We start from the raw sequence: 72089 nt of genomic DNA, 5'->3' as shown, positions 1-72089 counted from the left end.
GAGCTGAGTTGTTCGGCTGTGAGTAGGTGTGAATCGCCGAGCATATTTTGTAAAAAGGGGGTAAGAATAGATTCGAATGCCCGAACATACACTATCAAAAGAGGGAGCGGAGGTGTTCCGCTGTAAGAAGGTGTGAATGTAAGACCATAGTTGGTAAAAAAACGGGTAAGAAAAGGTTAAAATACCCGACTGTAGACAATCAATAGTGGGAGCGGATGTGTTTGGCTACAAGAATGTGTGACAGTCCGACCATGGTTTGTAAAAAACGGGTAAGAAAAGGTGCGAAAACCCGACAATGTATGATCAAAAGAGGGAGCGGAGGTTTTCGGCTACAAGAAGGTTTAAATGTCCGACCATAGTTTGTAAAAAGCGGGTAAGAAAAGGTTCAAATGCCTGACTATACACCATCAAAAGCGGGAGCGGAGTTGTTCCGCTGTAAGACGGTGTGAATGTCCGACCATAGTTGGTAAAAAGCGGGTAAGAAAAGGTTAAAATACCTGACTGTACACAATCAATAGCGGGAGCGGAGTTATTCGGCTACAAGAAGGTGTGAAAGTTCAACCATGGTTTGTAAAAAGCTGCTAAGAAAAGGTTCGAATGCCCGAATATATACCATCAAAAGCGGAAGCGGAGGTGTTCGGCTGCAAGAAGGTGTGAACGTCCGACCAAAGTTTGTAAAAAGCAGTTAAGAAAAGTTTCGAATATCCAACCAAACATAATCAAAAGCGGGAGCAGAGCGTTTCGACTGCAAGTAGGTGTGAATGTCCAGCCATAATTACTCACAAACGGGTAAGAAAAGGTAGTATTGCCAGACCATACATGATCAAAACAGGGAGCTGAGGTTGTTCAGCTGCAAGGTGTGAATGTCTGACTATAGTTTGTAAAAACCGGGTAAGATAAGGTGCGAATGCCCAACATTGTATAATCAAAAGAGAGAGCAGATGTTTTCGGCTACAAGAAGGTTTGAATGTCCAACCATAGTTTGTAAAAAGCGGGTAAAAAAAGGTTCAAATGCCTGACTATACACCATCAAAAGCGCGGAGCGGAGGTGTTCCGCTGTAAGACGGTGTGAATGTCCGACCATAGTTGGTAAAAAGTGGGTAAGAAAAGGTTAAAATACCCGACTGTACACAATCAATAGGGGGAGCGGAGTTGTTCGGCTACAAGAAGGTGTGAAAATTCAACCATGGTTTGTAAAAAGCGGGTAAGAAAAGGTTCGAATGCCCGAATATATACCATCAAAAGCGGAAGCGGAAGTGTTCGGCTGCAAGAAGGTGTGAACGTCCGACTAAAGTTTGTAAAAAGCAGTTAAGAAAAGGTTAGAATATCCTACCAAACATAATCAAAAGCGGGAGCAGAGCTGTTCGACTGCAAGTAGGTGTGAATGTCCAGCCATAATTACTCACAAACGGGTAAGAAAAGGTAGTATTGCCAGACCATACATGATCAAAACAGGGAGCTGAGGTGGTTCAGCACCAAGGTGTGAATGTCTGACTATAGTTTGTACAAAGCGGGTAAGATAAGGTGCGAATGCCCGACAATGTATAATCAAAAGAGGGAGCAGAGGTTTTCGGCTACAAGAAGGTTTGAATGTCCGACCATAGTTTGTAAAAAGCGGGTAAGAAAAGGTTCAAATGCCTGACTATACACCATCAAAAGCGGGAGCGGAGATGTTCCGCTGTAAGACGGTGTGAATGTCCGACCATAGTTGATGAAAAGCGGGTAAGAAAAGGTTAAAATACCCGACTCTACACAATCAATAGCGGGAGCGGAGTTGTTCGGCTACAAGAAGGTGTGAAAGTCCAACCATCGTTTGTAAAAAGCTGGTAAGAAAAGGTTCGAATGCCCAAATATATACCATCAAAAGCAGAAGCGGAGGTGTTCGGCTGCAAGAAGGTGTGAACGTCCAACCAAAGTTGGCAAAAAGCAGTAAAGAAAAGGTTCGAATATCCAAACATAATTAAAAGCGAGAGAGATTGTGTTCAGCTGCAAGTAGGTGTTAATATCCAGCCATAATTACTCACAAACGGGTAAGAAAATGTAGTATTGCTTGACCATACATGATCAAAACAGGGAGCGGAGGTGGTTTAGCTGCAAAAAGGGGTGAATGTCCAACTAAAGTTCAAATATATTAACAAAAGCGGGAGGAGAGGTCTTCGGATTAGAGTGGTTGAGAATTTCCAACCATAATCTATAAAATGTGGTGAAATAAAAAGGTGTGAAGGAATGAATTTTATAGCAAAGTCCGAAATCATGCATAACTCCGCAAAAGGAACGTATTGCTCAACCAAAGGGATGCTTCTTTCTCATTCAGGGTAATATGAGGAACTTTATGCTTGATACATTTTAGACATGGATTACTATGAAGGACAAAGCAATTTTAACTTGGTTTGAGCAAAGCAATTCATTTTATAGGAAAATCCGAAATCGTGCAGGACTCATGAAAGTAAGCTTTTTCTCGGATTCCTGATCCTCCAGTGTTGCTCTTTCCTATAATGAAAAATACAGCCTTGTTCTTTGTTGAAATTTATATAGACATTGATAAATATGAAGGACAAAGCAGTTTCCACTTTGTTTGAGTGAAGGAATTAATTTTATAGCAAAATCCCAAATCAAGCAGAACGTATGAAAATAAGCTTGTTTTCGGATTCCTGATCCTTCAGTGTTGCTATTTCTTCTACTGCAAAATACAATGTTGTTCTTTGTTGAAGTAAATCTAGACATTGATAAATATGAAGGACAAAGCAGTTTTCACTTGGTTTGAGTGAAGGAATTCATTTTATACATAAAATCCCAAATCATTCAAAACGTATGAAAAGAAGCTTATTCTCGGATTCCTGATCCTTCAGTGTTGCTTTTTCTTCTACTGCAAAATACAATGTTGTTCTTTGTTGAAGTCGATCTAGACATTGATAAATATGAAGGACAAAGCAGTTTTAACTTGGTTTGAGTGAAGGAATTCATTTTATACATAAAATCCCAAATCATGCAGAACGTATGAAAATAAGCTTATTCTCGGATTCCTGATCCTTCAGTGTTGCTTTTTCTTCTACTGCAAAATACAATGTTGTTCTTTGTTGAAGTCGATCTAGACATTGATAAATATGAAGAACAAAGCAGTTTTAACTTGGTTTGAGTGAAGGAATTCATTTTATACATAAAATCCCAAATCATGCAGAACGTATGAAAATAAGCTTATTCTCGGATTACTGATCCTTCAGTGTTGCTCTTTCTTCTACTGCAAAATCCAGTGTTGTTCTTTGTTGAAGTCAATCTAGACATTGATAAATATGAAGGACAAAGCAGTTTTAACATAGTTTGAGTGAAGGCATTCATTTATAGTAAAATCAATAATCGTGCAGAACTCATGAAAATAAGCTTATTCTCGGATTCCTAAAACTTTTGATTTGCTCTTTCTTTACTGCAAAGTACAATGTTGTTCTTTGTTGAAGTCGATCTAGACATTGATAAATATGAAGGACAAAGCAGTTTTCACTTGGTTTGAGTGAAGGATTTGCAGCTGAAAACCTCCCGCTCCCGCTTTTGATTGTGTATAGTTGGGCTTTCGAGCCTTTTCTTACCCGGTTTTTAGAAATTATGGTTGGACATTCAGACCTTGCAGCCGAAGACCTCCACTCCCTATTTTGATCATACATTGTCGGGCATTCGCACCTTGTCTTACCCGCTTTTTACAAACTATAGTCAGACATTCACACCTTGCAGCTGAACCACCTCAGCTCCCTGTTTTGATCATGTATGGTCTGGCAATACTACATTTTCTTACCCGTTTGTGAGTAATTATGGCTGGACATTCACACCTACTTGCAGTCGAACAGCTCTGCTTCCGCTTTTGATGGTATATATTCGGGCATTCGAACCTTTTCTTAACTGCTTTTTGCAAACTTTGGTCGGACGTTCACACCTTCTTGCAGCCGAACACCGCTTCCGCTTTTGATGGTATATATTCGGGCATTCGAACCTTTTCTTAGCAGCTTTTTACAAACCATGGTTGAACTTTCACACCTTCTTGTAGCCGAACAACTCCGCTCCCGCTATTGATTGTGTACAGTCAGGTATTTTAACCTTTTCTTACCCGCTTTTTACCAACTATGGTCGGACATTCAAACCTTGTAGCCGAACACATCCACTCCTGCTTTTGATGATGTATGGTTGGGCATTCAAACCTACTTGTTGCCCGCTTTTCATTAATTTTGGGTTGACATTCACACCTTGTCACAGCCAAACACCTCCGCTCCCTGTTTTGATCATGTATGGTTGGACATTCGCACCTTTTCTCACCCGCTTTTTGCCAACTATGGTCAGCTGTTCACAGCTTCCTCTCCACCATACCTGTATGGTGGGATATTCACACCCAGTTGCATCCGAAGACCTTTTGTTGATATTTAGTCGGTCATTCGCAGCTTACCCGCTTTTGGCAAACTATGGCCTTCATGCAGCCAAACACCTCTGATCTCGCTTTTGATGATGTAAGGTTGGGCATTCAGACCTTGCTTCACCTGCTTTTCACCAAATATAGTCGGACATTCACACCTTCTTGCAGCCGAACACTTCCGCTCCACCTTTTAGTGTTCTATCACACCTTTTTTTTCACCGCATTTTATAGATTATGGTTGGAAATTCTCAACCACTCTCATCCGAAGACCTCTCCTCCCGCTTTTGTTAATATATTTGAACTTTAGTCGGACATTCACACCTTCTTGCAGCTGAACCACCTCCGCTCCCTGTTTTGATCATGTATGGTCTGGCAATACTACCTTTTCTTACCCGTTTGTGAGTAATTATGGCTGGACATTCACATCTACTTGCAGCCGAACACCACCTCTCCCGCTTTTGATGATGTATGGACCGGCATTCTTACCTTTTCTAACACATTTTTTAGCAATTATGGTCGGAGATTCACACTTACTCACAGCCGAACAACTCCGCTCCCGCATTTGATGGTGTATAGTCGGGCATTCTCACCCTTTCTCATCAGCTTTTTTCAAATTAAGATCTGACATTCACACCTGCTTTTGATAATGTATGGTTGGGCATTCGCACCTTTTCTTACCCATTTTTCAGTAATTATGGGTGGACATTCACACCTTCTTGCAGCTGAACACCTCCTCTCCCGCTATTGATTGTGTACAGTCGGGTATTTTAACCTTTTCTTACCCGCTTTTTACAAACTATGGTCGGACATTCAAACCTTCTTGTAGCCGAAAACCTCTGCTCCCTCTTTTGATTATACATTGTTGGGCATTCGCACCTTATTTACAAACTATAGTCAGACATTCACACCTTGCAGCTGAGCCACCTCAGCTCCCTGTTTTGATAGTGTATGTTCGGGCATTCGAACCTATTCTTAACCCCTTTTTACAAACTATGCTCGGAGATTCACACCTACTCACAGCCGAACAACTCCGCTCCCGCATTTGATGATGTATTGTCCGGCATTCTAGTCTCTTCTAACACATTTTTCAGCAATTATGGTCGGACATTCACACCTACTCACAGCCAAAAACTTCCGCTCCCGCATTTGATGGTGTATAGCCGGGCATTCTCACCCTTTCTCATCAGCTTTTTGCAAATTATGATCTGACATTCACACCTACTTGCAGTCGAACAGCTCTTTTCCCGCTTTTGATTATGTTTGGTTGGATATTCGAACCTTTTCTTAACTGCTTTTTACAAACTTTGGTCGGACGTTCACACCTTCTTGCAGCCGAACACATCCACTTCCACTTTTGATGGTATATATTCGGGCATTCGAACCTTTTCTTACCCGCTTTTTACAAACCGTGGTCGGACTTTCACACCTTCTTGTAGCCAAACAACTCCGCTCCCGCTATTGATTGTGTACAGTCGGGTATTTTAACCTTTTCTTACCCGCTTTTTACCAACTATGGTCGGACATTTACACATTCTTACAGCGGAACACCTCCGCTCCCTCTTTTGATGGTCTATGTTCGGGCATTCGAACCTTTTCTTACCCGCTTTTTACAAACTATGGTCGGACATTCAAACCTTCTTGTAGCCGAACACATCCACTCCTGCTTTTGATGATGTATGGTTTGGCATTTTCACCTTTTCTTACCCATTTTTCAGTAATTATGGGTGGACATTCACACCTTCTTGCAGCTGAACAACTCCTCTCCCGCTTATGATCATGTGCGGTTTGATATTCGAAAATTTTCTTTCATGTTTTAAAGCAATTATTGATGGACATTCAAATCTTCTTGTAGCCGAACACATCCACTCCTGCTTTTGATGATGTATGGTTTGGCATTCGCACCCTTTTTTTACCCATTTTTCAGGAATTTTGGGTGGACATTCAGACCTTCTTGCAGCCGAAAACCTCCGCTCCCTCTTTTGATCATACATTGTCGGGCATTCGCACCTTATCTTACCCGCTTTTTACAAACTATAGTCAGACATTCACACCTTGCAGCTGAACCACCTCCGCTCCCTGTTTTGATCATGTATGGTCTGGCAATACTGCCTTTTCTTACCCGTTTGTGAGTAATTAATCCCAAAATATTGAGCATAAAATAAGTCTTTATGCTGATGATGTATTACTTTTCCTTCAGAACTCACAGACGTCTCTCAGTCACACGATCACACTCATAAATAAATTCCACAGTTCCCAGAGACGTTGTAATCGTTGAGGATTCTATATTCACCCCCTCATTAGAGGCACGTAATGCAGATTGATGACACTGAATCTTCTTCTCTGTTCATTGCTGGCATCATTCCCAGCATCGTAAGTGTTCGTGGCATTGTTAGCCTCTTCTTCTGGATCTTGATATCGAGAATCCTTTTGTATTTCTGGTTTGTCAGTCCTCTGTCTTCGTTCACCGGAGTCTTCGTCTTTTTGTCCTTGAGTTTGGTGATTTTTTCTTCTTTTGATGCCTTGACACAATGTGACAGGTGATACCACGTGGGAGATCCTGTAACTTGGACTGCTGTCCCTGTGCTGCGAAATGGCTGTGCTGCTCAAATGGTCTCTCCTTCATCATGGTTACATGCTGCCATTCCGACATCTCGCCATTCCGACATGGGTCTCCAATTGTCGGAATGGCGACACTTAATTTTTTATCAAACGTCCCACCATTCCGACACTTTTTTCCTCCTATGGTCGGAATGGCGGTATGTTTTTTGTTTTTTTTAACATACCGCCATTCCGACAGTTCCTTTTAATAGCCTATTTTTTACCCAAAACATTTTGCACTAATGATATGCCGGAGCAAATACGCCCTAAAGTTTGGCGCACAAGCTTTGCACATGCAGAGGCCACAGCCTCGCAAACAAACTTTAATAATCTATTATCAAAATCCCCTGAATTTCAAATATAAAAATACAGATATTAATGTAACTCTGGCGAGACTGAAACTGATTAAGCAGAAATACAGTGTCAGTGAGCTGTCACAGCAGCCAGCTGGAGCGGAGCTCTCCACAGAGCCCATGCGTCTTTTGCACGCTGTCATCATATGCAAAAGTAATAATTGCAATTACAGATATCACGGCTACTGCACAGGACACAGTTGCGAGCACTCTGCCTTGCCTTGCCAATAGGAGAAGAGAGAAATGACAGCATAGAACGTATAAAACACAACAAAATTCAGTAAAAACGTTTATTCATGTTATTCACGTGATTTATGAGTACTCACTCCAATTTTTGGAAGCGTGGATGGGCTTTGCGCATTTGGCACAAACACACAGCCGCAACGGTTGTAGCTTTATACAGCCTGTTGATATCTTAAGGACCTAACTGGTCACACAATGTCATGTAGAGATTGTTTTTACATGACATTACAGCTGAACATATAGCTTTCATCCACAAACCAACGTGGGAGAGCCCGAAGACGCATGTGCCAGACGCACATAGGCATGCGTAAAACCAATTTTGACCACTTCATACTGTTTATTTGCTTTCTTTTAGTTAACTTTCGTTTCTTTTGGATTCTTGTGCGTGTTATGGAGCCGTTTTGGTCCATGTTTGTAAGCCTTTTTTTCCTGGATTAAATTTTCGGAAGTTGAAACAAGTGGCATTGGAGTGTGTGATTGAAAACCACCGCGGACTGCTTCTCCTCCTCCAGTTGCCGAGACTTTGTGTTTTTAATAACGCTTGTCTATAAACATGTGTTAAACATATAAATTGCATGAACAGAAAGAAGGGACTCACCTGTTGAGTAACACACATTTCCTTATACGGAAAGCCTTGTCGGAATGGTGGGACATTTGAACGTCAGAATAGCGGGATGTCGCAATGGTGGGATGTCGCAATGGTGGGATGTCGGAATGGTGGGACGTTTGCATGTCGGAATGGTGGGATGTCGGAATGGTGGGATGTCGGAATAGCGGGATGTCGGAATGGCGGGATTTCGGAATGGGTGTTGCCACCCCCTTCATCATATACACAGTTATTTATACATCACCTTCCACCATGAAGCGTTGTCCCTTTTTGTTTCTCTCTTTGTTCTTAAAATGCTGTTATGCATGTCTAAACCAATCCATTAAATTAGATCATTTTGGCAGTAAAGCGATCTACAATGTGCTTGGTCGCAAAGCTGCTCATCTGTGGTAAACAGCTCTTCAGAAAGGCATTCTTCAATTGATTTCACTAATTCTATGTAATAATTTTGTGATTTCCTACAAAACTACACTTCTTCTCCCATCTGTCTGAGTATTTAATATTGTCTGGGTCCCGTTAAAACATGTATTTTTCCCATCTAATTCCTTGTTTGCTTTAAAACAAGTATTCCCCATTTTCTATCCCTTCAGTAGCCAACCAGTTTGTATGGAGTACACTGGAGCAACTTGACTGATCAGTAAAACACTGCTTTTGTTGTCACCGCAAGGCTTCCCCCGTCGGTTGTTTCACTGAGACACTACTGAGTAACTATAACTCAACACAGTTTATACACATAACATTCCTATACATACTAACAAACAAACAAACAATTATTTATCGCAATTTTCTCATCTCTGTTTGAACGTACACCCAGGTAAATATTCCTGTAGTCTTCTCATACCGACTATGGACCCATTCATTGTTTAACTTCACTGTTTTGCAAATCCTAATTGAATATTACACATTGACATTGAACTTTACTTGATAAGCAGGTCTTCATTGCATTCAGCAGCCTATATGTGAGCATCTATGTGTAAGCTGTTCTTCTTTGCATTTATCAGCAGCAAGCAATTCTTCATTGCACATGCATATGAAAATAGTAAAACAATTCCAATGCGTTAGCGAAACCTTCTATATCAGGAGTGTCCATCATGATGCTGGGAATAGAACCTCTTTCCCAGAATAGTTCAACCTTCATTACTCAACTGATCATAACTCCGCAATGAGCACATTTCAAAGTATCATTCCTCTACATATATTCAAAAATCTATGTGTAAATGTTTAATATTTCTTATATTTGTTGATGTCATTCTGTGTGCATGTGGCCTGAACCCAATCTCTGTGTGGCAATTTTAATTTAAACAAGTTGAACTCTGCCTCTGATCATTTAAAAAAGGTGTGTACCAATATCAACCTTTCTCAGGTAATTACTGATCCTACAAAACCAAAGAGATCCTTCAAGGTTGTCCCTGATTGGCTCAATCTTAACAAATCAAAGGTAGAAAATCCGCAGTATCTGAACTTGGTGTTAGTTATCACTGCTCAATAGCCTGTATCAGAATTGCAAAAATGAAAACATTAGGTCCACGCTTGGTATCCAGATCCTGAAACATCTCCATGAGCAGGCTTTTTTTTAACTGATCTGTTGAATAGTTATATGACACTGTTAAAATCCCAGATGAAGATCTAGCACTTGACCATTTTTGTAAATCTTCTAATTCCATAGTTGATAAACACGCCCCTTTTAAAAAGTATAGAACTTAGAACAGGTCTATCCCTGGCTTTCGGCAGAACTGTCTTCTTTACTTTTTTTTCCCCTTGTCCTGTTCAGCATTATGTCAGAAGAATTGTAGTCTGAATACCTTTGATGCCAAACAGATTTGTTTTGCCAAGGGAAGTTTTATAAATGTAAAGCTCCCCTTGATGCCCATTTATTTATTTCTGTTTACAATATATGACATGAACTGAACTGAACCGGACCGGGGGACAAGGAAGGAAGAAGAGGAAAGAAGAGGAAACAGAACAAAAATAGAAACAAAAACCAGACAACCAGCTGCTACACCTGTAAAAAACAAAACAGACAACAATCCATGGCCTATGAGGGGAATCCAGCCTTAGCGCCACCAGGAGCACCTGAAAGCAGACAAGCAGAGAAAAAACAAACACACAAACAAACAAAAACAAGCACAAGAAGCGGCAATCGCATACAACACAGCTGTGGATATAGATGACCTGAGACGACATGATAATACATTAACTGCTTAGTGACCATGCTACTGGACTAATGAATGTGTGTGTGTGTGTGTGAGAACATGCAACACCCATGGCACAGGACCTACATGATAACCGTGCTTAGTTATGAGTGTATAAGCGTACAGGGCCACAATCCACAGCCCCCCCCCCCAAGCAATCAGAAGCAGGCAGAGAGGGCCACAAGACCCAGGCCACCAGCAGCCCCCACAGAGCACAGAACCCAGGCAGCCCACCGCAGGGGCAACCACGCATCCACCCAGAAGACTGCAGAGGAAGCCCCCGGAAAGAGCCCCCATAAGCATAGGGCAGAGGCACTCCGGAAACCAGGGGTAACAGCCCACCGACCCCGCCAGGCCCCAGCCGCCCAGACATGGGCCGTGCACTGGACCTGGGCCCCAGGAGCCCGAGCGCCCCCAAACCCCCCGGCAGAGGCCCCACCCAATACCCAGGAGGGCCAAGCGCCCCAGACAGCCACAAAGTGGGTCAGCGCCTGCCCCAGCGCCCCTGGCCAAGTGCCCTGGGAGTCAAGACGTGCCCACGGGTGGGTGAAGTCGCGAGCAGTGGGGAGAGGCAACGCTGATGCCCCATCGGGAGAAACACAGGCAGGCCAGGCGACAGCAAGTCCCAGATCCAGGCCCAATCATTACCACACACACTTTCACGTCCCATACATCCACACATCCACACATCCTACCTCCCTCGACTCTGCTGGGGTGTAGTGCAGCGGGCACACCAGGAGGCCAGCAACCCCCCAGCCACCACAGACCCCGAACCAGCAGAACAATTAATTAATCCTCCTGGCCCCTCCTGCCCCGAGCAGACACCAGGAAGCAGGGGTGTGCGAAGAAGACCCCTCCCCTCACCCTTCTGGCTCTTCAATATTTTCTAATAGTGAGCAATTAAAATTGAGGGGCAGCCAAACTTGTAGAACTGGGAGCGCGGCCCTCTGGGCAGCCTACATACCCAAAGAGCCCCGCCCACCAGATGCCACTCAGTGTAACCACCCCCCAAGACCTAATGTGTGTGTGTGAGTGTGTTTGATAAGTAGTAATGTCTAAGGTGAAATTAAAACAGGGGCAGGGAACTGCAGAGTGCAACCAAAGGGGACCACCTACGTGGCCCCATCCACTACACCCCACCGAACACACACGCCCCCAAAACCCTTCATGTGTGAGTGTGTGCTGTGTACAGGAGCCAGAAGGGAGAGGGGTATGGGGATATATACCGGGGGAGCTACTCTCCCCCAGAGAGGGCAGCCAGGGACTGGCTGCAATAGGCATCCCCGCTACCTGGGAGCCAACAATGGGCAGGAGGGCCTGATGTCCACCAGGCTCGGGGCCTGCAGCGACCATATTCCGGGAGCTACTGTACCCCCAGAAGGTACCCATCCCGCCCCACCCCACTCAACCCAACCCCACCCAGGAGGACCTCAACAAAAAACAAACAAACAACATAAAAAAACAAACAAACAAACCACCCGGTCACACCAGTCGCAGCAGCCCGGGCCTGAGACCCACCATCACCCAGCAACCCACCATCACCACTATGTGATAAAACTAATCAGAGGGGACCAGAGAGAATGAAATCCAGCCAATTGATGTTTTGAGGAGGCAGACATTGTTTCCATGCTTATATAATCTAAAAGAAAATTTCTAAACTGGTTAATACACAATTGTTCTTCGCTTTCCAGTTCATGAGAATAATTTTCTTTGCGATACATAACACTGTGACAACCATGTGTGCTGAGTTAATTTCCATGTTGATGTTGTCTAAGTCACCCAGTATGCACAGTGTGGGGCATGCAGGGATGCTACACTTTAGCCATGTTGATAGGTCCTCACAGACTTCAAGCCAGAACTTCTGGACAGGCGCAGAAAACTACAAAGCGTGTGGATAATCATCAGGTGTGTTATCTGTGCAATGTGAGCAGATGTTTGAGTGTGTTAGACCCATCCTGAACATCCTTTGTCCTGTATAGTGTGTTCTATGAAGGATTTTGTATTGTATGAGCTGTAAATTAGGATTTCGAGTCTTTATGAAGGTGTTCAAACATATTTGTGGTTAGAAGCTATGACCAAAACTGATGGATAAATCTGCCTCCCATTTTGAGGATGGAAGAGACATTGTGTCATCTATCTTAGACAATAATTTATATATTTTTGATAGTAGTTTTGGGGTACAGATGCTTAGAAATTCTGCTACCCTAGTCGGGGGTTGTAAGTCTGGTTGGTGGAGGATATATACATCCATCCATCCATCATCTGCCGCTTATCCGGGGGTCGGGTCGCGGGGGCAGGAGCTTGAGCAGAGAAACCCAGACGTCTCTGTCCCCGGCCACTTCCTCCAGCTCTTCCGGGGGGACCCCGAGGCGTTCCCAGGCCAGCCGAGAGACATAGTCTCTCCAACGTGTCCTGGGTCTCCCCCGGGGTCTCCTCCCAGTGGGACGTGCCCGGAACACCTCCCCAGGGAGGCGCCCAGGGGGCATCCTAACCAGATGCCCGAGCCACCTCATCTGACTCCTCTCAATGCGGAGGAGCAGCGGTTCTACTCCGAGCCCCTCCCGGATGACTGAGCTTCTCACCCTATCTCTAAGGGAGAGCCCAGACACCCTGCGGAGGAAACCCATTTCGGCCGCTTGTATTCGCGATCTTGTTCTTTCGGTCACTACCCACAACTCGTGACCATAGGTGAGGATGGGAACGTAGATTGACCAGTAAGTAGAGAGCTTCGCCTTCTGGCTCAGCTCCCTCTTCACAACGACGGGTCGGTGCAGAGCCTGCAACACTGCAGGCGCCGCACCGATCCGCCCGTCAATCTCCCGCTCCATTCGTCCGTCACTCGTGAACAAGACCCCGAGATACTTGAACTCCTCCTCTTGGGGAAGGATCTCATTCCCGACCCGGAGAGAGCATTCCACCCTTTTCCGGCTGAGAACCATAGTCTCGGATTTGGAGGTGCTGATTCTCATCCCAGCCGCTTCACACTCGGCTGCGAATCACTCCAGTGAGAGCTGAAGGTCACGGCCTGACGACGCTAACAGAACCACATCATCTGCAAAAAAGCAGAGACCCGATTCTGAGGTCGCCAAATGGGACACCCTCAACGCCCTGGCTCCGCCTAGAAATTCTGTCCATAAAAGTTAGGAACAGAATCGGTGACAAAGGGCAGCCCTGACGGAGTCCAACTCTCACCGGAAACGTATCCGACTTACTGCCGGCAATGCGGACCAAACTCTGGCACCGGTCATACAGAGACCGAACGGCCCCTATCAAGGGGTCCGGCACTCCATATTCCCGGAGCACCCCCCACAGGACTCCACGAGGGACACGGTCGAACGCTTTCTCCAAGTCCACAAAACACATGTAGACTGGTTGGGCGAACTCCCATGCACCCTCCAGGATCCTGCTGAGGGTATAGAGCTGGTCCACTGTTCCACGGCCAGGACGAAAGCCACACTGCATCTCCTGAATCCGAGGCTCGATTATCCGACGGATCCTCCTCTCCAATACCCCCAAATAGACCTTACCAGGGAGGCTGAGGAGTGTGATACCCCTATAGTTGGAACACACCCTCCGGTCCCCCTTTTATAAGAGGGGGACCACCACCCCAATCTGCCAGTCCAGAGGCACTGTCCCCGATGTCCACGCGATACTGCAGAGGCGTGTCAGCCAAGACAGCCCTACAACATCCAGAGCCTTGAGAAACTCAGGACGGACCTCTTCCACCCCCGGGGCCTTGCCACCGAGGAGCTTTTTAACCACCTCGGCAACCTCAGCCCCAGAAATGGGAGGCCCCGTCTCCGAGCTCTCCGACTCTGCCTCTTCCGAGCATGTGTTGGTAGGATTGAGGAGTTCCTCGAAGTACTCCCCCCACCGACTCACAACATCCCTAGTTGAGGTCAGCAAAGCCCCGTCCCCACTGTAAACAGTGTTGACTGTGAGCCGCTTCCACCCCCCGAGACGCCGGATGGTGGACCAGAATCTTTTCGAGGCCGTCCGGAAATCGTTCTCCATGGTCTCACCGAACTCCTCCCAGGCCCGAGTTTTTGCCTCAGCAACCGCCGAAGCCGTGGCCCGTCTGGCCCGTCGGTACCTATCAGCTTCTTCCAGGGTCCCACTGGCCAAAAAGGCCCGATTGGACTCCTTCTTCAGCTTGACGGCTTCCCTCACCACTGGTGTCCACCAGCAGGTTCGAGGGTTGCCGCCACGACAGGCACCGACCACCTTACGGCCACAACTCCGACCAGCTGCCTCGGCAATGGAGTCACGGAACATGGCCCATTCGGACTCAATATCCCCCACCTCAAATATGGTTGAAGCTCTGCCGGAGGTGGGAGTTAAAGCTCCTTCTGACGGGGGATTCTGACAAACGCTCCCAGCAGACCCTCACAATACGTTTGGGCCTGCCAGGTCTGATTGGCATCCTCCCCCACCAGCGGAGCCAACTCACCACCAGGTGGTGATCAGTTGACAGCTCCGCCCCTCTCTTCACCCGAGTGTCCAGGACATACGGCCGCAAGTCCGATGATACAACCACAAAGTCGATCATCGAACTGCGGCCAAGGGTGTCCTGGTGCCAAGTGCACATATGGACACCCTTATGCCTGAACATGGTGTTCGTTATGGACAGTCTATGACTGGCACAGAAGTCCAACAACATAACACCACTCTGATTGAGATCGGGGGGGCCGTTCCTCCCAATCACACCCCTCCAGGTCTCACTGTCATTGCCCACGTGAGCATTGAAGTCCCCCAGCAGAATGAGGGAGTCTCCGGTAGGAGCATTCTCCAGTGCCTCCCCCAGAGACTCCAAAAAGGGTAGGTACTCTGAACTGCTGTTTGGCGCATAGGCACAAACAACAGTCAGGACTCGTCCCCCCACCCAAGGCGGAGGGAGGCTACCCTCTCGTTCACTGGGGTAAACCCCAATGTACTGGCACACAGCCGGGGGGCAATAAGTATGCCCACACCTGCTCTGCGCCTCTCACCACGGGCAACTCCAGAGTAGAAGAGAGTCCAACCCCTCTCAAGAGTACTGGTTCCAGATCCCAAGCCGTGCGTCGAGGTGAGTCCGACTATATCTAACGGTCTGATGAAGTTTCAACAATAAACAACAAACTTTGTATTATGAGAAAGAACCAGACTCATTCTTCAGGAATCCGAAAATAAGCTCTATTTTACGAGTTATGCACGAATTCAGATTCTCCTATAAAACAAATTCCTTAACTCAAACCAAGTTAAGACTGCTTTGTCCTTCATATTTATTCATGTCTAATCAAGTTTCAATGATAAACAACGTTGTACTTTGTAGAATGAGAAAGAACTTCTTCAGCAATAAGCATCTCTCGACAAATGACGAAATACAGATTTTGCTATAAAATTAATTGCTATCAGCCTGACTTAAAACTGTTTGTCTTCCTTATTTATCCACTTCAAATCAAGTTTCAACAATTAAAAAAATTTTGTAGTTTGAGAAAGAACAACTTAAACTTGAGCAATCAGTATAAAAAGAGGGTGGGCAAAGGTGCGAATGTCAAACCATACATGATCAAAACAGGGAGCGGAGGTGTTTGGCTGAGACAAGGTGTGAATGTCCACCCATAATTAATGAAAAGCGGGCAACAAGTAGGTTCGAATGCCCAACCATACATCATCAAAAGCAGGAGTGGATATGTTCGGCTACAAGAAGGTTTGAACGTCTGACCATAGTTTGTAAAAAGCGGGTAAGAAAAGGTTCGAATGCCCGAACATACACCATCAAAGGAGGGAGCGGAGGTGTTCCGCTGTAAGAAGGTGTGAATGTCCGACCATAGTGGGTAAAAAGCGGGTAAGAAAAGGTTAAAATACCCGACTGTACACAATCAATAGCGGGAGCGGAGTTGTTCGGCTACTAAAAGATGTGAAAGTCCGACTATGGTTTGTAAAAAGCGGGTAAGAAAAGGTTCAAATGCCTGACTATACACCATCAAAAGCGGGAGCGGAGGTGTTCGGCTGCAAGAAGGTGTGAACGTCCGACCAAAGTTTGTAAAAAGCAGTTAAGAAAAGGTTCGAATATCCAACCAAACATAATCAAAAGCGGGAGCAGAGCTGTTCAACTGCAAGTAGGTGTGAATGTCAGATCATAATTTGCAAAAAGCTGATGAGAAAGGGTGAGAATGCCGGGCTATACACCATCAAATGCGGGAGCGGAGTTGTTCGGCTGTGAGTAGGTGTGAATGTCCGACCATAATTGCTGAAAAATGTGTTAGAAGAGACTAGAATGCCGGACAAGACATCATCAAATGCGGGAGCGGAGTTGTTCAGCTGTGAGTAGGTGTGAATCTCCGAGCATAGTTTGTAAAAAGGGGGTAAGAATAGGTTCGAATGCCCGAACATACACTATCAAAACAGGGAGCTGAGGTGGCTCAGCTGCAAGGTGTGAATGTGTGACTATAGTTTGTAAATAAGGTGCGAATGCCCAACAATGTATAATCAAAAGAGGGAGCGGAGGTTTTCGGCTACAACAAGGTTTGAATGTCCGACCATAGATTGTAAAAAGCGGGTAAGAAAAGGTTCAAATGCCTGACTATACACCATCAAAAGCGGGAGCAGAGGTGTTCCGCTGTAAGACGGTGTGAATGTCCGACCATATTTGGTAAAAAGCGGGTAAGAAAAGGTTAAAATACCCGACTGTACACAATCAATAGCGGGAGAGGAGGTGTTCAGCTGCAAGAAGGTGTGAATGTCCACCCATAATTACTGAAAAATGGGTAAGAAAAGGTGCGAATGCCCAACCATACATTATCAAAAGCAGGTGTGAATGTCAGATCATAATTTGCAAAAAAATAATGAGAAAGGGTGAGAATGCCCGACTATACACCATCAAATGCGGGAGCGGAGTTGTTCGGCTGTGAGTAAGTGTGAATCTCCGACCATAATTGCTGAAAAATGTGTTAGAAAAGGTAAGAATGCCGGTCCATACATCATCAAAAGCGGGAGAGGTGGTGTTCGGCTGCAAGTAGGTGTGAATGTCCAGCCAGAATTACTAACAAACGGGTAAGAAAAGGTAGTATTGCCAGACCATACATGATCAAAACAGGGAGCGGAGGTGGTTCAGCTGCAAGAAGGTGTGAATGTCCGACTAAAGTTCAAATATATTAACAAAAGCGGGAGGAGAGGTCTTCGGATGAGAGTGGTTGAGAATTTCCAACCATAATCTATAAAATGCGGTGAAAAAAAAGGTGTTATAGAACACTAAAAGGTGGAGCGGAAGTGTTCGGCTGCAAGAAGGTGTGAATGTCCGACTATATTTGGTGAAAAGCAGGTGAAGCAAGGTCTGAATGCCCAACCTTACATCATCAAAAGCGAGATCAGAGGTGTTTGGCTGCATGAAGGCCATAGTTTGCCAAAAGCGGGTAAGCTGCGAATGACCGACTAAATATCAACAAAAGGTCTTCGGATGCAAGTGGGTGTGAATATCCCACCATACAAGTATGGTGGAGAGGAAGCTGTGAACAGCCGACCATAGTTGGCAAAAAGCGGGTGAGAAAAGGTGCGAATGTCCAACCATACATGATCAAAACAGGGAGCGGAGGTGTTTGGCTGTGACAAGGTGTGAATGTCCGACCATAGTTGGTAAAAAGTGGGTAAGAAAAGGTTAAAATACCCGACTGTACACAATCAATAGCGGGAGCGGATGTGTTTGGCTACAAGAATGTGTGACAGTCCGACCATGGTTTGTAAAAAACGGGTAAGAAAAGGTGCGAATGCCCGACAATGTATGATCAAAAGAGGGAGCGGAGGTTTTCGGCTACAAGAAGGTTTGAATGTCCGACCATAGTTTGTAAAAAGCTGCTAAGAAAAGGTTCGAATGCCTGAATATATACCATCAAAAGCGGAAGCGGAGGTGTTCGGCTACAAGAAGGTGTGAAAGTTCAACCATGGTTTGTAAAAAGCTGCTAAGAAAAGGTTCGAATGCCCGAATATATACCATCAAAAGCTGAAGCGGAGGTGTTCGGCTGCAAGAAGGTGTGAACGTCCGAACAAAGTTTGCAAAAAGCAGTTAAGAAATGGTTGGAATGCCCGAATATATACCATCAAAAGCGGGAGCAGAGCTGTTCGACTGCAAGTAGGTGTGAATGTCCAGCCATAATTACTCACAAACGGGTAAGAAAAGGTAGTATTGCCAGACCATACATGATCAAAACAGGGAGCTGAGGTGGTTCAGCTGCAAGGTGTGAATGTCTGACTATAGTTTGTAAAAAGCGGGTAAGACAAGGTGCGAATGCCCGACAATGTATGATCAAAAGAGGGAGTGGAGGTCTTCGGCTGCAAGGTCTGAATGTCCAACCATAATTTCTAAAAACCGGGTAAGAAAAGGCTCGAAAGCCCGACTATACACAATCAAAAGCGGGAGCGGGAGGTTTTCAGCTGCAAATCCTTCACTCAAACCAAGTGAAAACTGCTTTGTCCTTCATATTTATCAATGTCTAGATTTACTTCAACAAAGAACAACATTGTATTTTGCAGTAGTAGAAAGAGCAACACTTGAAGGAACAGGAATCCGAGAATAAGCTTATTTTCATACGTTCTGCATGATTTGGGATTTTATGTATAAAATGAATTCCTTTACTCAAACTATGTTAAAACTGCTTTGTCCTTCATATTTATCAATGTCTAGATTGACTTCAACAAAGAACAACATTGTATTTTGCAGTAGAAGAAATAGCAACACTGAAGGATCAGGAATCCGAAAACAAGCTTATTTTCATACGTTCTGCTTGATTTGGGATTTTGCTATAAAATTAATTCCTTCACTCAAACAAAGTGGAAACTGCTTTGTCCTTCATATTTATCAATGTCTATATCGATTTCAACAAAGAACAAGGCTGTATTTTGCAGTATAGGAAAGAGCAACACTGGAGGATCAGGAATCCGAGAATAAGCTTACTTTCATGAGTCCTGCACGATTTCGGATTTTCCTATAAAATGAATTGCTTTGCTCAAACCAAGTTAAAATTGCTTTGTCCTTCATAGTTATCCATGTCTAAAATGTATCAAGCATAAAGTTCCTCATATTACCCTGAATGAGAAAGAAGCATCCCTTTGGTTGAGCAATACGTTCCTTTTGCGGAGTTATGCATGATTTCGGATTTTGCTAAAATCCGAACCTTTTTTTTTCACCGCATTTTATAGATTATGGTTGGAAATTTCAACCACTCTAATCCGAAGACCTCTCCTCCCGCTTTTGTTAATATATTTGAACTTTAGTTGGACATTCACCCCTTTTTGCAGCTAAACCACCTCAGCTCCCTGTTTTGATCATGTATGGTCTGGCAATACTACATTTTCTTACCCGTTTGTGAGTAATTATGGCTGGATATTCACACCTACTTGCAGCTGAACACAATCTCTCTCGCTTTTAATTATGTTTGGATATTCGAACCTTTTCTTTACTGCTTTTTGCCAACTTTGGTCGGACGTTCACACCTTCTTGCAGCCGAACACCTCCGCATCCGCTTTTGATGGTATATATTCTGGCATTCGAACCTTTTCTTACCAGCTTTTTACAAACGATGGTTGGACTTTCACACCTTCTTGTAGCCGAACAACTCCGCTCCCGCTATTGATTGTGTACAGTCGGGTATTTTAACCTTTTCTTACCCGCTTTTTACAAACTATGGTCGGACATTCAAACCTTCTTGTAGCCGAAAACCTCTGCTCCCTCTTTTGATTATACATTGCCGGGCATTCGCACCTTATCTTACCCGCTTTTTACAAACTATAGTCAGACATTCACACCTTGGTGCTGAACCACCTCAGCTCCCTGTTTTGATCATGTATGGTCTGGCAATACTACCTTTTCTTACCCGTTTGTGAGTAATTATGGCTGGACATTCACACCTACTTGCAGTCGAACAGCTCTGCTCCCGCTTTTGATTATGTTTGGTTGGATATTCGAACCTTTTCTTAACTGCTTTTTACAAACCTTGGTCGGATGTTCACACCTTCTTGCAGCCGAACACCTCCGCTTCCGCTTTTGATGGTATATATTCGGGCATTCGAACCTTTTCTTACCAGCTTTTTACAAACCATGGTTGGACTTCCACACCTTCTTGTAGCCGAACAACTCCGCTCCCCCTATTGATTGTGTACAGTCGGGTATTTTAACCTTTTCTTACCCACTTTTTACCAACTATGGTCGGACATTCACACCTTCTTACAGCGGAACACCTCCGCTCCCTCTTTTGATGGTGTATGTTTGGGCATTCGAATCTTTTCTTACCCGCTTTTTACAAACTATGCTCGGACATTCAAACCTTCTTGTAGCCGAACACATCCACTCCTTCTTTTGATGATGTATGCTTGGGCATTCAAACCTACTTTTTGCCCGCTTTTCATTAATTTTGGGTGGACATTCACACCTTGTCACAGCCAAACACCTCCGCTCCCTGTTTTGATCATGTATGGTTGGACATTCGCACCTTGTCTCACCCGCTTTTTGCAAACTATGGTCGGCTGTTCACAGCTTCCTCTCCACCATACTTGTATGGTGGGATGTTCACACCCAGTTGCATCCGAAGACCTCCGCCCCCACTTTTGTTGATATTTAGTTGGTCATTCGCAGCTTACCCGCTTTTGGCAAACTATGGCCTTCTTGCAGCCAAACACCTCTGATCTCGCTTTTGATAATGTAAGGTTGGGCATTCAGACCTTGCTTCACCTGCTTTTCACCAAATATAGTCGGACATTCACACCTTCTTGCAGCCGAACACTTCCGCTCCACCTTTTAGTGTTCTATCACACCTTTTTTTCACCGAATTTTATAGATTATGGTTGGAAATTCTCAACCACTCTCATCCGAAGACCTCTCCTCCCGCTTTTGTTAATATATTTGAACTTTAGTCGGACATTCACACCTTCTTGCAGCTGAACCACCTCCGCTCCCTGTTTTGATCATGTATGGTCTGGCAATACTACCTTTTCTTACCCGTTTGTGAGTAATTATGGCTGGACATTCACACCTACTTGCAGCCGAACACCACCTCTCTCGCTTTTGATGATGTATGGACCGGCATTCTTACCTTTTCTAACACATTTTTCAGAAATTACGGTCGGAGATTCACACCTACTCACAGCCGAACAACTCCGCTCCCGCATTTGATGGTGTGCAGCCGGACATTCTCACCCTTTCTCATCAGCTTTTTGCAAATTATGATCTGACATTCACACCTACTTGCAGTCGAAAAGCTATGCTCCCGCTTTTGATTATGTTTGGTTGGATATTCAAACCTTTTCTTAACTGCTTTTTACAAACTTTGGTTGGACGTTCACACCTTCTTGTAGCCGAACACATCCACTCCTGCTTTTGATGATGTATGGTTGGGCATTCGCACCTTTTTTTTACCCATTTGTCCGGAATAATGGGTGGACATTCACACCTTCTTGCAGCTGAACACCTCCTCTCCCACTTATGATCATGTGCGGTTTGATTTTCGAAAATTTTCTTTCATGTTTTCTAGCAATTATTGATGGACATTTAGACCTTCTTGCAGCTGAACACCTCCGCTCCTGCTTTTGATCATACCTTGTCAGGCATTCGCACCATGTCTTACCCGCTTTTTACAAACTTTAGTCGAACATTTACACCTTTTTGCAGCCGAACACCACCTCTCTCGCTTTTGATGATGTATGGTCCGGCATTCTTTCCTTTTCTAACACATTTTTCAGCAATTATGGTCGGACATTCACACCTACTCAGAGCCGAACACCTCCGCTCCCGCATTTGATGGTGTATAGTCGGGCATTCTCACCCTTTCTCATCAGCTTTTTGCACATTATGATCTGACATTCACACCTGCTTTTGATAATGTATGGTTGGGCATTCGCACCTTTTTTTACCCATTTTTCAGGAATTATGGGTGGACATTCACACCTTCTTGCAGCTGAACACCTCCTCTCCTTCTTATGATCATGTGCGGATGATATTCGAAAATTTTCTTTCATGTTTTAAAGCAATTATTGATGGACATTCAGACCTTCTTGCAGCTGAACCACTCTGCTCCCGCTTTTGATGGTGTATAGTCGGGCTTTCGAGCCTTTCCTTCCCGGTTTTTACAAATTATGGTTGGACATTCAGACCTTCTTGCAGCCGAACACCTCCGCTCCCTCTTTTGATCATACATTGTCGGGCATTAGCACCTTTTCTTACCCGCTTTTTACAAACCATAGTCGGACTTTCACATCTTTTAGTAGCCGAACAACTCCGCTCCCGCTATTGATTGTGTACAGTCGGGTATTTTAACCTTTTCTTACCCGCTTTTTACCAACTATGGTCGGACATTCACACCTTACAGCGGAACACCTCCGCTCCCTCTTTTGATGGTGTATGTTCGGGCAGTCAAACCTTTTCTTACCTGCTTTTTACAAACTATGGTCAGACATTCAACCCTTCTTGGAGCCGAACACATCCACTCCTGCTTTTGATTATGTATAGTTGGGCATTCGCACCTTTTCTTACCCATTTTTCAGTAATTATGGGTGTACATTCACACCTTCTTGCAGCCGAACACCTCCGCTCCCTCTTTTGATCATACATTTTCGGGCATTCGCACCTTTTCTTACCCGCTTTTTACAAACCATGGTCGGACTTTCACACCTTTTAGTAGCCAAACAACTCCGCACCCGCTACTGATTGTGTACAGTCGGGTATTTTAACCTTTTCTTACCCGTTTTTTACCAACTATGGTCGGACATTCACACCTTCTTACAGCGGAACACCTCCGCTCCCTCCTTTGATGGTGTATGTTTGGGCATTCGAACCTTTTCTTACCCGCTTTTTACAAACTATGGTCAGACGTTCAAACCTTCTTGTAGCCGAACATATCCACTCCTGCTTTTGATGATGTATGGTTGGGCATTCGAACCTACTTGTTGCCCGCTTTTCATTAATTATGGGTGGACATTCACACCTTGTCTCAGCCAAACACCTCCGCTCCCTGTTTTGATCATGTATGGTTTGACATTCGCACCTTTGCCCACCCTCTTTTTATACTGATTGCTCAAGATTAAGTTGTTCTTTCTCAAACTACAAAATTTTTTTAATTGTTGAAACTTGATTTGAAGTGGATAAATAAGGAAGACAAACAGTTTTAAGTCAGGCTGATAGCAATTAATTTTATAGCAAAATCTGTATTTCGTCATTTGTCGAGAGATGCTTATTGCTGAAGAAGTTCTTTCTCACTCTACAAAGTACAACGTTGTTTATCATTGAAACTTGATTAGACATGAATAAATATGAAGGACAAAGCAGTCTTAACTTGGTTTGAGTTAAGGAATTCGTTTTATAGGAGAATCCGAATTCGTGCATAACTCGTAAAATAGAGCTTATTTTCGGATTCCTGAAGAATGAGTCTGGTTCTTTCTCATAATACAAAGTTTGTTGTTTATTGTTGAAACTTCATCAGACCGTTAGATATAGTCGGACTCACCTCGACGCACGGCTTGGGATCTGGAACCAGTACTCTTGAGAGGGGTTGGACTCTCTTCCACTCTGGAGTTGCCCGTGGTGAGAGGCGCAGAGCAGGTGTGGGCATACTTATTGCCCCCCGGCTGTGTGCCAGTACATTGGGGTTTACCCCAGTGAACGAGAGGGTAGCCTCCCTCCGCCTTTGGGTGGGGGGACGAGTCCTGACTGTTGTTTGTGCCTATGCGCCAAACAGCAGTTCAGAGTACATACCCTTTTTGGAGTCTCTGGGGGAGGCACTGGAGAATGCTCCTACCGGAAACTCCCTCATTCTGCTGGGGGACTTCAATGCTCACGTGGGCAATGACAGTGAGACCTGGAGGGGTGTGATTGGGAGGAACGGCCCCCCCGATCTCAATCAGAGTGGTGTTATGTTGTTGGACTTCTGTGCCAGTCATAGACTGTCCATAACGAACACCATGTTCAGGCATAAGGGTGTCCATATGTGCACTTGGCACCAGGACACCCTTGGCCGCAGTTCGATGATCAACTTTGTGGTTGTATCATCGGACTTGCGGCCGTATGTCCTGGACACTCGGGTGAAGAGAGGGGCGGAGCTGTCAACTGATCACCACCTGGTGGTGAGTTGGCTCCGCTGGTGGGGGAGGATGCCGATCAGACCTGGCAGGCCCAAACGTATTGTGAGGGTCTGCTGGTAGCGTTTGTCAGAATCCCCCGTCAGAAGGAGCTTTAACTCCCACCTCCGGCAGAGCTTCAACCATATTTGAGGTGGGGGACATTGAGTCCGAATGGGCCATGTTCCGTGACTCCATTGCCGAGGCAGCTGGTCGGAGTTGTGGCCGTAAGGTGGTCGGTGCCTGTCGTGGCGGCAACCCTCGAACCTGCTGGTGGACAGCTGAAGAAGGAGTCCTATCGGGCCTTTTTGGCCAGTGGGACCCTGGAAGAAGCTGATAGGTACCGACGGGCCAGACGGGCCACGGCTTCGGCGGTTGCTGAGGCAAAAACTCGGGCCTGGGAGGAGTTCGGTGAGACCATGGAGAACGATTTCCGGACGGCCTCGAAAAGATTCTGGTCCACCATCCGGCGTCTCAGGGGGGGGGAAGCGGCTCACAGTCAACACTGTTTACAGTGGGGACGGGGCTTTGCTGACCTCAACTAGGGATGTTGTGAGTCGGTGGGGGGAGTACTTCGAGGAACTCCTCAATCCTACCAACACGTGCTCGGAAGAGGCAGAGTCGGAGAGCTCGGAGACGGGGCCTCCCATTTCTGGGGCTGAGGTTGCCGAGGTGGTTAAAAAGCTCCTCGGTGGCAAGGCCCCGGGGGTGGATGAGGTCCGTCCTGAGTTTCTCCAGGCTCTGGATGTTGTAGGGCTGTCTTGGCTGACACGCCTCTGCAGTATCGCGTGGACATCGGGGACAGTGCCTCTGGACTGGCAGATTGGGGTGGTGGTCCCCCTCTTTAAAAAGGGGGACCGGAGGGTGTGTTCCAACTATAGGGGTATCACACTCCTCAGCCTCCCTGGTAAGGTCTATTCGGGGGTATTGGAGAGGAGGATCCGTCGGATAATCGGGCCTCGGATTCAGGAGATGCAGTGTGGCTTTCGTCCTGGCCGTGGAACAGTGGACCAGCTCTATACCCTCAGCAGGATCCTGGAGGGTGCATGGGAGTTCGCCCAACCAGTCTACATGTGTTTTGTGGACTTGGAGAAAGCGTTCGACCGTGTCCCTCGTGGAGTCCTGTGGGGGGTGCTCCGGGAATATGGAGTGCCGGACCCCTTGATAGGGGCCGTTCGGTCTCTGTATGACCGGTGCCAGAGTTTGGTCCGCATTGCCGGCAGTAAGTCGGATACGTTTCCGGTGAGAGTTGGACTCCGTCAGGGCTGCCCTTTGTCACCGATTCTGTTCCTAACTTTTATGGACAGAATTTCTAGGCGGAGCCAGGGCGTTGAGGGTGTCCCATTTGGCGACCTCAGAATCGGGTCTCTGCTTTTTGCTGATGATGTGGTTCTGTTAGCGTCGTCAGGCCGTGACCTTCAGCTCTCACTGGAGTGATTCGCAGCCGAGTGTGAAGCGGCTGGGATGAGAATCAGCACCTCCAAATCCGAGACTATGGTTCTCAGCCGGAAAAGGGTGGAATGCTCTCTCCGGGTCGGGAATGAGATCCTTCCCCAAGAGGAGGAGTTCAAGTATCTCGGGGTCTTGTTCACGAGTGACGGACGAATGGAGCGGGAGATTGACGGGCGGATCGGTGCGGCGCCTGCAGTGTTGCAGGCTCTGCACCGACCCATCGTTGTGAAGAGGGAGCTGAGCCAGAAGGCGAAGCTCTCTACTTACTGGTCAATCTACGTTCCCATCCTCACCTATGGTCACGAGTTGTGGGTAGTGACCGAAAGAACAAGATCGCGAATACAAGCGGCCGAAATGGGTTTCCTCCGCAGGGTGTCTGGGCTCTCCCTTAGAGATAGGGTGAGAAGCTCAGTCATCCGGGAGGGGCTCGGAGTAGAACCGCTGCTCCTCCGCATTGAGAGGAGTCAGATGAGGTGGCTCGGGCATCTGGTTAGGATGCCCCCTGGGCGCCTCCCTGGGGAGGTGTTCCGGGCACGTCCCACTGGGAGGAGATCCCGGGGGAGACCCAGGACACGTTGGAGAGACTATGTCTCTCGGCTGGCCTGGGAACGCCTCGGGGTCCCCCCGGAAGAGCTGGAGGAAGTGGCCGGGGACAGAGACGTCTGGGTTTCTCTGCTCAAGCTGCTGCCCCCGCGACCCGACCCCCGGATAAGCGGCAGATGATGGATGGATGGATGGATATATCCTCCACCAACCAGACTTACAACCCCCGACTAGGGTAGCAGAATTTCTAAGCATCTGTACCCCAAAACTACTATCAAAAATATATAAATTATTGTCTAAGATAGATGACACAATGTCTCTTCCATCCTCAAAATGGGAGGCAGATTTATCCATCAGTTCTGGTCATAGCTTCTAACCACAAATATGTTTGAACACCTTCATAAAGACTCGAAATCCTAATTTACAGCTCATACAATACAAAATCCTTCATAGAACACACTATACAGGACAAAGGATGTTCAGGATGGGTCTAACACACTCAAACATCTGCTCACATTGCACAGATAACACACCTGATGATTATGCACACGCTTTGTGGTTTTCTGCGCCTGTCCAGAAGTTCTGGCTTGAAGTCTGTGAGGACCTATCAACATGGCTAAAGTGTAGCATCCCTGCATGCCCCACACTGTGCATACTGGGTGACTTAGACAACATCAACATGGAAATTAACTCAGCACACATGGTTGTCACAGTGTTATGTATCGCAAAGAAAACTATTCTCATGAACTGGAAAGCGAAGAACAATCTGTGTATTAACCAGTTTAGAAATTTTCTTTTAGATTATATTAGCATGGAAACAATGTCTGCCTCCTCAAAACATCAATTGGCTGAATTTCATTCTCTCTGGTCCCCTCTGATTAGTTTTATCACATAGTGGTGGTGGTGGGTTGCTGGGTGATGTTGGGTCTCAGGCCCGGGCTGCTGCGACTGGTGTGACCGGGTGGTTTGTTTGTTTGTTTTTTGTAGAGGTCCTCCTGGGTGGGGTTGGGTTGAGTGGGGTGGGGCGGGATGCGTACCTTCTGGGGGTACAGTAGCTCCCGGAATATGGTCGCTGCAGGCCCCGAGCCTGGTGGACATCAGGCCCTCCTGCCCATTGTTGGCTCCCAGGTAGCGGGGATGCCTATTGCAGCCAGTCCCTGGCTGCCCTCTCTGGGGGAGAGTAGCTCCCCCGGTATATATCCCCATACCCCCCTCCCTTCTGGCTCCTGTACACAGCACACACTCACACATGAAGGGTTTTGGGGGCGTGTGTGTTCGGTGGGGTGTAGTGGATGGGGCCACGTAGGTGGTCCCCTTTGGTTGCACTCTGCAGTTCCCTGCCCCTGTTTTAATTACACCTTAGACATTACTACTTATCAAACACACTCACACACACACATTAGGTCTTGGGGGGTGGTTACACTGAGTGGCATCTGGTGGGCGGGGCTCTTTGGGTATGTAGGCTGCCCAGAGTGCCGCGCTCCCAGTTCTACAAGTTTGGCTGCCCCTCAATTTTAATTGCTCACTATTAGAAAATATTGAAGAGCCAGAAGGGTGAGGGGAGGGGTCTTCTTCGCACACCCCTGCTTCCTGGTGTCTGCTCGGGGCAGGAGGGGCCAGGAGGATTAATTAATTGTTCTGCTGGTTCGGGGTCTGTGGTGGCTGGGGGGTTGCTGGCCTCCTGGTGTGCCCGCTGCACTACACCCCAGCAGATTCGAGGGAGGTAGGATGTGTGGATGTGTGGATGTATGGGACGTGAAAGTGTGTGTGGTAATGATTGGGCCTGGATCTGGGACTTGCTGTCGCCTGGCCTGCCTGTGTTTCTCCCGATGGGGCATCAGCGTTGCCTCTCCCCACTGCTCGCGACTTCACCCACCTGTGGGCACGTCTTGACTCCCAGGGCACTTGGCCAGGGGCGCTGGGGCAGGCGCTGACCCACTTTGTGGCTGTCTGGGGCGCTTGGCCCTCCTGGGTATTGGGTGGGGCCTCTGCCGGGGGGTTTGGGGGCGCTCGGGCTCCTGGGGCCCAGGTCCAGTGCACGGCCCATGTCTGGGCGGCTGGGGCCTGGCGGGGTCGGTGGGCTGTTGCCCCTGGTTCCCGGAGTGCCTCTGCCCTATGCTTATGGGGGCTCTTTCCGGGGGCTTCCTCTGCAGTCTTCTGGGTGGATGCGTGGTTGCCCCTGCGGTGGGCTGCCTGGCTGCCTGGGTTCTGTGCTCTGTGGGGGCTGCTGGTGGCCTGGGTCTTGTGGCCCTCTCTGCCTGCTTCTGATTGCTTGGGGGGGGGGGCTGTGGATTGTGGCCCTGTACGCTTATACACTCATAACTAAGCACGGTTATCATGTAGGTCCCGTGCCATGGGTGTTGCATGTTCTCACACACACACACACACATTCATTAGTCCAGTAGCATGGTCACTAAGCAGTTGATGTATTATCATGTCGTCTCAGGTCATCTATATCCACAGCTGTGTTGTATGCGATTGCCGCTTCTTGTGCTTGTTTTTGTTTGTTTGTGTGTTTGTTTTTTCTCTGCTTGTCTGCTTTCAGGTGCTCCTGGTGGCGCTAAGGCTGGATTCCCCTCATAGGCCATGGATTGTTGTCTGTTTTGTTTTTTACAGGTGTAGCAGCTGGTTGTCTGGTTTTTGTTTCTATTTTTGTTCTGTTTCCTCTTCTTTCCTCTTCTTCTTTCCTTGTCCCCCGGTCCGGTTCAGTTCAGTTCATGTCATATATTGTAAACAGAAATAAATAAATGGGCATCAAGGGGAGCTTTACATTTATAAAACTTCCCTTGGCAAAACAAATCTGTTTGGCATCAAAGGTATTCAGACTACAATTCTTCTGACATAATGCTGAACAGGACAAGGGGAAAAAAAGTAAAGAAGACAGTTCTGCCGAAAGCCAGGGACTAGACCTGTTCTAAGTTCTATACTTTTTAAAAGGGGCGTGTTTAGCAACTATGGAATTAGAAGATTTACAAAAATGGTCAAGTGCTAGATCTTCATCTGGGATTTTAACAGTGTCATATAACTATTCAACAGATCAGTTAAAAAAAAGCCTGCTCATGGAGATGTTTCAGGATCTGGATACCAAGCGTGGACCTAATGTTTTCATTTTTGCAATTCTGATACAGGCTATTGAGCAGTGATAACTAACACCAAGTTCAGATACTGCGGATTTTCTACCTTTGATTTGTTAAGATTGAGCCAATCAGGGACAACCTTGAAGGATCTCTTTGGTTTTGTAGGATCAGTAATTACCTGAGAAAGGTTGATATTGGTACACACCTTTTTTAAATGATCAGAGGCAGAGTTCAACTTGTTTAAATTAAAATTGCCACACAGAGATTGGGTTTAGGCCACATGCACACAGAATGACATCAACAAATATAAGAAATATTAAACATTTACACATAGATTTTTGAATATATGTAGAGGAATGATACTTTAAAATTCGTTGACAAAACCGTAAAAGAGAATGCACACTTGACACAGGATTTTACTGCTTTAGAGTTAAAAAAAATGCCTAACAGGTTTTAAGAGAAGTCGAGCTCCGGGTTTAGACGGGCTTCCTGCAGAATTCTATCTGACCTTTTGGGACCTTTTATCATCAGACATTTTAGATGTTTTTAAAGATTTTGAAAAACTCGACCGACTGCCTGACAGTTTTAGAGTGGGAATAGTGACTCTACTTTATAAAAAAAATGATAAGACTGACCTAAAGAATTGGAGGCCCATCACACTTTTAAACTTTGACTGTAAACTTTTTAGCAAGGTTTTAGCGACACGGATGTCCTCTGTTTTAGAGGAGGTAATTCACCCAGACCAGGCTTGTGCAATCTCAGGGAGACAACTCACTGACAGCCTCGTACTGATTCGAGACATCATTGATTACGATAGAGAAAGAAACACCCAGCTTGTCATCTTAAATTTAGACTTTGAAAAAGCTTTTCATCAGGTCTCGCAAAGCAGTTTTAACATAGTTTGAGTGAAGGAATTCATTTTATAGATAAAATCCCAAGAGTCTGCTGAGAAAAGAGAGTGAATACGAAGTAGACTTTAACACGGCTCTGGGAGCAATCCGAGTGCGGGCTAACCGGGAGAATTGCTTGAAAGAAACGCGACACCGAATGAGCGGTCAGAAAAAAGCCTCAATACGGTGTTCCCATGGTGTTTTTGTTGCTGCCTTGTCTTTTGCACAGAGTAAAAGACAAGGCAGCCATCGAATAGGGCCCGATTGTTCCTACTTGGTCAGCCGAGGAGCAAGGGGGGGGAGCAAGCGTCTCCACCAAGCAAAGCTCACCATGGGGAAGGTGGCTATGCCAACTAGCCTGATGCCCTGCTCCTGCAGTGACGGATAATCGTACTCTGGTTTCTCTTCATAACGTACAAGTCTTTCGCCTTTTACTAAAGACTTCCGTGGAGAGCAGCACTAATGAGTTGTTTCTATTTTTGGCAGGCTTTACCTTTGCGGGTGAAGCCCTTTTTGTCTGTGCAAAAGAAATCTTGTTACTGTGCAGAGTGACTTCTCTGAGTAGAGTCGCCTTACTTGTTGCGACTGTGCCGATGTTCGAAGCTGGAGTGCAAAGTTGTTGCTTGAATGGTGCTTGCTGGAGCGTGCGGGAGTGCAAATTTATACCATTTGAAAGGGCTGAAGAGTGCTCAGTGCAGCGGGTGGGCGGAGGTGCAAAGTGACACTCTGGCCACCTATGGCCATAAAAAGAACACCGCTACAAGTGCGCATTGTGCCAGGAAGGGCCCTCGGACGTGAACCAGTGGACAGTTATCGCTTCTCGGTCTTTTAGCTCAGATCAAGTGTAATATCTGTTCTTATCAGTTTAATTTCTGATATGTCCTCTATACGAGGACTACATATTAAATGGATTTTTAGCAATAGGAGTTGAAAAAGGAGCTTGCTCCGTTCACTCCAAACATCGACCCAGTACTGCAGTGCCGCTGGGAACGGTGCGCTCTTCTCTGCTCTAGTGAAAAAGCAAACAGCGGTGCAGGATGGAAGTTTCTTTTAGTCTGCTGAGAAGAGAGTGTGAATGCGAAGTAGACTTTAACACGGCTCTGGGAGCAAGCCGAGTGCGGGCTAACCGGGAGAATTGCTTGAAAGAAACGCGACACCGAATGAGCGGTCAGAAAAAAGCCTCAATACGGTGTTCCCATGGTGTTTTTGTTGCTGCCTTGTCTTTTGCACAGAGTAAAAGACAAGGCAGCCATCGAATAGGGCCCGATTGTCCCTACTTGGTCAGCCGAGGAGCAAGGGGGGGGGAGCAAACGTCTCTACCAAGCAAAGCTCACCATGGGGAAGGTGGCTATGCCAACTAGCCTGATGCCCTGCTCCTGCAGTGACGGATAATCGTACTCTGGTTTCTCTTCATAACGTACAAGTCTTTCGCCTTTTACTAAAGACTTCCGTGGAGAGCAGCACTAGTGAGTTGTTTCTATTTTTGGCAGGCTTTACCTTTGCGGGTGAAGCCCTTTCTGTCTGTGCAAAAGAAATCTTGTTACTGTGCAGAGTGACTTCTCTGAGTAGAGTCGCCTTACTTGTTGCGACTGTGCTGACGTTGTTGCTTGAATGGTGCTTGCTGGAGCGTGCAGGAGTGCAAAGTTATACCATTTAAAAGGGCTGAAGAGTGCTCAGTGCGGAGGTGCAAAGTGACACTAAAAAGAACACCGCTACAAGTGCGCATTGTGCCAGGAAGGGCCCTCGGACGTGAACCAGTGGACAGTTATCGCTTCTCGGCCTTTTGGCTAAGATCAAGTGTGGTATCTGTTCTTATCAGTTTAATATTTGATATGTCCTCTATACGAGGACTACATATTAAATGGATTTTTAGCAATAGGAGTTGAAAAAGGAGCTGGCTCCGTTCACTCCAAGCATCGACCCGGTACTGCAGTGCCGCTGGGAACGGTGCGATCTTCTCTGCTCTTGTGAAAAAGCAAACAGCGGTGCAGGATGGAAGTTTCAGGGTCCTATTCGATGGCTGCAACACCTGAAAGAGATATTGATGCGAGACCTGATGAAAAGCTTTTTCAAAGTCTAAATTTAAGATGACAAGCCGGGTGTTTCTTTCTCTATCGTAATCAATGATGTCTCGAATCAGTACGAGGCTGTCAGTGAGTTGTCTCCCTGAGATTGCACAAGCCTGGTCTGGGTGAATTACCTCCTCTAAAACAGAGGACATCCGTGTCGCTAAAACCTTGCTAAAAAGTTTACAGTCAAAGTTTAAAAGTGTGATGGGCCTCCAATTCTTTAGGTCAGTCTTATCATTTTTTTTATAAAGTAGAGTCACTATTCCCACTCTAAAACTGTCAGGCAGTCGGTCGAGTTTTTCAAAATCTTTAAAAACATCTAAAATGTCTGATGATAAAAGGTCCCAAAAGGTCAGATAGAATTCTGCAGGAAGCCCGTCTAAACCCGGAGCTCGACTTCTCTTAAAACCTGTTAGGCATTTTTTTTAACTCTAAAGCAGTAAAATCCTGTGTCAAGTGTGCATTCTCTTTTACGGTTTTGTCAACGAATTTTAAAATTTCTGCCGATGTTTCCAAGTGCACTGGTTTCTCTTTGTACATGTTACTATAAAAGGTATGTACAGTTTCAATCATCTCTTGTGTGGATTTTGTTCAAAACCCATCTTCTCTTTTTAGATTTTGAATACACTCCTTTTTATTTATAACTTTCTTAAAAAAGTACCGTGTGCATTTTTCACCTTCCTCAATTTCCTGCTCCCTGCTTCTTACAAAAATTCCTTTACTCTTTATTTCTGCTAAAACTGACATTTCCTTTTTGACATCTTTGATTTCTTCATTAAAGTTTATGCCACACTGATTTAGTTTAAAGTAGCGCTGTAAGCGTTTCTGTTGTCCCATCATACATCTATTCTCTTTCCTTTTTTTACGTTTACCTTGCTGTTTAAAAAAAGTCTGGGTCGTTTCCTTCACCATTTCCCACCATTGTGCATGTGTTTCGTAGAGGTCTTGAAGGGTCTGCCACTCTTTATAACATTCCCTGTACTGACTGACTATGATTTCATCCTCCAACAGGGAACAGTTGAGTTTCCACAGACCACGTCCTACCGTCACACCAGAAGGGGGTGAAAGGGTGCAGGAGAGCATAAGGTGGTTTGAAAAGAAAACAGGGGTTAATCTAACATCAGTGGGTGGGCAATCTCTAGTAAAGAAATAATCGATGCGAGAGGCTCTGGTGCCATCATGACTAAACCAGGTGAAGCCCTCCTCTCTGGGATGCATGGTTTTAAAACAGTCAGTAAGCTTAAAATCCCTGCATATGCCCTGAAGTAAAATCGAAGTCTTATCCACTTTAAAATCTCCCCCTGCTCTTTTTCTATCTTTCCTGCTCAAGATACAGTTAAAATCCTGCTACAACTAAAGGTACTTGCCCTAGCATGTAAAGCTGTATATCTTCTAAAAGGTCATACCTGTCATTTTTCCATTGAAACCATAAATATTTAAGAGGTTAAAGTCTTGCCCCATAAAATTCAAGTGTGCTAAAAGTGCCCGTCCGTCTCTCACCACTGTGCTACCTTTCACCAGAACATGCGGATTTTTAATTAGAATGGCCACACCATCATTTTTATTTTGATTTGAACCACTCCATATCGATAAATGGGGCCACATTTCCTCCCATTGTCTATGGTTTTTTAAAAAAGGTAGTCCACATTCTTGTATTAAAAACACATCTGATTTTATGGAGTCTAAGAAGGATAAAATACTCTGGGCTCTTGTCTTTGATTTCACACTTCTCACATTTAGTGTTGAGAAGGTGAGAACCATTAAAAGGATAAAGGAAAGTAGGTATGTCATTTTCGTTTTTCTAAGTTATCAAAACAAATTACACACTCAGGTTATTTCTTGGGAAACTAGCTCTTCCTTCATTTCTTTAGGTGAAAAGTGAGTAGGGTGATCTATATTTCCTTTTCGGACTCTCGGTGTTACCCGTTTGGGAGTAATTATGGCTGGACATTCACACCTACTTGCAGCCGAACACCACCTCTCCCGCTTTTGATGATGTATGGACCGGCATTCTTACCTTTTCTAACACATTTTCCAGCAATTATGGTCGGACATTCACACCTACTCACAGCCGAACAACTCCGCTACCGCATTTGATGGTGTATAGTCAGGCATTCTCACCCTTTCTCATCAGCTTTTTGCAAATTATGATCTGACATTCACACCTACTTGCAGTCGAACAGCTCTGCTCCCGCTTTTGATTATGTTTGGTTAGATATTCGAAACTTTTCTTAACTGCTTTTTACAAACTTTGGTTGGATGTTCACACCTTCTTGCAGCCGAACACCTCCGCTTCTGCTTTTGATAGTGTATATTAGGGCATACGAACCTTTTCTTACCCGCTTTTTACAAACCATGGTCGGACTTTCACACCATCTCTTAGCTGAACAACTCCGCTCCCTCTTTTGATTGTGTACAGTCGGGTATTTCAACCTTTTCTTACCCGGTTTTTACCAACTATGGTTTGGACATTCACACCTTCTTACAGCGGAACACCTCCGCTCCCTCTTTTGATGGTGTATGTTCGGGCATTCGGACCTTGTCTTACCCGCTTTTTACAAACTTTAGTCGAACATTCACACCTTTTTGCAGCTGAACACCACCTCTCCCGCTTTTGATGATGTATGTTCCGGCATTCTTACCTTTTCTAACACATTTTTCAGCAATTATGGTCGGACATTCACGCCTTTTTACAGGTTTAGCAGCTGGTTGTCTGGTTTTTGTTTCTATTTTTGTTCTGTTTCCTCTTCTTTCCTCTTCTTCTTTCCTTGTCCCCTGGTCCGGTTCAGTTCAGTTCATGTCATATATTGTAAACAGAAATAAATAAATGGGCATCAAGGGGAGCTTTACATTTATAAAACTTCCCTTGGCAAAACAAATCTGTTTGGCATCAAAGGTATTCAGACTACAATTCTTCTGACATAATGCTGAACAGGACAAGGGGAAAAAAAGTAAAGAAGACAGTTCTGCCGAAAGCCAGGGACTAGACCTGTTCTAAGTTCTATACTTTTTAAAAGGGGCGTGTTTAGCAACTATGGAATTAGAAGATTTACAAAAATGGTCAAGTGCTAGATCTTCATCTGGGATTTTAACAGTGTCATATAACTATTCAACAGATCAGTTAAAAAAAAGCCTGCTCATGGAGATGTTTCAGGATCTGGATACCAAGCGTGGACCTAATGTTTTCATTTTTGCAATTCTGATACAGGCTATTGAGCAGTGATAACTAACACCAAGTTCAGATACTGCGGATTTTCTACCTTTGATTTGTTAAGATTGAGCCAATCAGGGACAACCTTGAAGGATCTCTTTGGTTTTGTAGGATCAGTAATTACCTGAGAAAGGTTGATATTGGTACACACCTTTTTTAAATGATCAGAGGCAGAGTTCAACTTGTTTAAATTAAAATTGCCACACAGAGATTGGGTTTAGGCCACATGCACACAGAATGACATCAACAAATATAAGAAATATTAAACATTTACACATAGATTTTTGAATATATGTAGAGGAATGATACTTTAAAATTCGTTGACAAAACTGTAAAAGAGAATGCACACTTGACACAGGATTTTACTGCTTTAGAGTTAAAAAAAATGCCTAACAGGTTTTAAGAGAAGTCGAGCTCCGGGTTTAGACGGGCTTCCTGCAGAATTCTATCTGACCTTTTGGGACCTTTTATCATCAGACATTTTAGATGTTTTTAAAGATTTTGAAAAACTCGACCGACTGCCTGACAGTTTTAGAGTGGGAATAGTGACTCTACTTTATAAAAAAAATGATAAGACTGACCTAAAGAATTGGAGGCCCATCACACTTTTAAACTTTGACTGTAAACTTTTTAGCAAGGTTTTAGCGACACGGATGTCCTCTGTTTTAGAGGAGGTAATTCACCCAGACCAGGCTTGTGCAATCTCAGGGACACAACTCACTGACAGCCTCGTACTGATTCGAGACATCATTGATTACGATAGAGAAAGAAACACCCGGCTTGTCATCTTAAATTTAGACTTTGAAAAAGCTTTTCATCAGGTCTCGCAAAGCAGTTTTAACATAGTTTGAGTGAAGGAATTCATTTTATAGATAAAATCCCAAGAGTCTGCTGAGAAAAGAGAGTGAATACGAAGTAGACTTTAACACGGCTCTGGGAGCAATCCGAGTGCGGGCTAACCGGGAGAATTGCTTGAAAGAAACGCGACACCGAATGAGCGGTCAGAAAAAAGCCTCAATACGGTGTTCCCATGGTGTTTTTGTTGCTGCCTTGTCTTTTGCACAGAGTAAAAGACAAGGCAGCCATCGAATAGGGCCCGATTGTTCCTACTTGGTCAGCCGAGGAGCAAGGGGGGGGAGCAAGCGTCTCCACCAAGCAAAGCTCACCATGGGGAAGGTGGCTATGCCAACTAGCCTGATGCCCTGCTCCTGCAGTGACGGATAATCGTACTCTGGTTTCTCTTCATAACGTACAAGTCTTTCGCCTTTTACTAAAGACTTCCGTGGAGAGCAGCACTAATGAGTTGTTTCTATTTTTGGCAGGCTTTACCTTTGCGGGTGAAGCCCTTTTTGTCTGTGCAAAAGAAATCTTGTTACTGTGCAGAGTGACTTCTCTGAGTAGAGTCGCCTTACTTGTTGAGACTGTGCCGATGTTCGAAGCTGGAGTGCAAAGTTGTTGCTTGAATGGTGCTTGCTGGAGCGTGCGGGAGTGCAAATTTATACCATTTGAAAGGGCTGAAGAGTGCTCAGTGCAGCGGGTGGGCGGAGGTGCAAAGTGACACTCTGGCCACCTATGGCCATAAAAAGAACACCGCTACAAGTGCGCATTGTGCCAGGAAGGGCCCTCGGACGTGAACCAGTGGACAGTTATCGCTTCTCGGTCTTTTAGCTCAGATCAAGTGTAATATCTGTTCTTATCAGTTTAATTTCTGATATGTCCTCTATACGAGGACTACATATTAAATGGATTTTTAGCAATAGGAGTTGAAAAAGGAGCTTGCTCCGTTCACTCCAAACATCGACCCAGTACTGCAGTGCCGCTGGGAACGGTGCGCTCTTCTCTGCTCTAGTGAAAAAGCAAACAGCGGTGCAGGATGGAAGTTTCTTTTAGTCTGCTGAGAAGAGAGTGTGAATGCGAAGTAGACTTTAACACGGCTCTGGGAGCAAGCCGAGTGCGGGCTAACCGGGAGAATTGCTTGAAAGAAACACGACACCGAATGAGCGGTCAGAAAAAAGCCTCAATACGGTGTTCCCATGGTGTTTTTGTTGCTGCCTTGTCTTTTGCACAGAGTAAAAGACAAGGCAGCCATCGAATAGGTTTTGTCAACGAATTTTAAAATTTCTGCCGATGTTTCCAAGTGCACTGGTTTCTCTTTGTACATGTTACTATAAAAGGTATGTACAGTTTCAATCATCTCTTGTGTGGATTTTGTTCAAAACCCATCTTCTCTTTTTAGATTTTGAATACACTCCTTTTTATTTATAACTTTCTTAAAAAAGTACCGTGTGCATTTTTCACCTTCCTCAATTTCCTGCTCCCTGCTTCTTACAAAAATTCCTTTACTCTTTATTTCTGCTAAAACTGACATTTCCTTTTTGACATCTTTGATTTCTTCATTAAAGTTTATGCCACACTGATTTAGTTTAAAGTAGCGCTGTAAGCGTTTCTGTTGTCCCATCATACATCTATTCTCTTTCCTTTTTTTACGTTTACCTTGCTGTTTAAAAAAAGTCTGGGTCGTTTCCTTCACCATTTCCCACCATTGTGCATGTGTTTCGTAGAGGTCTTGAAGGGTCTGCCACTCTTTATAACATTCCCTGTACTGACTGACTATGATTTCATCCTCCAACAGGGAACAGTTGAGTTTCCACAGACCACGTCCTACCGTCACACCAGAAGGGGGTGAAAGGGTGCAGGAGAGCATAAGGTGGTTTGAAAAGAAAACAGGGGTTAATCTAACATCAGTGGGTGGGCAATCTCTAGTAAAGAAATAATCGATGCGAGAGGCTCTGGTGCCATCATGACTAAACCAGGTGAAGCCCTCCTCTCTGGGATGCATGGTTTTAAAACAGTCAGTAAGCTTAAAATCCCTGCATATGCCCTGAAGTAAAATCGAAGTCTTATCCACTTTAAAATCTCCCCCTGCTCTTTTTCTATCTTTCCTGCTCAAGATACAGTTAAAATCCTGCTACAACTAAAGGTACTTGCCCTAGCATGTAAAGCTGTATATCTTCTAAAAGGTCATACCTGTCATTTTTCCATTGAAACCATAAATATTTAAGAGGTTAAAGTCTTGCCCCATAAAATTCAAGTGTGCTAAAAGTGCCCGTCCGTCTCTCACCACTGTGCTACCTTTCACCAGAACATGCGGATTTTTAATTAGAATGGCCATACCATCATTTTTATTTTGATTTGAACCACTCCATATCGATAAATGGGGCCACATTTCCTCCCATTGTCTATGGTTTTTTAAAAAAGGTAGTCCACATTCTTGTATTAAAAACACATCTGATTTTATGGAGTCTAAGAAGGATAAAATACTCTGGGCTCTTGTCTTTGATTTCACACTTCTCACATTTAGTGTTGAGAAGGTGAGAACCATTAAAAGGATAAAGGAAAGTAGGTATGTCATTTTCGTTTTTCTAAGTTATCAAAACAAATTACACACTCAGGTTATTTCTTGGGAAACTAGCTCTTCCTTCATTTCTTTAGGTGAAAAGTGAGTAGGGTGATCTATATTTCCTTTTCGGACTCTCGGTGTTACCCGTTTGGGAGTAATTATGGCTGGACATTCACACCTACTTGCAGCCGAACACCACCTCTCCCGCTTTTGATGATGTATGGACCGGCATTCTTACCTTTTCTAACACATTTTCCAGCAATTATGGTCGGACATTCACACCTACTCACAGCCGAACAACTCCGCTACCGCATTTGATGGTGTATAGTCAGGCATTCTCACCCTTTCTCATCAGCTTTTTGCAAATTATGATCTGACATTCACACCTACTTGCAGTCGAACAGCTCTGCTCCCGCTTTTGATTATGTTTGGTTAGATATTCGAAACTTTTCTTAACTGCTTTTTACAAACTTTGGTTGGACGTTCACACCTTCTTGCAGCCGAACACCTCCGCTTCTGCTTTTGATAGTGTATATTAGGGCATACGAACCTTTTCTTACCCGCTTTTTACAAACCATGGTCGGACTTTCACACCATCTCTTAGCTGAACAACTCCGCTCCCTCTTTTGATTGTGTACAGTCGGGTATTTCAACCTTTTCTTACCCGGTTTTTACCAACTATGGTTTGGACATTCACACCTTCTTACAGCGGAACACCTCCGCTCCCTCTTTTGATGGTGTATGTTCGGGCATTCGGACCTTGTCTTACCCGCTTTTTACAAACTTTAGTCGAACATTCACACCTTTTTGCAGCTGAACACCACCTCTCCCGCTTTTGATGATGTATGTTCCGGCATTCTTACCTTTTCTAACACATTTTTCAGCAATTATGGTCGGACATTCACGCCTACTCAGAGCCGAACACCTCTGCTCCCGCATTTGATGGTGTATAGTCAGGCATTCTCACCTTTTCTCATCAGCTTTTTGCAAATTATGATCTGACATTCACACCTGCTTTTGATAATGTATGGTTGGGCATTCGCACCTTTTTTTACCCATTTTTCAGGAATTATGGGTGGACATTCACACCTTCTTGCAGCTGAACACCTCCTCTCCCGCTTATGATCATGTGCGGTTTGATATTCGAAAATTTTCATTCCTGTTTTAAAGCAATTATTGATGGACATTCAAACCTTCTTGTAGCCGAAAACATCCACTCCTGCTTTTGATGATGTATGGTTGGGCATTCGGACCCTTTTTTTACCCATTTTTCAGGAATTATGGGTAGACATTCAGAACTTCTTGCAGCCGAAAACCTCCGCTCACTCTTTTGATCATACATTGTCAGGCATTCACACCTTGTCTTATCCGCTTTTTACAAACTTTAGTCGGACATTCACACCTTCTTGCAGCTGAACCACCTCCGCTCCCTGTTTTGATCATGTATGGTCTGGCAATACTACCTTTTCTTACCCGTTTGTGAGTAATTATGGCTGGACATTCACACCTACTTGCAGCCGAACACCACCTTTCTCGCTTTTGATGATGTATGGACCGGCATTCTTACCTTTTCTAACACATTTTTCAGCAATTATGGTCGGACATTCACACCTACTCAGAGCCGAACACCTCCGTTCCCGCATTTGATGGTGTATAGTCAGGCATTCATACCTTTTCTTACCCGCTTTTTACAAACCATTTTTCAGTAATTATGGGTGGACATTCACACCTTCTTGCAGCTGAACACCTCCTCTCCCGCTTATGATCATGTGCGGTTTGATATTAGAAAATTTTCTTTCATGTTTTCTAGCAATTATTGATGGACATTCAGACCTTCTTGCAGCTGAACACCTCCGCTCCCTCTTTTGATCATACATTGTCGGGCATTCGCACCTTTTCTTACCCGCTTTTTACAAACCCTGGTCGGACTTTCACACCTTTTAGTAGCCGAACAACTCCGCTCCCGCTATTGATTGTGTACAGTCGGGTATTTTAACCTTTTCTTACCCGCTTTTTACCAACTATGGTCGGACATTCACACCTTCTTACAGCGGAACCCCTCCGCTCCCTCTTTTGATGGTGTATGTTCGGGCATTCAAACCTTTTCTTACCCGCTTTTTACAAACTATGGTCGGATATTCAAACCTTCTTGTAGCCGAACACATCCACTCCTGGTTTTGATGATGTATGGTTGGGCATTCGAACCTACTTGTTGCCCGCTTTTCATTAATTATGGGTGGACATTCACACCTTGTCGCAGCCAAACACCTCCGCTCACTGTTTTGATCATGTATGGTTTGACATTCGCACCTTCTCTCACCCGCTTTCTACTATGGTCGGCCATTCACAGCTTCCTCTACACCATACTTGTATGGTGGGATATTCACACCCACTTGCATCCGAAGACCTCCGCCCCCACTTTTGTTGATATTTAGTCGGTCATTCGCACCTTACCCGCTTTTGGCAAACTATGGCCTTCTTGCAGCCAAACACCTCTGATCTCGCTTTTGATGATGTAAGGTTGGGCATTCAGACGTTGCTTCACCTGCTTTTCACCAAATATAGTCGGACATTCACACCTTCTTGCAGCCGAACACTTCCGCTCCACCTTTTAGTGTTCTATGGGGTATTCACACCTTTTTTTTCACCGCATTTTATAGATTATGGTTGGAAATTCTCACCCACTCTCATCCGAAGATCTCTCCTTCCGCTTTTGTTAATATATAGTCGGGCATTCGAACCTTTTCTTACCCGCTTTTTACAAATTATGGTCGAACAGTCACACCTACTTGCAGCCGAATACTTCCGCTCCACCTTTTAGTGATGTATGGTTGGCATTTGCACCTTTTCTTACCCTCTTTTTATACTGATAGCTGAAGATTAAGTTGTTCTTTCTCAAACTACAAAATTTTTTTAATTTTTGAAATTTGATTTGAAGTGGATAAATAAGGAGGACAAACAGTTTTAAGTCAGGCTGATAGAAGGAATTAATTTTATAGCAAAATCTGTATTTCGTCATATGTCGAGAGATGCTTATTGCTGAAGAAGTTCTTTCTCATTCTACAAAGTACAACGTTGTTTATTGTTGAAACTTGATTAGACATGAATAAATATGAAGGACAAAGCAGTCTTAACTTGGTTTGAGTTAAGGAATTTGTTTTATAGGAGAATCCGAATTTGTGCATAACTCGTGAAATAGAGCTTATTTTCGGATTCCTGAAGAATAAGTCTGGTTCTTTCTCATAATACAAAGTTTGTTGTTTATTGTTGAAACTTCATCAGAAATGAAGAAATAAGAACAAACCGTTTTAAGTCAGTTTGATAGAAGTATTTCATTTTATAGCAAAATCTGTATTCCTTCATATCTCCTCGAGAGAAGCTAATTGCTGAAAATTAGGTCTGGTTCTTTTTCATACTACAAAATACAGTGTTGTTTATTGTTGAAACTAGATTAGAAGTAGATAAATATGAAGGACAAAGCAGTTTGAACTTGGTTTGAGAGAAGGAATTAATTTTATTGCAAAATCCGAATTCATGCATAACTCGTCAAATAGATAGTGATGTGTCGTTCGTGAGCGATTCGTTCGATATAAACTAATTTTTTATATGACTCGGGAGTAACGAGTTGTCTCAGTGAGTGATTCGTTCATTTTCATGCAGTACCCTTCCTCACCACATGGCAGGCGGCAGCTTCATAAGCTCAGTCAGCAGGACAGGAAACAGTATTGATTCGTTCACGACTCAACTCCTCGGGAGACGGGTCCTCGCACAGGAAACAGTATTGATTCGTTCATGACTCAACTCCTCGGCTGACGGGTCCTTGCACAGGAAACAGTATTGATTTGTTTACGACTCAACTCCTTGGGTCTTCGTTCATTTGTCACGTTTCAAATTATACATTTCATTTGACAGGCTGAAGAGCAGTAGGCACAACGGTTCATTCACAAACCGGATCATTAATCTCAAAGACTATTCTACCATCAACAACTTGGAAGCCACAATCGACTCTATAGATGCAGAAAAAGCATTTGATGGAGTGAACTGGAAACTTTTATTCGCAGCATTAAACAAATTCGGGTTTGGGTCACACTTCATCAACTGGATAAGGATATTATATAGCTCCCCAAATGCAAGTGTCAGGACAAATGATCAAACTTCTCCAAGCTTCAGTCTGCAGAGAGGTACAAGACAAGGTTGCCCACTTTCTCCCTCACTTTTTGCTATTTTCATCAAACCTTTAGCAGCTTCTATCAGATAGAAATATTAAAGGCATCCAATCCCAAAATATTGAGCATAAAATAAGTCTTTATGCTGATGATGTATTACTTTTCCTTCAGAACTCACAGACGTCTCTCACTCACACGATCACACTCATAAATAAATTCTCAGCACTTTCTGACTACTCTATCAACTGGTCTAAGACCAAAGTTCTACCCATTAACTGCAGGGTCCAGAATATACCTGTGATCACTATACAGTCAGGAAATATTAGATATTTAGGCATAAACATTTCCTCCAGGCTCTCAGAGCTAACAAAGCTAAATTATGTGCAATTATTAAAGATAGAGATCTCTCTCGTTGGAAGTCCTCACCTATATCACTTATGGGGAGAGTTACAACCATTAAAATGATGATACTACCAAAAGTTAACTATTTAAGTTAACCATGAAGCGTTGTCCCTTTTTGTTTCTCTCTTTGTTCTTAAAATGCTGTTATGCATGTCTAAACCAATCCATTAAATTAGATCATTTTGGCAGTAAAGCGATCTACAATGTGCTTGGTTGCAAAGCTGCTCATCTGTGGTAAACAGCTCTTCAGAAAGGCATTCTTCAATTGATTTCACTAATTTTATGTAATAATTTTGTGATTTCCTACAAAACTACACTTCTTCTCCCATCTGTCTGAGTATTTAATATTGTCTGGGTCCCGTTAAAACATGTATTTTTCCCATCTAATTCCTTGTTTGCTTTAAAACAACTATTCCCCATTTGCTATCCCTTCAGTAGCCAACCAGTTTGTATGGAGTACACTGGAAAACTTGACTGATCAGTAAAACACTGCTTTTGTTGTCACCGCAAGGCTTCCCCCGTCGGTTGTTTCACTGAGACACTACTGAGTAACTATAACCCAACACAGTTTATACACATAACATTCATATACATACTAACAAACAAACAATTATTTATCGCAATTTTTTCATCTCTGTTTGAACGTACACCCAGGTAAATATTCCTGTAGTCTTCTCATACCGACTATGGACCCATTCATTGTTTAACTTCACTGTTTTGCAAATCCTAATTGAATATTACACATTGACATTGAACTTTACTGGATAAGCAGGTCTTCATTGCATTCAGCAGCCTATATGTGAGCATCTATGTGTAAGCTGTTCTTCTTTGCATTTATCAGCAACAAGCCATTCTTCATTGCACATGCATATGAAAATAGTAAAACAATTCCAATGCGTTAGCGAAACCTTCTATATCAGGAGTGTCCATCATGATGCTGGGAATAGAACCTCTTTCCCAGAATAGTTCAACCTTCATTACTCAACTGAGCATAACTCCGCAATGAGCACATTTCAAAGTATCATTCCTCTACATGTATTCAAAAATCCATGTGTAAATGTTTAATATTTCTTATATTTGTTGAGGTCATTCTGTGTGCATGTGGCCTAAACCCAATCTCTGTGTGGCAATTTTAATTTAAACAAGTTGAACTCTGCCTCTGATCATTTAAAAAAGGTGTGTACCAATATCAACCTTTCTCAGGTAATTACTGATCCTACTAAACCAAACTTAAGAGATCCTTCAAGGTTGTCCCTGATTGGCTCAATCTTAACACATCAAAGGTAGAAAATCCGCAGTATCTGAACTTGGTGTTAGTTATCACTGCTCAATAGCTTGTATCAGAATTGCAAAAATGAAAACATTAGGTCCACGGTTGGTATCCAGATCCTGAAACATCTCCATGAGCAGGCTTTTTTTTAACTGATCTGTTGAATAGTTCATGACACTGTTAAAATCCCAGATGAAGATCTAGCACTTGACCATTTTTGTAAATCTTCTAATTCTATAGTTGATAAACACGCCCCTTTTAAAAAGTATAGAACTTAGAACAGGTCTAGTCCCTGGCTTTCGGCAGAACTGTCTTCTTTACTTTTTTTTTTTTTCCCCTTGTCCTGTTCAGCATTATGGCAGCAGAATTGTAGTCTGAATACCTTTGATGCCAAACAGATTTGCTTTGCCAAGGGAAGTTTTATAAATGTAAAGCTCCCCTTGATGCCCATTTATTTATTTCTGTTTACAATATATGACATGTAATAGAACTGAACCGGACCGGGGGACAAGGAAAGAAGAAGAGGAAAGAAGAGGAAAGAGAACAAAAATAGAAACAAAAACCAGACAACCAGCTGCTACACCTGTAAAAAACAAAACAGACAACAATCCATGGCCTCTGAGGGGATTCAAGCCTTAGCGCCACCAGGAGCACCTGAAAGCAGACAAGCAGAGAAAAAACAAACACACAAACAAACAAAAACAAGCACAAGAAGCGGCAATCGCATACAACACAGCTGTGGATATAGATGACCTGAGACGACATGATAATACATCAACTGCTTAGCGACCATGCTACTGGACTAATGAATGTGTGTGTGTGTGTGCGAGAACATGCAACACCCATGGCACAGGACCTACATGATAACCGTGCTTAGTTATGAGTGTATAAGCGTACAGGGCCACAATCCACAGCCCCCCCAAACAATCAGAAGCAGGCAGAGAGGGCCACAAGACCCAGGCCACCAGCAGCCCCCACAGAGCACAGAACCCAGGAAGCCCACCGCAGGGGCAACCATGCATTCACCCAGAAGACTGCAGAGGAATCCCCCGGAAAGAGCCCCCATAAGCATAGGGCAGAGGCCCTCCGGGAGCCTTTTCCTTCAGAACTCACAGACGTCTCTCACTCACACGATCACACTCATAAATAAATTCTCAGCACTTTCTGACTACTCTATCAACTGGTCTAAGACCAAAGTTCTGCCCATTAACTGCAGGGTCCAGAATATACCTGTGATCACTTTACAGTCAGGAAATATTAGATATTTAGGCATAAACATTTCCTCCAGGCTCTCAGAGCTAACAAAGCTAAATTATGTGCAATTATTAAAGAGAGTAGAGGACGATCTCTCTCGTTGGAAGTCCTCACCTATATCACTTATGGGGAGAGTTACAACCATTAAAATGATGATACTACCAAAAGTTAACTATTTGTTCTCAATGATCCCCATAAAACCATCTGCTACTTGGTTTAAGTCACTAGATTCATGCATCTCCAAATTTCTGTGGAAAAACAAACCACCACGTATTAGTTTAAAAACCCTATAGAAGACCAAGGACAGTGGTGGATTAGATTTACCTCATTTTCAGCACTATTCCTTAGCCAATAGGTTACAATATATATCAAAATGGTTTAAACCTTGTTGTTGTCACAGTTCCCAGAGACGTTGTAATTGTTGAGGATTCTATATTCACCCCCTCATTAGAGGCACGTGTTGCAGATTGATGACACTGAATCTTCTTCTCTGTTCATTGCTGGCATCATTCCCAGCATCGTAAGTGTTCGTGGCATTGTTAGCCTCTTCTTCTGGATCTTGATATCGAGCATCCTTTTGTATTTCTGGTTTGTCAGTCCTCTCTCTTCGTTCACCGGAGTCTTCGTCTCTTTGTCCTTGAGTTTGGTGATTTTTTCTTCTTTTGATGCCTTGAGACAGTGTGACAGGTGATACCACGTGGGAGATCCTTTAACTTGGACTGCTGTCCCTGTGCTGCGAAATGGCTGTGCTGCTCAAATGGTCTCTCCTTCATCATATACACAGTTATTTATACATCACCTTCCACCATGAAGCGTTGTCCCTTTTTGTTTCTCTCTTTGTTCTTAAAATGCTGTTATGCATGTCTAAACCAATCCATTAAATTAGATCATTTTGGCAGTAAAGCGATCTACAATGTGCTTGGTAGCAAAGCTGCTCATCTGTGGTAAACAGCTCTTCAGAAAGGCATTCTTCAATTGATTTCACTAATTTTATGTAATAATTTTGTGATTTCCTACAAAACTACACTTCTTCTCCCATCTGTCTGAGTATTTAATATTGTCTGGGTCCCGTTAAAACATGTATTTTTCCCATCTAATTCCTTGTTTGCTTTAAAACAAGTATTCCCCATTTTCTATCCCTTCAGTAGCCAACCAGTTTGTATGGAGTACACTGGAAAACTTGACTGATCAGTAAAACACTGCTTTTGTTGTCACCGCAAGGCTTCCCCCGTCGGTTGTTTCACTGAGACACCACTGAGTAACTATAACCCAACACAGTTTATACACATAACATTCATATACATACTAACAAACAAACAATTATTTATCGCAATTTTTTCATCTCTGTTTGAACGTACACCCAGGTAAATATTCCTGTAGTCTTCTCATACCGACTATGGACCCATTCATTGTTTAACTTCACTGTTTTGCAAATCCTAATTGAATATTACACATTGACATTGAACTTTACTGGATAAGCAGGTCTTCATTGCATTCAGCAGCCTATATGTGAGCATCTATGTGTAAGCTGTTCTTCTTTGCATTTATCAGCAACAAGCAATTCTTCATTGCACATGCATATGAAAATAGTAAAACAATTCCAATGCGTTAGCGAAACCTTCTATATCAGGAGTGTCCATTATGACGCTGGGAATAGAACCTCTTTCCCAGAATAGTTCAACCTTCATTACTCAACTGAGCATAACTCCGCAATAAGCACATTTCAAAGTATCATTCCTCTACATGTATTCAAAAATCCATGTGTAAATGTTTAATATTTCTTATATTTGTTGAGGTCATTCTGTGTGCATGTGGCCTAAAATTTTCTTTCATGTTTTCTAGCAATTATTGATGGACATTCAGACCTTCTTGCAGCCGAGCACCTCCGCTTCTGCTTTTGATAGTGTATATTTGGGCATACAAACCTTTTCTTACCCGCTTTTTACAAACCATGGTCGGGCTTTCACACCATCTCTTAGCTGAACAACTCCGCTCTCTCTTTTGATTGTGTACAGTCGGGTATTTTAACCTTTTCTTATCCGCTTTTTACAAACTATGGTCGGACATTCACACCTTACAGCGGAACACCTCCTCTCCCTCTTTTGATGGTGTATGTTTGGACATTGGAACCTTTTCTTACCCGCCTTTTACAAACTATGGTCGGACATTCAAACCTTCTTGTAGCCGAACACATCCACTCCTGCTTTTGATCATATATGGTTGGGCATTCGCACCTTTTCTTAACCATTTTTCAGTAATTATTGGTGGACATTCAGACCTTGAAGCTGAACCACCTCCGCTCCCTGTTTTGATCATGTATGGTCTGGCAATACTATCTTTTCTTACCCGTTTGTGAGTAATTATGGCTGGACATTCACACCTACTTGCAGCCGAACACCACCTCTCCCGCTTTTGATGATATATGGACCGGCATTCTTATCTTTTCTAACACATTTTCCAGCAATTATGGTCGGACATTCACACCTACTCACAGCCGAACAACTCCGCTACCACATTTGATGGTGTATAGTCGGGCATTCTCACCCTTTCTCATCAGCTTTTTGCAAATTATGATCTGACATTCACACCTACTTGCAGTCGAACAGCTCTGCTCCCGCTTTTGATTATGTTTGGTTAGATATTCGAAACTTTTCTTAACTGCTTTTTACAAACTTTGGTTGGATGTTCACACCTTCTTGCAGCCGAACACCTCCGCTTCTGCTTTTGATAGTGTATATTAGGGCATACGAACCTTTTCTTACCCGCTTTTTACAAACCATGGTCGGACTTTCACACCATCTCTTAGCTGAACAACTCCGCTCCCTCTTTTGATTGTGTACAGTCGGGTATTTCAACCTTTTCTTACCCGGTTTTTACCAACTATGGTTTGGACATTCACACCTTCTTACAGCGGAACACCTCCGCTCCCTCTTTTGATGGTGTATGTTCGGGCATTCGGACCTTGTCTTACCCGCTTTTTACAAACTTTAGTCGAACATTCACACCTTTTTGCAGCTGAACACCACCTCTCCCGCTTTTGATGATGTATGTTCCGGCATTCTTACCTTTTCTAACACATTTTTCAGCAATTATGGTCGGACATTCACGCCTACTCAGAGCCGAACACCTCTGCTCCCGCATTTGATGGTGTATAGTCAGGCATTCTCACCTTTTCTCATCAGCTTTTTGCAAATTATGATCTGACATTCACACCTGCTTTTGATAATGTATGGTTGGGCATTCGCACCTTTTTTTACCCATTTTTCAGGAATTATGGGTGGACATTCACACCTTCTTGCAGCTGAACACCTCCTCTCCCGCTTATGATCATGTGCGGTTTGATATTCGAAAATTTTCATTCCTGTTTTAAAGCAATTATTGATGGACATTCAAACCTTCTTGTAGCCGAAAACATCCACTCCTGCTTTTGATGATGTATGGTTGGGCATTCGGACCCTTTTTTTACCCATTTTTCAGGAATTATGGGTAGACATTCAGAACTTCTTGCAGCCGAAAACCTCCGCTCACTCTTTTGATCATACATTGTCAGGCATTCGCACCTTGTCTTATCCGCTTTTTACAAACTTTAGTCGGACATTCACACCTTCTTGCAGCTGAACCACCTCCGCTCCCTGTTTTGATCATGTATGGTCTGGCAATACTACCTTTTCTTACCCGTTTGTGAGTAATTATGGCTGGACATTCACACCTACTTGCAGCCGAACACCACCTTTCTCGCTTTTGATGATGTATGGACCGGCATTCTTACCTTTTCTAACACATTTTTCAGCAATTATGGTCGGACATTCACACCTACTCAGAGCCGAACACCTCCGTTCCCGCATTTGATGGTGTAAAGTCAGGCATTCATACCTTTTCTTACCCGCTTTTTACAAACCATTTTTCAGTAATTATGGGTGGACATTCACACCTTCTTGCAGCTGAACACCTCCTCTCCCGCTTATGATCATGTGCGGTTTGATATTAGAAAATTTTCTTTCATGTTTTCTAGCAATTATTGATGGACATTCAGACCTTCTTGCAGCTGAACACCTCCGCTCCCTCTTTTGATCATACATTGTCGGGCATTCGCACCTTTTCTTACCCGCTTTTTACAAACCCTGGTCGGACTTTCACACCTTTTAGTAGCCGAACAACTCCGCTCCCGCTATTGATTGTGTACAGTCGGGTATTTTAACCTTTTCTTACCCGCTTTTTACCAACTATGGTCGGACATTCACACCTTCTTACAGCGGAACCCCTCCGCTCCCTCTTTTGATGGTGTATGTTCGGGCATTCAAACCTTTTCTTACCCGCTTTTTACAAACTTTAGTCGGATATTCAAACCTTCTTGTAGCCGAACACATCCACTCCTGCTTTTGATGATGTATGGTTGGGCATTCGAACCTACTTGTTGCCCGCTTTTCATTAATTATGGGTGGACATTCACACCTTGTCGCAGCCAAACACCTCCGCTCACTGTTTTGATCATGTATGGTTTGACATTCGCACCTTCTCTCACCCGCTTTCTACTATGGTCGGCCATTCACAGCTTCCTCTACACCATACTTGTATGGTGGGATATTCACACCCACTTGCATCCGAAGACCTCCGCCCCCACTTTTGTTGATATTTAGTCGGTCATTCGCACCTTACCCGCTTTTGGCAAACTATGGCCTTCTTGCAGCCAAACACCTCTGATCTCGCTTTTGATGATGTAAGGTTGGGCATTCAGACGTTGCTTCACCTGCTTTTCACCAAATATAGTCGGACATTCACACCTTCTTGCAGCCGAACACTTCCGCTCCACCTTTTAGTGTTCTATGGGGTATTCACACCTTTTTTTTCACCGCATTTTATAGATTATGGTTGGAAATTCTCACCCACTCTCATCCGAAGATCTCTCCTTCCGCTTTTGTTAATATATAGTCGGGCATTCGAACCTTTTCTTACCCGCTTTTTACAAATTATGGTCGAACAGTCACACCTACTTGCAGCCGAATACTTCCGCTCCACCTTTTAGTGATGTATGGTTGGCATTTGCACCTTTTCTTACCCTCTTTTTATACTGATAGCTGAAGATTAAGTTGTTCTTTCTCAAACTACAAAATTTTTTTAATTTTTGAAATTTGATTTGAAGTGGATAAATAAGGAGGACAAACAGTTTTAAGTCAGGCTGATAGAAGGAATTAATTTTATAGCAAAATCTGTATTTCGTCATATGTCGAGAGATGCTTATTGCTGAAGAAGTTCTTTCTCATTCTACAAAGTACAACGTTGTTTATTGTTGAAACTTGATTAGACATGAATAAATATGAAGGACAAAGCAGTCTTAACTTTAGTTTGAGTTAAGGAATTTGTTTTATAGGAGAATCCGAATTTGTGCATAACTCGTGAAATAGAGCTTATTTTCGGATTCCTGAAGAATAAGTCTGGTTCTTTCTCATAATACAAAGTTTGTTGTTTATTGTTGAAACTTCATCAGAAATGAAGAAATAAGAACAAACCGTTTTAAGTCAGTTTGATAGAAGTATTTCATTTTATAGCAAAATCTGTATTCCTTCATATCTCCTCGAGAGAAGCTAATTGCTGAAAATTAGGTCTGGTTCTTTTTCATACTACAAAATACAGTGTTGTTTATTGTTGAAACTAGATTAGAAGTAGATAAATATGAAGGACAAAGCAGTTTGAACTTGGTTTGAGAGAAGGAATTAATTTTATTGCAAAATCCGAATTCATGCATAACTCGTCAAATAGATAGTGATGTGTCGTTCGTGAGCGATTCGTTCGATATAAACTAATTTTTTATATGACTCGGGAGTAACGAGTTGTCTCAGTGAGTGATTCGTTCATTTTCATGCAGTACCCTTCCTCACCACATGGCAGGCGGCAGCTTCATAAGCTCAGTCAGCAGGACAGGAAACAGTATTGATTCGTTCACGACTCAACTCCTCGGGAGACGGGTCCTCGCACAGGAAACAGTATTGATTCGTTCATGACTCAACTCCTCGGCTGACGGGTCCTTGCACAGGAAACAGTATTGATTTGTTTACGACTCAACTCCTTGGGTCTTCGTTCATTTGTCACGTTTCAAATTATACATTTCATTTGACAGGCTGAAGAGCAGTAGGCACAACGGTTCATTCACAAACCGGATCATTAATCTCAAAGACTATTCTACCATCAACAACTTGGAAGCCACAATCGACTCTATAGATGCAGAAAAAGCATTTGATGGAGTGAACTGGAAACTTTTATTCGCAGCATTAAACAAATTCGGGTTTGGGTCACACTTCATCAACTGGATAAGGATATTATATAGCTCCCCAAATGCAAGTGTCAGGACAAATGATCAAACTTCTCCAAGCTTCAGTCTGCAGAGAGGTACAAGACAAGGTTGCCCACTTTCTCCCTCACTTTTTGCTATTTTCATCAAACCTTTAGCAGCTTCTATCAGACAAGATAGAAATATTAAAGGCATCCAATCCCAAAATATTGAGCATAAAATAAGTCTTTATGCTGATGATGTATTACTTTTCCTTCAGAACTCACAGACGTCTCTCACTCACACGATCACACTCATAAATAAATTCTCAGCACTTTCTGACTACTCTATCAACTGGTCTAAGACCAAAGTTCTGCCCATTAACTGCAGGGTCCAGAATATACCTGTGATCACTATACAGTCAGGAAATATTAGATATTTAGGCATAAACATTTCCTCCAGGCTCTCAGAGCTAACAAAGCTAAATTATGTGCAATTATTAAAGATAGAGATCTCTCTCGTTGGAAGTCCTCACCTATATCACTTATGGGGAGAGTTACAACCATTAAAATGATGATACTACCAAAAGTTAACTATTTGTTCTCAATGATCCCCATAAAACCATCTGCTACTTGGTTTAAGTCACTAGATTCATGCATCTCCAAATTTCTGTGGAAAAACAAACCACCACGTATTAGTTTAAAAACCCTATAGAAGACCAAGGACAGTGGTGGATTAGATTTACCTCATTTTCAGCACTATTCCTTAGCCAATAGGTTACAATATATATCAAAATGGTTTAAACCTTGTTGTTGTCACAGTTCCCAGAGACGTTGTAATTGTTGAGGATTCTATATTCACCCCCTCATTAGAGGCACGTGTTGCAGATTGATGACACTGAATCTTCTTCTCTGTTCATTGCTGGCATCATTCCCAGCATCGTAAGTGTTCGTGGCATTGTTAGCCTCTTCTTCTGGATCTTGATATCGAGCATCCTTTTGTATTTCTGGTTTGTCAGTCCTCTCTCTTCGTTCACCGGAGTCTTCGTCTCTTTGTCCTTGAGTTTGGTGATTTTTTCTTCTTTTGATGCCTTGAGACAGTGTGACAGGTGATACCACGTGGGAGATCCTTTAACTTGGACTGCTGTCCCTGTGCTGCGAAATGGCTGTGCTGCTCAAATGGTCTCTCCTTCATCATATACACAGTTATTTATACATCACCTTCCACCATGAAGCGTTGTCCCTTTTTGTTTCTCTCTTTGTTCTTAAAATGCTGTTATGCATGTCTAAAAAAATCCATTAAATTAGATCATTTTGGCAGTAAAGCGATCTACAATGTGCTTGGTCGCAAAGCTGCTCATCTGTGGTAAACAGCTCTTCAGAAAGGCATTCTTCAATTGATTTCACTAATTTTATGTAATAATTTTGTGATTTCCTACAAAACTACACTTCTTCTCCCATCTGTCTGAGTATTTAATATTGTCTGGGTCCCGTTAAAACATGTATTTTTCCCATCTAATTCCTTGTTTGCTTTAAAACAACTATTCCCCATTTTCTATCCCTTCAGTAGCCAACCAGTTTGTATGGAGTACACTGGAAAACTTGACTGATCAGTAAAACACTGCTTTTGTTGTCACCGCAAGGCTTCCCCCGTCGGTTGTTTCACTGAGACACTACTGAGTAACTATAACCCAACACAGTTTATACACATAACATTCATATACATACTAACAAACAAACAATTATTTATCGCAATTTTTTCATCTCTGTTTGAACGTACACCCAGGTAAATATTCCTGTAGTCTTCTCATACCGACTATGGACCCATTCATTGTTTAACTTCACTGTTTTGCAAATCCTAATTGAATATTACACATTGACATTGAACTTTACTGGATAAGCAGGTCTTCATTGCATTCAGCAGCCTATATGTGAGCATCTATGTGTAAGCTGTTCTTCTTTGCATTTATCAGCAACAAGCCATTCTTCATTGCACATGCATATGAAAATAGTAAAACAATTCCAATGCGTTAGCGAAACCTTCTATATCAGGAGTGTCCATCATGATGCTGTGAATAGAACCTCTTTCCCAGAATAGTTCAACCTTCATTACTCAACTGAGCATAACTCCGCAATGAGCACATTTCAAAGTATCATTCCTCTACATGTATTCAAAAATCCATGTGTAAATGTTTAATATTTCTTATATTTGTTGAGGTCATTCTGTGTGCATGTGGCCTAAACCCAATCTCTGTGTGGCAATTTTAATTTAAACAAGTTGAACTCTGCCTCTGATCATTTAAAAAAGGTGTGTACCAATATCAACCTTTCTCAGGTAATTACTGATCCTACTAAACCAAACTTAAGAGATCCTTCAAGGTTGTCCCTGATTGGCTCAATCTTAACAAATCAAAGGTAGAAAATCCGCAGTATCTGAACTTGGTGTTAGTTATCACTGCTCAATAGCTTGTATCAGAATTGCAAAGATGAAAACATTAGGTCCACGGTTGGTATCCAGATCCTGAAACATCTCCATGAGCAGGCTTTTTTTTAACTGATCTGTTGAATAGTTCATGACACTGTTAAAATCCCAGATGAAGATCTAGCACTTGACCATTTTTGTAAATCTTCTAATTCTATAGTTGATAAACACGCCCCTTTTAAAAAGTATAGAACTTAGAACAGGTCTAGTCCCTGGCTTTCGGCAGAACTGTCTTCTTTACTTTTTTTTTTTTCCCCTTGTCCTGTTCAGCATTATGGCAGCAGAATTGTAGTCTGAATACCTTTGATGCCAAACAGATTTGCTTTGCCAAGGGAAGTTTTATAAATGTAAAGCTCCCCTTGATGCCCATTTATTTATTTCTGTTTACAATATATGACATGTAATAGAACTGAACCGGACCGGGGGACAAGGAAAGAAGAAGAGGAAAGAAGAGGAAAGAGAACAAAAATAGAAACAAAAACCAGACAACCAGCTGCTACACCTGTAAAAAACAAAACAGACAACAATCCATGGCCTCTGAGGGGATTCCAGCCTTAGCGCCACCAGGAGCACCTGAAAGCAGACAAGCAGAGAAAAAACAAACACACAAACAAACAAAAACAAGCACAAGAAGCGGCAATCGCATACAACACAGCTGTGGATATAGATGACCTGAGACGACATGATAATACATCAACTGCTTAGCGACCATGCTACTGGACTAATGAATGTGTGTGTGTGTGTGCGAGAACATGCAACACCCATGGCACAGGACCTACATGATAACCGTGCTTAGTTATGAGTGTATAAGCGTACAGGGCCACAATCCACAGCCCCCCCAAACAATCAGAAGCAGGCAGAGAGGGCCACAAGACCCAGGCCACCAGCAGCCCCCACAGAGCACAGAACCCAGGAAGCCCACCGCAGGGGCAACCATGCATTCACCCAGAAGACTGCAGAGGAATCCCCCGGAAAGAGCCCCCATAAGCATAGGGCAGAGGCCCTCCGGGAGCCTTTTCCTTCAGAACTCACAGACGTCTCTCACTCACACGATCACACTCATAAATAAATTCTCAGCACTTTCTGACTACTCTATCAACTGGTCTAAGACCAAAGTTCTGCCCATTAACTGCAGGGTCCAGAATATACCTGTGATCACTTTACAGTCAGGAAATATTAGATATTTAGGCATAAACATTTCCTCCAGGCTCTCAGAGCTAACAAAGCTAAATTATGTGCAATTATTAAAGAGAGTAGAGGACGATCTCTCTCGTTGGAAGTCCTCACCTATATCACTTATGGGGAGAGTTACAACCATTAAAATGATGATACTACCAAAAGTTAACTATTTGTTCTCAATGATCCCCATAAAACCATCTGCTACTTGGTTTAAGTCACTAGATTCATGCATCTCCAAATTTCTGTGGAAAAACAAACCACCACGTATTAGTTTAAAAACCCTATAGAAGACCAAGGACAGTGGTGGATTAGATTTACCTCATTTTCAGCACTATTCCTTAGCCAATAGGTTACAATATATATCAAAATGGTTTAAACCTTGTTGTTGTCACAGTTCCCAGAGACGTTGTAATTGTTGAGGATTCTATATTCACCCCCTCATTAGAGGCACGTGTTGCAGATTGATGACACTGAATCTTCTTCTCTGTTCATTGCTGGCATCATTCCCAGCATCGTAAGTGTTCGTGGCATTGTTAGCCTCTTCTTCTGGATCTTGATATCGAGCATCCTTTTGTATTTCTGGTTTGTCAGTCCTCTCTCTTCGTTCACCGGAGTCTTCGTCTCTTTGTCCTTGAGTTTGGTGATTTTTTCTTCTTTTGATGCCTTGAGACAGTGTGACAGGTGATACCACGTGGGAGATCCTTTAACTTGGACTGCTGTCCCTGTGCTGCGAAATGGCTGTGCTGCTCAAATGGTCTCTCCTTCATCATATACACAGTTATTTATACATCACCTTCCACCATGAAGCGTTGTCCCTTTTTGTTTCTCTCTATGTTCTTAAAATGCTGTTATGCATGTCTAAAAAAATCCATTAAATTAGATCATTTTGGCAGTAAAGCGATCTACAATGTGCTTGGTCGCAAAGCTGCTCATCTGTGGTAAACAGCTCTTCAGAAAGGCATTCTTCAATTGATTTCACTAATTTTATGTAATAATTTTGTGATTTCCTACAAAACTACACTTCTTCTCCCATCTGTCTGAGTATTTAATATTGTCTGGGTCCCGTTAAAACATGTATTTTTCCCATCTAATTCCTTGTTTGCTTTAAAACAACTATTCCCCATTTTTTATCCCTTCAGTAGCCAACCAGTTTGTATGGAGTACACTGGAAAACTTGACTGATCAGTAAAACACTGCTTTTGTTGTCACCGCAAGGCTTCCCCCGTCGGTTGTTTCACTGAGACACTACTGAGTAACTATAACCCAACACAGTTTATACACATAACATTCATATACATACTAACAAACAAACAATTATTTATCGCAATTTTTTCATCTCTGTTTGAACGTACACCCAGGTAAATATTCCTGTAGTCTTCTCATACCGACTATGGACCCATTCATTGTTTAACTTCACTGTTTTGCAAATCCTAATTGAATATTACACATTGACATTGAACTTTACTGGATAAGCAGGTCTTCATTGCATTCAGCAGCCTATATGTGAGCATCTATGTGTAAGCTGTTCTTCTTTGCATTTATCAGCAACAAGCCATTCTTCATTGCACATGCATATGAAAATAGTAAAACAATTCCAATGCGTTAGCGAAACCTTCTATATCAGGAGTGTCCATCATGATGCTGTGAATAGAACCTCTTTCCCAGAATAGTTCAACCTTCATTACTCAACTGAGCATAACTCCGCAATGAGCACATTTCAAAGTATCATTCCTCTACATGTATTCAAAAATCCATGTGTAAATGTTTAATATTTCTTATATTTGTTGAGGTCATTCTGTGTGCATGTGGCCTAAACCCAATCTCTGTGTGGCAATTTTAATTTAAACAAGTTGAACTCTGCCTCTGATCATTTAAAAAAGGTGTGTACCAATATCAACCTTTCTCAGGTAATTACTGATCCTACTAAACCAAACTTAAGAGATCCTTCAAGGTTGTCCCTGATTGGCTCAATCTTAACAAATCAAAGGTAGAAAATCCGCAGTATCTGAACTTGGTGTTAGTTATCACTGCTCAATAGCTTGTATCAGAATTGCAAAAATGAAAACATTAGGTCCACGGTTGGTATCCAGATCCTGAAACATCTCCATGAGCAGGCTTTTTTTTAACTGATCTGTTGAATAGTTCATGACACTGTTAAAATCCCAGATGAAGATCTAGCACTTGACCATTTTTGTAAATCTTCTAATTCTATAGTTGATAAACACGCCCCTTTTAAAAAGTATAGAACTTAGAACAGGTCTAGTCCCTGGCTTTCGGCAGAACTGTCTTCTTTACTTTTTTTTTTTTTTTCCCCTTGTCCTGTTCAGCATTATGGCAGCAGAATTGTAGTCTGAATACCTTTGATGCCAAACAGATTTGCTTTGCCAAGGGAAGTTTTATAAATGTAAAGCTCCCCTTGATGCCCATTTATTTATTTCTGTTTACAATATATGACATGTAATAGAACTGAACCGGACCGGGGGACAAGGAAAGAAGAAGAGGAAAGAAGAGGAAAGAGAACAAAAATAGAAACAAAAACCAGACAACCAGCTGCTACACCTGTAAAAAACAAAACAGACAACAATCCATGGCCTCTGAGGGGATTCCAGGCTTAGCGCCACCAGGAGCACCTGAAAGCAGACAAGCAGAGAAAAAACAAACACACAAACAAACAAAAACAAGCACAAGAAGCGGCAATCGCATACAACACAGCTGTGGATATAGATGACCTGAGACGACATGATAATACATCAACTGCTTAGCGACCATGCTACTGGACTAATGAATGTGTGTGTGTGTGTGCGAGAACATGCAACACCCATGGCACAGGACCTACATGATAACCGTGCTTAGTTATGAGTGTATAAGCGTACAGGGCCACAATCCACTGCCCCCCCAAGCAATCAGAAGCAGGCAGAGAGGGCCACAAGACCCAGGCCACCAGCAGCCCCCACAGAGCACAGAACCCAGGAAGCCCACCGCAGGGGCAACCATGCATTCACCCAGAAGACTGCAGAGGAATCCCCCGGAAAGAGCCCCCATAAGCATAGGGCAGAGGCCCTCCGGGAGCCTTTTCCTTCAGAACTCACAGACGTCTCTCACTCACACGATCACACTCATAAATAAATTCTCAGCACTTTCTGACTACTCTATCAACTGGTCTAAGACCAAAGTTCTGCCCATTAACTGCAGGGTCCAGAATATACCTGTGATCACTTTACAGTCAGGAAATATTAGATATTTAGGCATAAACATTTCCTCCAGGCTCTCAGAGCTAACAAAGCTAAATTATGTGCAATTATTAAAGAGAGTAGAGGACGATCTCTCTCGTTGGAAGTCCTCACCTATATCACTTATGGGGAGAGTTACAACCATTAAAATGATGATACTACCAAAAGTTAACTATTTGTTCTCAATGATCCCCATAAAACCATCTGCTACTTGGTTTAAGTCACTAGATTCATGCATCTCCAAATTTCTGTGGAAAAACAAACCACCACGTATTAGTTTAAAAACTCTATAGAAGACCAAGGACAGTGGTGGATTAGATTTACCTCATTTTCAGCACTATTCGTTAGCCAATAGGTTACAATATATATCAAAATGGTTTAAACCTTGTTGTTGTCACAGTTCCCAGAGACGTTGTAATTGTTGAGGATTCTATATTCACCCCCTCATTAGAGGCACGTGTTGCAGATTGATGACACTGAATCTTCTTCTCTGTTCATTGCTGGCATCATTCCCAGCATCGTAAGTGTTCGTGGCATTGTTAGCCTCTTCTTCTGGATCTTGATATCAAGCATCCTTTTGTATTTCTGGTTTGTCAGTCCTCTCTCTTCGTTCACCGGAGTCTTCGTCTCTTTGTCCTTGAGTTTGGTGATTTTTTTCTTCTTTTGATGCCTTGAGACAGTGTGACAGGTGATACCACGTGGGAGATCCTTTAACTTGGACTGCTGTCCCTGTGCTGCGAAATGGCTGTGCTGCTCAAATGGTCTCTCCTTCATCATATACACAGTTATTTATACATCACCTTCCACCATGAAGCGTTGTCCCTTTTTGTTTCTCTCTTTGTTCTTAAAATGCTGTTATGCATGTCTAAACCAATCCATTAAATTAGATCATTTTGGCAGTAAAGCGATCTACAATGTGCTTGGTCGCAAAGCTGCTCATCTGTGGTAAACAGCTCTTCAGAAAGGCATTCTTCAATTGATTTCACTAATTTTATGTAATAATTTTGTGATTTCCTACAAAACTACACTTCTTCTCCCATCTGTCTGAGTATTTAATATTGTCTGGGTCCCGTTAAAACATGTATTTTTCCCATCTAATTCCTTGTTTGCTTTAAAACAAGTATTCCCCATTTTCTATCCCTTCAGTAGCCAACCAGTTTGTATGGAGTACACTGGAAAACTTGACTGATCAGTAAAACACTGCTTTTGTTGTCACCGCAAGGCTTCCCCCGTCGGTTGTTTCACTGAGAAACCACTGAGTAACTATAACCCAACACAGTTTATACACATAACATTCATATACATACTAACAAACAAACAATTATTTATCGCAATTTTTTCATCTCTGTTTGAACGTACACCCAGGTAAATATTCCTGTAGTCTTCTCATACCGACTATGGACCCATTCATTGTTTAACTTCACTGTTTTGCAAATCCTAATTGAATATTACACATTGACATTGAACTTTACTGGATAAGCAGGTCTTCATTGCATTCAGCAGCCTATATGTGAGCATCTATGTGTAAGCTGTTCTTCTTTGCATTTATCAGCAACAAGCAATTCTTCATTGCACATGCATATGAAAATAGTAAAACAATTCCAATGCGTTAGCGAAACCTTCTATATCAGGAGTGTCCATCATGATGCTGGGAATAGAACCTCTTTCCCAGAATAGTTCAACCTTCATAACTCAACTGAGCATAACTCCGCAATGAGCACATTTCAAAGTATCATTCCTCTACATGTATTCAAAAATCCATGTGTAAATGTTTAATATTTCTTATATTTGTTGAAGTCATTCTGTGTGCATGTGGCCTAAACCCAATCTCTGTGTGGCAATTTTAATTTAAACAAGTTGAACTCTGCCTCTGATCATTTAAAAAAGGTGTGTACCAATATCAACCTTTCTCAGGTAATTACTGATCCTACTAAACCAAACTTAAGAGATCCTTCAAGGTTGTCCCTGATTGGCTCAATCTTAACAAATCAAAGGTAGAAAATCCGCAGTATCTGAACTTGGTGTTAGTTATCACTGCTCAATAGCTTGTATCAGAATTGCAAAAATGAAAACATTAGGTCCACGGTTGGTATCCAGATCCTGAAACATCTCCATGAGCAGGCTTTTTTTTAACTGATCTGTTGAATAGTTCATGACACTGTTAAAATCCCAGATGAAGATCTAGCACTTGACCATTTTTGTAAATCTTCTAATTCTATAGTTGATAAACACGCCCCTTTTAAAAAGTATAGAACTTAGAACAGGTCTAGTCCCTGGCTTTCGGCAGAACTGTCTTCTTTACTTTTTTTTTTTTTTCCCTTGTCCTGTTCAGCATTATGGCAGCAGAATTGTAGTCTGAATACCTTTGATGCCAAACAGATTTGCTTTGCCAAGGGAAGTTTTATAAATGTAAAGCTCCCCTTGATGCCCATTTATTTATTTCTGTTTACAATATATGACATGTAATAGAACTGAACCTGACCGGGGGACAAGGAAAGAAGAAGAGGAAAGAAGAGGAAAGAGAACAAAAATAGAAACAAAAACCAGACAACCAGCTGCTACACCTGTAAAAAACAAAACAGACAACAATCCATGGCCTCTGAGGGGATTCCAGCCTTAGCGCCACCAGGAGCACCTGAAAGCAGACAAGCAGAGAAAAAACAAACACACAAACAAACAAAAACAAGCACAAGAAGCGGCAATCGCATACAACACAGCTGTGGATATAGATGACCTGAGACGACATGATAATACATCAACTGCTTAGCGACCATGCTACTGGACTAATGAATGTGTGTGTGTGTGTGCGAGAACATGCAACACCCATGGCACAGGACCTACATGATAACCGTGCTTAGTTATGAGTGTATAAGCGTACAGGGCCACAATCCACAGCCCCCCCAAGCAATCAGAAGCAGGCAGAGAGGGCCACAAGACCCAGGCCACCAGCAGCCCCCACAGAGCACAGAACCCAGGAAGCCCACCGCAGGGGCAACCATGCATTCACCCAGAAGACTGCAGAGGAATCCCCCGGAAAGAGCCCCCATAAGCATAGGGCAGAGGCCCTCCGGGAGCCTTTTCCTTCAGAACTCACAGACGTCTCTCACTCACACGATCACACTCATAAATAAATTCTCAGCACTTTCTGACTACTCTATCAACTGGTCTAAGACCAAAGTTCTGCCCATTAACTGCAGGGTCCAGAATATACCTGTGATCACTTTACAGTCAGGAAATATTAGATATTTAGGCATAAACATTTCCTCCAGGCTCTCAGAGCTAACAAAGCTAAATTATGTGCAATTATTAAAGAGAGTAGAGGACGATCTCTCTCGTTGGAAGTCCTCACCTATATCACTTATGGGGAGAGTTACAACCATTAAAATGATGATACTACCAAAAGTTAACTATTTGTTCTCAATGATCCCCATAAAACCATCTGCTACTTGGTTTAAGTCACTAGATTCATGCATCTCCAAATTTCTGTGGAAAAACAAACCACCACGTATTAGTTTAAAAACCCTATAGAAGACCAAGGACAGTAGTGGATTAGATTTACCTCATTTTCAGCACTATTCCTTAGCCAATAGGTTACAATATATATCAAAATGGTTTAAACCTTGTTGTTGTCACAGTTCCCAGAGACGTTGTAATTGTTGAGGATTCTATATTCACCCCCTCATTAGAGGCACGTGTTGCAGATTGATGACACTGAATCTTCTTCTCTGTTCATTGCTGGCATCATTCCCAGCATCGTAAGTGTTCGTGGCATTGTTAGCCTCTTCTTCTGGATCTTGATATCGAGCATCCTTTTGTATTTCTGGTTTGTCAGTCCTCTCTCTTCGTTCACCGGAGTCTTCGTCTCTTTGTCCTTGAGTTTGGTGATTTTTTTCTTCTTTTGATGCCTTGAGACAGTGTGACAGGTGATACCACGTGGGAGATCCTTTAACTTGGACTGCTGTCCCTGTGCTGCGAAATGGCTGTGCTGCTCAAATGGTCTCTCCTTCATCATATACACAGTTATTTATACATCACCTTCCACCATGAAGCGTTGTCCCTTTTTGTTTCTCTCTTTGTTCTTAAAATGCTGTTATGCATGTCTAAAAAAATCCATTAAATTAGATCATTTTGGCAGTAAAGCGATCTACAATGTGCTTGGTCGCAAAGCTGCTCATCTGTGGTAAACAGCTCTTCAGAAAGGCATTCTTCAATTGATTTCACTAATTTTATGTAATAATTTTGTGATTTCCTACAAAACTACACTTCTTCTCCCATCTGTCTGAGTATTTAATATTGTCTGGGTCCGGTTAAAACATGTATTTTTCCCATCTAATTCCTTGTTTGCTTTAAAACAAGTATTCCCCATTTTCTATCCCTTCAGTAGCCAACCAGTTTGTATGGAGTACACTGGAAAACTTGACTGATCAGTAAAACACTGCTTTTGTTGTCACCGCAAGGCTTCCCCCGTCGGTTGTTTCACTGAGACACCACTGAGTAACTATAACCCAACACAGTTTATACACATAACATTCATATACATACTAACAAACAAACAATTATTTATCGCAATTTTTTCATCTCTGTTTGAACGTACACCCAGGTAAATGTTCCTGTAGTCTTCTCATACCGACTATGGACCCATTCATTGTTTAACTTCACTGTTTTGCAAATCCTAATTGAATATTACACATTGACATTGAACTTTACTGGATAAGCAGGTCTTCATTGCATTCAGCAGCCTATATGTGAGCATCTATGTGTAAGCTGTTCTTCTTTGCATTTATCAGCAACAAGCAATTCTTCATTGCACATGCATATGAAAATAGTAAAACAATTCCAATGCGTTAGCGAAACCTTCTATATCAGGAGTGTCCATCATGATGCTGGGAATAGAACCTCTTTCCCAGAATAGTTCAACCTTCATAACTCAACTGAGCATAACTCCGCAATGAGCACATTTCAAAGTATCATTCCTCTACATGTATTCAAAAATCCATGTGTAAATGTTTAATATTTCTTATATTTGTTGAGGTCATTCTGTGTGCATGTGGCCTAAACCCAATCTCTGTGTGGCAATTTTAATTTAAACAAGTTGAACTCTGCCTCTGATCATTTAAAAAAGGTGTGTACCAATATCAACCTTTCTCAGGTAATTACTGATCCTACTAAACCAAACTTAAGAGATCCTTCAAGGTTGTCCCTGATTGGCTCAATCTTAACAAATCAAAGGTAGAAAATCCGCAGTATCTGAACTTGGTGTTAGTTATCACTGCTCAATAGCTTGTATCAGAATTGCAAAAATGAAAACATTAGGTCCACGGTTGGTATCCAGATCCTGAAACATCTCCATGAGCAGGCTTTTTTTTAACTGATCTGTTGAATAGTTCATGACACTGTTAAAATCCCAGATGAAGATCTAGCACTTGACCATTTTTGTAAATCTTCTAATTCTATAGTTGATAAACACGCCCCTTTTAAAAAGTATAGAACTTAGAACAGGTCTAGTCCCTGGCTTTCGGCAGAACTGTCTTCTTTACTTTTTTTTTTTTCCCCTTGTCCTGTTCAGCATTATGGCAGCAGAATTGTAGTCTGAATACCTTTGATGCCAAACAGATTAGCTTTGCCAAGGGAAGTTTTATAAATGTAAAGCTCCCCTTGATGCCCATTTATTTATTTCTGTTTACAATATATGACATGTAATAGAACTGAACCGGACCGGGGGACAAGGAAAGAAGAAGAGGAAAGAAGAGGAAAGAGAACAAAAATAGAAACAAAAACCAGACAACCAGCTGCTACACCTGTAAAAAACAAAACAGACAACAATCCATGGCCTCTGAGGGGATTCCAGCCTTAGCGCCACCAGGAGCACCTGAAAGCAGACAAGCAGAGAAAAAACAAACACACAAACAAACAAAAACAAGCACAAGAAGCGGCAATCGCATACAACACAGCTGTGGATATAGATGACCTGAGACGACATGATAATACATCAACTGCTTAGCGACCATGCTACTGGACTAATGAATGTGTGTGTGTGTGTGCGAGAACATGCAACACCCATGGCACAGGACCTACATGATAACCGTGCTTAGTTATGAGTGTATAAGCGTACAGGGCCACAATCCACAGCCCCCCCAAACAATCAGAAGCAGGCAGAGAGGGCCACAAGACCCAGGCCACCAGCAGCCCCCACAGAGCACAGAACCCAGGAAGCCCACCGCAGGGGCAACCATGCATTCACCCAGAAGACTGCAGAGGAATCCCCCGGAAAGAGCCCCCATAAGCATAGGGCAGAGGCCCTCCGGGAGCCTTTTCCTTCAGAACTCACAGACGTCTCTCACTCACACGATCACACTCATAAATAAATTCTCAGCACTTTCTGACTACTCTATCAACTGGTCTAAGACCAAAGTTCTGCCCATTAACTGCAGGGTCCAGAATATACCTGTGATCACTTTACAGTCAGGAAATATTAGATATTTAGGCATAAACATTTCCTCCAGGCTCTCAGAGCTAACAAAGCTAAATTATGTGCAATTATTAAAGAGAGTAGAGGACGATCTCTCTCGTTGGAAGTCCTCACCTATATCACTTATGGGGAGAGTTACAACCATTAAAATGATGATACTACCAAAAGTTAACTATTTGTTCTCAATGATCCCCATAAAACCATCTGCTACTTGGTTTAAGTCACTAGATTCATGCATCTCCAAATTTCTGTGGAAAAACAAACCACCACGTATTAGTTTAAAAACCCTATAGAAGACCAAGGACAGTGGTGGATTAGATTTACCTCATTTTCAGCACTATTCCTTAGCCAATAGGTTACAATATATATCAAAATGGTTTAAACCTTGTTGTTGTCACAGTTCCCAGAGACGTTGTAATTGTTGAGGATTCTATATTCACCCCCTCATTAGAGGCACGTGTTGCAGATTGATGACACTGAATCTTCTTCTCTGTTCATTGCTGGCATCATTCCCAGCATCGTAAGTGTTCGTGGCATTGTTAGCCTCTTCTTCTGGATCTTGATATCGAGCATCCTTTTGTATTTCTGGTTTGTCAGTCCTCTCTCTTCGTTCACCGGAGTCTTCGTCTCTTTGTCCTTGAGTTTGGTGATTTTTTCTTCTTTTGATGCCTTGAGACAGTGTGACAGGTGATACCACGTGGGAGATCCTTTAACTTGGACTGCTGTCCCTGTGCTGCGAAATGGCTGTGCTGCTCAAATGGTCTCTCCTTCATCATATACACAGTTATTTATACATCACCTTCCACCATGAAGCGTTGTCCCTTTTTGTTTCTCTCTTTGTTCTTAAAATGCTGTTATGCATGTCTAAACCAATCCATTAAATTAGATCATTTTGGCAGTTAAGCGATCTACAATGTGCTTGGTCGCAAAGCTGCTCATCTGTGGTAAACAGCTCTTCAGAAAGGCATTCTTCAATTGATTTCACTAATTTTATGTAATAATTTTGTGATTTCCTACAAAACTACACTTCTTCTCCCATCTGTCTGAGTATTTAATATTGTCTGGGTCCCGTTAAAACATGTATTTTTCCCATCTAATTCCTTGTTTGCTTTAAAACAAGTATTCCCCATTTTCTATCCCTTCAGTAGCCAACCAGTTTGTATGGAGTACACTGGAGCAACTTGACTGATCAGTAAAACACTGCTTTTGTTGTCACCGCAAGGCTTCCCCCGTCGGTTGTTTCACTGAGACACCACTGAGTAACTATAACCCAACACAGTTTATACACATAACATTCATATACATACTAACAAACAAACAATTATTTATCGCAATTTTTTCATCTCTGTTTGAACGTACACCCAGGTAAATATTCCTGTAGTCTTCTCATACCGACTATGGACCCATTCATTGTTTAACTTCACTGTTTTACAAATCCTAATTGAATATTACACATTGACATTGAACTTTACTGGATAAGCAGGTCTTCATTGCATTCAGCAGCCTATATGTGAGCATCAATGTGTAAGCTGTTCTTCTTTGCATTTATCAGCAACAAGCAATTCTTCATTGCACATGCATATGAAAATAGTAAAACAATTCCAATGCGTTAGCGAAACCTTCTATATCAGGAGTGTCCATTATGATGCTGGGAATAGAACCTCTTTCCCAGAATAGTTCAACCTTCATTACTCAACTGAGCATAACTCCGCAATAAGCACATTTCAAAGTATCATTCCTCTACATGTATTCAAAAATCCATGTGTAAATGTTTAATATTTCTTATATTTGTTGAGGTCATTCTGTGTGCATGTGGCCTAAACCCAATCTCTGTGTGGCAATTTTAATTTAAACAAGTTGAACTCTGCCTCTGATCATTTAAAAAAGGTGTGTACCAATATCAACCTTTCTCAGGTAATTACTGATCCTACTAAACCAAACTTAAGAGATCCTTCAAGGTTGTCCCTGATTGGCTCAATCTTAACAAATCAAAGGTAGAAAATCCGCATTATCTGAACTTGGTGTTAGTTATCACTGCTCAATAGCTTGTATCAGAATTGCAAAAATGAAAACATTAGGTCCACGGTTGGTATCCAGATCCTGAAACATCTCCATGAGCAGGCTTTTTTTTAACTGATCTGTTGAATAGTTCATGACACTGTTAAAATCCCAGATGAAGATCTAGCACTTGACCATTTTTGTAAATCTTCTAATTCTATAGTTGATAAACACGCCCCTTTTAAAAAGTATAGAACTTAGAACAGGTCTAGTCCCTGGCTTTCGGCAGAACTGTCTTCTTTACTTTTTTTTTTTTTTCCCTTGTCCTGTTCAGCATTATGGCAGCAGAATTGTAGTCTGAATACCTTTGATGCCAAACAGATTTGCTTTGCCAAGGGAAGTTTTATAAATGTAAAGCTCCCCTTGATGCCCATTTATTTATTTCTGTTTACAATATATGACATGTAATAGAACTGAACCTGACCGGGGGACAAGGAAAGAAGAAGAGGAAAGAAGAGGAAAGAGAACAAAAATAGAAACAAAAACCAGACAACCAGCTGCTACACCTGTAAAAAACAAAACAGACAACAATCCATGGCCTCTGAGGGGATTCCAGCCTTAGCGCCACCAGGAGCACCTGAAAGCAGACAAGCAGAGAAAAAACAAACACACAAACAAACAAAAACAAGCACAAGAAGCGGCAATCGCATACAACACAGCTGTGGATATAGATGACCTGAGACGACATGATAATACATCAACTGCTTAGCGACCATGCTACTGGACTAATGAATGTGTGTGTGTGTGTGCGAGAACATGCAACACCCATGGCACAGGACCTACATGATAACCGTGCTTAGTTATGAGTGTATAAGCGTACAGGGCCACAATCCACAGCCCCCCCAAGCAATCAGAAGCAGGCAGAGAGGGCCACAAGACCCAGGCCACCAGCAGCCCCCACAGAGCACAGAACCCAGGAAGCCCACCGCAGGGGCAACCATGCATTCACCCAGAAGACTGCAGAGGAATCCCCCGGAAAGAGCCCCCATAAGCATAGGGCAGAGGCCCTCCGGGAGCCTTTTCCTTCAGAACTCACAGACGTCTCTCACTCACACGATCACACTCATAAATAAATTCTCAGCACTTTCTGACTACTCTATCAACTGGTCTAAGACCAAAGTTCTGCCTATTAACTGCAGGGTCCAGAATATACCTGTGATCACTTTACAGTCAGGAAATATTAGATATTTAGGCATAAACATTTCCTCCAGGCTCTCAGAGCTAACAAAGCTAAATTATGTGCAATTATTAAAGAGAGTAGAGGACGATCTCTCTCGTTGGAAGTCCTCACCTATATCACTTATGGGGAGAGTTACAACCATTAAAATGATGATACTACCAAAAGTTAACTATTTGTTCTCAATGATCCCCATAAAACCATCTGCTACTTGGTTTAAGTCACTAGATTCATGCATCTCCAAATTTCTGTGGAAAAACAAACCACCACGTATTAGTTTAAAAACCCTATAGAAGACCAAGGACAGTAGTGGATTAGATTTACCTCATTTTCAGCACTATTCCTTAGCCAATAGGTTACAATATATATCAAAATGGTTTAAACCTTGTTGTTGTCACAGTTCCCAGAGACGTTGTAATTGTTGAGGATTCTATATTCACCCCCTCATTAGAGGCACGTGTTGCAGATTGATGACACTGAATCTTCTTCTCTGTTCATTGCTGGCATCATTCCCAGCATCGTAAGTGTTCGTGGCATTGTTAGCCTCTTCTTCTGGATCTTGATATCGAGCATCCTTTTGTATTTCTGGTTTGTCAGTCCTCTCTCTTCGTTCACCGGAGTCTTCGTCTCTTTGTCCTTGAGTTTGGTGATTTTTTCTTCTTTTGATGCCTTGAGACAGTGTGACAGGTGATACCACGTGGGAGATCCTTTAACTTGGACTGCTGTCTCTGTGCTGCGAAATGGCTGTGCTGCTCAAATGGTCTCTCCTTCATCATATACACAGTTATTTATACATCACCTTCCACCATGAAGCGTTGTCCCTTTTTGTTTCTCTCTTTGTTCTTAAAATGCTGTTATGCATGTCTAAAAAAATCCATTAAATTAGATCATTTTGGCAGTAAAGCGATCTACAATGTGCTTGGTCGCAAAGCTGCTCATCTGTGGTAAACAGCTCTTCAGAAAGGCATTCTTCAATTGATTTCACTAATTTTATGTAATAATTTTGTGATTTCCTACAAAACTACACTTCTTCTCCCATCTGTCTGAGTATTTAATATTGTCTGGGTCCCGTTAAAACATGTATTTTTCCCATCTAATTCCTTGTTTGCTTTAAAACAAGTATTCCCCATTTTCTATCCCTTCAGTAGCCAACCAGTTTGTATGGAGTACACTGGAAAACTTGACTGATCAGTAAAACACTGCTTTTGTTGTCACCGCAAGGCTTCCCCCGTCGGTTGTTTCACTGAGACACCACTGAGTAACTATAACCCAACACAGTTTATACACATAACATTCATATACATACTAACAAACAAACAATTATTTATCGCAATTTTTTCATCTCTGTTTGAACGTACACCCAGGTAAATGTTCCTGTAGTCTTCTCATACCGACTATGGACCCATTCATTGTTTAACTTCACTGTTTTGCAAATCCTAATTGAATATTACACATTGACATTGAACTTTACTGGATAAGCAGGTCTTCATTGCATTCAGCAGCCTATATGTGAGCATCTATGTGTAAGCTGTTCTTCTTTGCATTTATTAGCAACAAGCAATTCTTCATTGCACATGCATATGAAAATAGTAAAACAATTCCAATGCGTTAGCGAAACCTTCTATATCAGGAGTGTCCATCATGATGCTGGGAATAGAACCTCTTTCCCAGAATAGTTCAACCTTCATTACTCAACTGAGCATAACTCCGCAATGAGCACATTTCAAAGTATCATTCCTCTACATGTATTCAAAAATCCATGTGTAAATGTTTAATATTTCTTATATTTGTTGAGGTCATTCTGTGTGCATGTGGCCTAAACCCAATCTCTGTGTGGCAATTTTAATTTAAACAAGTTGAACTCTGCCTCTGATCATTTAAAAAAGGTGTGTACCAATATCAACCTTTCTCAGGTAATTACTGATCCTACTAAACCAAACTTAAGAGATCCTTCAAGGTTGTCCCTGATTGGCTCAATCTTAACAAATCAAAGGTAGAAAATCCGCAGTATCTGAACTTGGTGTTAGTTATCACTGCTCAATAGCTTGTATCAGAATTGCAAAAATGAAAACATTAGGTCCACGGTTGGTATCCAGATCCTGAAACATCTCCATGAGCAGGCTTTTTTTTAACTGATCTGTTGAATAGTTCATGACACTGTTAAAATCCCAGATGAAGATCTAGCACTTGACCATTTTTGTAAATCTTCTAATTCTATAGTTGATAAACACGCCCCTTTTAAAAAGTATAGAACTTAGAACAGGTCTAGTCCCTGGCTTTCGGCAGAACTGTCTTCTTTACTTTTTTTTTTTTTTCCCCTTGTCCTGTTCAGCATTATGGCAGCAGAATTGTAGTCTGAATACCTTTGATGCCAAACAGATTTGCTTTGCCAAGGGACGTTTTATAAATGTAAAGCTCCCCTTGATGCCCATTTATTTATTTCTGTTTACAATATATGACATGTAATAGAACTGAACCGGACCGGGGGACAAGGAAAGAAGAAGAGGAAAGAGAACAAAAATAGAAACAAAAACCAGACAATCAGCTGCTACACCTGTAAAAAACAAAACAGACAACAATCCATGGCCTCTGAGGGGATTCCAGCCTTAGCGCCACCAGGAGCACCTGAAAGCAGACAAGCAGAGAAAAAACAAACACACAAAGAAACAAAAACAAGCACAAGAAGCGGCAATCGCATACAACACAGCTGTGGATATAGATGACCTGAGACGACATGATAATACATCAACTGCTTAGCGACCATGCTACTGGACTAATGAATGTGTGTGTGTGTGTGTGTGCGAGAACATGCAACACCCATGGCACAGGACCTACATGATAACCGTGCTTAGTTATGAGTGTATAAGCGTACAGGGCCACAATCCACAGCCCCCCCAAACAATCAGAAGCAGGCAGAGAGGGCCACAAGACCCAGGCCACCAGCAGCCCCCACAGAGCACAGAACCCAGGAAGCCCACCGCAGGGGCAACCATGCATTCACCCAGAAGACTGCAGAGGAATCCCCCGGAAA

The 72089-nt window shown here is 42.9% G+C and overlaps 6 non-coding genes across 6 annotated transcripts; all 6 read left to right on the top strand.

Annotated features, from left to right (window-relative positions):
- The first annotated feature begins 30817 nt into the window (after positions 1-30817).
- LOC140285492 (U5 spliceosomal RNA) lies at positions 30818-30931 on the top strand. The gene has a single exon (XR_011910517.1). It is a non-coding gene; the product is annotated as a U5 spliceosomal RNA (small nuclear RNA).
- Positions 30932-31239: 308 nt separating this feature from the next.
- LOC140285503 (U2 spliceosomal RNA) lies at positions 31240-31430 on the top strand. Its single transcript, XR_011910527.1, has one exon. It is a non-coding gene; the product is annotated as a U2 spliceosomal RNA (small nuclear RNA).
- Positions 31431-31821: 391 nt separating this feature from the next.
- On the top strand, positions 31822-31935 carry LOC140285498 (U5 spliceosomal RNA). The gene has a single exon (XR_011910522.1). It is a non-coding gene; the product is annotated as a U5 spliceosomal RNA (small nuclear RNA).
- A 259-nt stretch (positions 31936-32194) lies between these two features.
- On the top strand, positions 32195-32385 carry LOC140285485 (U2 spliceosomal RNA). Its single transcript, XR_011910510.1, has one exon. It is a non-coding gene; the product is annotated as a U2 spliceosomal RNA (small nuclear RNA).
- Positions 32386-36933: 4548 nt separating this feature from the next.
- LOC140285491 (U5 spliceosomal RNA) lies at positions 36934-37047 on the top strand. Its single transcript, XR_011910516.1, has one exon. It is a non-coding gene; the product is annotated as a U5 spliceosomal RNA (small nuclear RNA).
- A 308-nt stretch (positions 37048-37355) lies between these two features.
- Positions 37356-37546, top strand: LOC140285502 (U2 spliceosomal RNA). Its single transcript, XR_011910526.1, has one exon. It is a non-coding gene; the product is annotated as a U2 spliceosomal RNA (small nuclear RNA).
- Positions 37547-72089: the final 34543 nt, after the last annotated feature.

The sequence above is a fragment of the Leuresthes tenuis genome, unplaced genomic scaffold (genome assembly GCF_036924035.1).
Source record: "Leuresthes tenuis unplaced genomic scaffold, fLeuTen1.0.hap1 SCAF_42, whole genome shotgun sequence".
Classification (NCBI taxonomy): Eukaryota; Metazoa; Chordata; class Actinopteri; order Atheriniformes; family Atherinopsidae; genus Leuresthes; species Leuresthes tenuis.
The sequence above is the reverse complement of the archived record's forward strand: the minus strand, read 5'-3'. Positions and strand labels throughout refer to the sequence as shown.